At 40.9% G+C, this 61472-nt stretch overlaps 5 protein-coding genes and 1 long non-coding RNA gene across 6 annotated transcripts; 2 read left to right on the forward strand and 4 right to left on the reverse strand.

Moving 5' to 3' along the window:
- Positions 1–11363: 11363 nt before the first annotated feature.
- Positions 11364–12052, reverse strand: LOC112588509 (uncharacterized). The gene has a single exon (XM_025298680.1). It carries the CDS (start codon positions 12016–12018, stop codon positions 11479–11481), a length of 540 nt encoding a protein of 179 aa, XP_025154465.1. The 5' UTR covers positions 12019–12052; the 3' UTR covers positions 11364–11478.
- Positions 12053–23010: 10958 nt separating this feature from the next.
- Positions 23011–25050, forward strand: LOC109504607 (uncharacterized). Its single transcript, XR_003112893.1, has 4 exons — positions 23011–23155; positions 23221–23300; positions 24318–24621; positions 24768–25050. It is a non-coding gene; the product is annotated as an uncharacterized LOC109504607 (long non-coding RNA).
- Positions 25051–26698: 1648 nt separating this feature from the next.
- LOC105191171 (putative nuclease HARBI1) lies at positions 26699–28805 on the reverse strand. The gene is given in 7 exon segments (XM_019845084.2): positions 26699–26879; positions 26981–27175; positions 27309–27453; positions 27562–27697; positions 27779–27969; positions 28374–28467; positions 28607–28805. Coding segments are annotated over 6 exon segments (918 nt in total). The 5' UTR covers positions 28449–28467; positions 28607–28805; the 3' UTR covers positions 26699–26703.
- Positions 28806–45238: 16433 nt separating this feature from the next.
- LOC112588504 (uncharacterized) lies at positions 45239–46753 on the forward strand. Its single transcript, XM_025298674.1, has 3 exons — positions 45239–45763; positions 46240–46493; positions 46566–46753. Exons 1-3 carry the CDS (start codon positions 45585–45587, stop codon positions 46751–46753), a joined length of 621 nt encoding a protein of 206 aa, XP_025154459.1. The 5' UTR covers positions 45239–45584.
- A 1715-nt stretch (positions 46754–48468) lies between these two features.
- LOC112588505 (protein ALP1-like) lies at positions 48469–49892 on the reverse strand. Its single transcript, XM_025298675.1, has 4 exons — positions 49515–49892; positions 49244–49339; positions 48617–49166; positions 48469–48486 (listed from the first exon to the last, which is right to left on the reverse strand). The coding sequence occupies exons 1-4, from the start codon at positions 49526–49528 to the stop codon at positions 48469–48471; spliced, it is 678 nt and encodes a 225-aa protein (XP_025154460.1). The 5' UTR covers positions 49529–49892.
- A 5174-nt stretch (positions 49893–55066) lies between these two features.
- Positions 55067–55525, reverse strand: LOC105185416 (uncharacterized). The gene has a single exon (XM_025298676.1). It carries the CDS (start codon positions 55523–55525, stop codon positions 55067–55069), a length of 459 nt encoding a protein of 152 aa, XP_025154461.1.
- Between the last annotated feature and the right edge of the window lie 5947 nt (positions 55526–61472).

Raw genomic sequence — 61472 nt, forward strand, 5'->3', positions numbered from 1 at the left:
CACATTGTATTCAAGAAAATATGCCTACAAGCTGTAGCATTGTCCATATTTCGTTTATGTTAAACGAAATTCATAGAACGTTTGACAATCATGCACGAGGAATAGAATGCCAATTCAAAGATTGGAAAGTCATTGATTACCATAGACACGGATTATTGACACAGTTATTTTTTAAATGTCAGATGTGCAATTATGAAGTCAATATCTGGTCTGAACCGATGAATATCAAAATTAATACAAATAAAGCAGCTGTAACTGGGACTGTAACGATGGGAATTGGTTACGCCCAGTTACAAGAACTGTGCGCAGCTATAAATATTCATTGTATGTCAGAAAAATCATATATCAAATACCGAGAAGAACTGATTGATGATTTTGAAAGAACAGCAATGGAAAATATGAAAATGGCTGGATTAGAAGAAAAACGACTTGCTCTCGAAAAGAATTAAACAATAAATAGAATTCCATATATAACTGTTGTAGCTGATGGTAGTTGGATGAAAAGATCATATGGCTTATAATTCACTTTCTGGTGTTGGTGCCATTATTGGTTTTCGCACTGGGAAAGTACTATTTGTTGGGATTAAAAATAAATATTGTACGGTGTGTAACGTGGCAGAATTGAAAAATATGAAACCTAAAAGTCATAAATGTTATAAAAATTTTTATCGTAATGTAAGCTCCACAAAAATGGAGAGCAATGCTGTTGTAGAAGGCTTCAGCAAAAGCAATGAAACGCATGATTTAATTTATAAAACAGTTGTTGCTGATGGTGACGGCAACGTATATCAATCTATTATTGAATACAGACCATATAAAAAACAAATGGTAAGAGTAAAGAAAATTGAATGTACTAATCATCTGCTGAAAAACTTATGCAAAAAATTAAAAGCCGCTGCAGAAACAACTCAACCAAAATGGCAAAGAAAGCATGGTTTTGTTGTGTTACGCAATATCTTAAAAAAATAACATTTTAAGGATACGAAAAGAAGTGATAGAAGCAGCTGCTTTAAGGAGAAACGAAAAACAACCTCATCATTTCAAAGCTTTAGAATTACAAAAAGATATATTAAATATACCTAACCACGTATTTGGCGAACATAAGCAATGCGCTGAATGCGGCCGTAGATGCAAAGAAAGCAAAAATTATGTTCCGTCTCTCATTATGTATGGTCTATATCAAAGAGTTGAAAGTGCAATAAAATATATCAGTGAATACTCAGATAGTTTACTACTAAATTTGACAAACAACCCTGCAGAATCATTTAATTCTATCATCTGCAAGGAAATTGGTGGAAAATTGGTGGATTAATTATGGTGCACGTGGCTCATACAATATTAGAATAGCTGGGTCAGTTGTACAATATAATACACAACAGGTTCTTACACAAGTGCATCAAAATATAAGTGAAAATATTCCTTCTATTGTTAAACATTTTGAAATAAAACGACAACAAAAAATTGCGAGAACTAAACAGTTGAGAGAGATAAATGGAAAGAAAAGAAAATTTATACGAGAAGTTGGAACCGATTGCTATTATGGTCCGCAATCACAAAGACCTGATCTTCCATATGAAATGTATGAACAACTTCGACAAAATCATTTGAAAAAGTTAGTTGCAAATCGAGATAACTGTAAAAAAATTGAGCGCGAAACTACAGCTCAAAAAGAATCAGATTTATGGCACATATTGCGACAAGAAATGTTGACAGCGTCAAATTTTGAAACGGTATGTCGTATGAAACCAACCACGTCTTGTGAGACAGTTGTAAAGAATATTTTATTTTCTCCATCCATAGATAACAAAGCTATGAAATATGGACGCGATATGGAGGAGTTAGCAAAAAAAGAATTGGCAACGAAATTAAATAAAGAAATTAAAGTTTGCGGATTATTTATTGATTATGAAAATCCATTTTTGGCCGCTTCTCCTGATGGGCTCATTGATGAAAATGATGTAATAGAAATTAAATGTCCTCTGTCGGCTGAACATTTAACTGTGGAAGAGGCCACACAAACATTGCCTCAATCGAAAAGTATTTATGAAAAAAGGATAATAATAAAATGAATATAAATCACCAATTTTTTTATCAAATACAAGGTCAACTAAATATAACGCAACGAGAATATTGCATGTTTGTTTTATGGACGCCGAAAAGTATGAAAATAGTGCGTGTTATTCGCGATAAAACTTTTTGGAAAGATCGGATGTTACCTTATCTAACAAAATTCTATTATGAATGTATGCTTCCTGAAATATTAGATAGTTGCTACAATAGACATATGCCTATCAGAAATCCAAAATATATCATAGAAGCTAAAAAAGAGGCATCTAAAAAAAAATACTCAAAAAATTAGTCAATTTGACAATATAAAAAAACATAATATAGAAAATAACATAATAAAAGATGAAGGAGTTATTCAAGAAAGTAAAAGAAAAAAGAAAAAGCTAGATATTTTTTCAACAAAACCAATTGAAAATGCTATTTCAGATACAGAACAAGACGACTGTATCTTTATTAGTTACTACAAAAAACAAGATATAACTAAAGAAGATGTTATAAGGCATAAACAAATTCTAGACGATATAATTGCTCCTCTTTCAATGGTGAAAGAAAATGTCTTGCTCCTTAATAGTAAATAGTAAATAGTAAATTAAATGATGGATCATTGGATCGATTTTTGCGTATTATAAGAGACACTACTTGTTTTGAAACGCAAAGTGTATTATATTTACAATACCCTCACTGTACTACAGCCAATTGTAACAATAAAAGTTTACAAATAATAGGAGGAAATTGTACTGATCACTGGCGACGTATTTTCTTTGATGGTAACAAACTTCACGTATACGATAGTTTACCCGGATATACATATCAGAAATTGGCAAGTAAAGAAAAATAATATATTCACTTACGTTATCCTAAACTAAGTGAAAGTGACATAATTTTTGAAAAAGTACAAGAACAACCTGATTACACATGTAGAGTGTACGCAGCGGCTTTTGCTACTACTATAGCTTTAGAAGGAAACCCCTGTAATGGAAAATATACTAAGAACGTTGAAAGTATGAGAGAACATTTTGTAAAAATTTTAGAAAATAATGAATTGATACCATTTCCAAAACAATAAATACTTACAATAAAATTTATGTTCATAAAAGATGTGCAAAAGGAATAAAGAGTATAAAATAAACTCGTTTGAAAAAGGCATCATATACCGGGTGTTTCAGACCACCCGAGTCACCCAATTTTTTCGTTAACACGACATTTTAGAGAAAAATAGAAAATGAAAAATAAAAATCGGGTGACCTGGATGGTCTAAAACACCTAGTATATAAAAAATATGTTGAATAAAACCTGTCTCCAAGAGACATCACGCCTACATCAAAGGTGTGTCGAATAAAATCTGTCTCTAAGAAACATCACACTTACGTCAAAGGTGTGTCGAATAAAATCTGTCTCCAAGAGACATCACACTTACATCAAAAGTGTGTCGAATAAAATGTCTTCAAGAGACATCACGCCTACATCAAAGGTGTGTCGAATAAAATCTGTCTCTAAGAGACATCACACCTACGTCAAAGATGTGTCGAATAAAATCTGTCTCCAAGAGACATCATACCTACATCAAAGGTGTGTCGAATAAAATCTATCTTCAAGAGACATCACACCTACATCAAAGGTGTGTCAAAGGTCGAATAAAATCTGTCTCCAAGAGATATTTATTTATTATTTATTTATTTATTTATATTTATTTATTTTTATATTTACACATATACATATATTTACGTGCACGCGCACACACACACATATACACACGCGCGCGTGTGCACACACACACTCACATATACATACCATGAAGTGTAAATCCGACCAGGCAACCTCCACGTGGTACACTTTGAGTAACGCTAATGCCGGCGGCCTGGGAAAAAATGGTTACATAATGTTTGACGATAGAATATTTCGAATATTTGAGAAGAAAGAAATAGGAAATTTCTCGTGTATATATAGAGTAGGTTAATTAACCACTTCGTTGGCACTGAGAAGTAGCATCAACCCAAAATGGCAACATAACAGGTGTAGTAAAAAGAAATCCATTATTTTTCCAATAGATGGCTTTAGTTATCTGTATCTCGCGTTGTATAAGTCCGATCGGGTTCTACTAGATGGCGTTAGAAAAATGAGATTTCGTACTAAAAAAACTTTTCTGACAGTTTTGTGATTGGTTGACTCAGTTTTGTTTAAGCGCGCGTCAAAGATGGACACTAGCAAAGAGAAAATACGCTATAATTTACAGTTTTTCTTCGATAAAGGCGAAAACGCAAGCCAGGCGGCTGAAAATGTGAATAGTGTTTATGGTCCTGATACTGTAACAGCCAATCACGCGCAATTTTGGTTTCGTCGATTCCGTTCCGGTAATTTCGATGTCAAAGATGCACCACGCACTGGCAGGCCAATTGTCGAAAATATCGATAAAATCATGCACATTGTTGAGTCCGACCGTCATGTAAGCACTGTTTCGATTCCCCAAGAGCTAAAGATTGCACAAAAAACCGTTTGGAACCATTTGAATAAGGCTGGATACAAAAAGAAGCTCGATGTATGGGTGCCACACGAGTTAACGAAAAAAAACCTCATGGACCGAATTTCCATCTGCGAATCGCTGCTGAATCGCAACAAAATCGACCCATTTCTGAAGCGGTTGGTCACTGGTGATGAAAAGTGGGTCACTTATGACAACGTCAAGCGAAAACGGTCGTGGTCGAATCGCGGTGAGTCGGCGGAAACGGTGGCCAAGCCAGGATTGACGGCCAGGAAGGTTTTGCTGTGTGTTTGGTGGGATTGGCAGGGAATTATCTACTATGAGCTGCTATCCTACGGCAAAACTCTTAACTCGGAACTGTACTGTCAACAATTGGACCGTCTGAAGGAAGCAATCGCCCAGAAGCGGCCAGCTTTGGCCAATAGGAGAGGAATTGTGTTCCATCAGGACAACGCCAAGCCACACATCGATAGTGACTCGCCAGAAGCTCCGGGAGCTTGGTTGGGAGGTTCTTATGCATCCACCTTATAGTCCGGACCTGGCACCAAGTGATTACCATCTGTTCCTGTCCATGGCGAACAATTTTGCTGGTGAAAAATTCGCTTCAAGAGAGGCTTGTGAAAATCGACTGTCTCAATTTTTTGCCAATAGGGACGAGGGCTTCTATGAGAGAGGCATAATGGAATTACCTTCAAAATGGCAACAAGTTATCGAACAAAACGGCGCATATTTGACCTAAATCGGATCATTCTAACTATGGTAATTAAATTTCAATTTCATGCAAAAATAATGGATTTCTTTTTACTACACCTAATATAAATCATGATATTTATAAACGTCGGTACTAAAATGTTTTTTGGATGACTGAATACGAATTTGAGGTGAAAACATAAACATTTTTATTTTTTTATTTATTATTATTTTTATTATTTTTTATTTATTATTATTTTTTTATTTATTATTTTTTATTTATTATAATATTTTTATTTTTTTGGTTCACCATTTTGGATCTGCCATTTTAAATTGCCATATTTTGACCTCAATTCTTATTTAGTAACCTCAGAAACCTTACAAGGAGATGACGCAACCTGTTTCATCGATTTCAACACGAGTCATAGCACACTCGATAGCTATGATGCCGTGTATAAACGTCCTAATATAATATGCGTGAAAGCGTCTTTGTTTACGAGTAATTTGCAGTTAAAGTTTGGCTCGCGGAGCCGTGCCCCACATAGGGCGCAAGTTACGATACTCTTTCACGAAGCGACGTGGCTGAGATAGAGGCTCCCGCGCCGTGAACACTTTTGCGCCGACGACGGCGTTCGAGTCCCGCCGACGACTGGTTCATTTTTTTTTTCGTATGTAAAGACATGTAATAAATATTTTTATATTGTTCTTATGTATAATTCCTTTTTTTGTTTCTACGCTATTAATCAAGGCTAATTAGGAGAGTCAGGTCTTTTAAATATGAACACAACTTTTTTATTAATTACAATAAAATGTTTTTTTCGTGTAAATCTATTTCGCATAAATATTTCGTATGGTATGGGAAAGAAATGGCCAGACAGTGATTATTTTGTGTGAGAGAAACCCGAGAGCCGTTAGAACCGTTACGAGTGGAAAGGAACCCTCTTCCCTTTCCCCTTTTCGCAGAGGGATTCTCATGTTTTGTGACGTGCTCGCTTCATTCTCTGGGCAGTCTTCGTAACGTGAACAGTGGAAAACTCGTGTTAAAAATGGAAACCACGTTTGTAGATGAAGCAACGATCAGCTATGTGCAAAATCTAGCAAAATGTGATATTACGAAAGAAGAGTTTGACGGACGCAATAGAATATCTTCGAGGTAAATATATTGAATGTGTGAGCAATGGGAAGATATATTTGTACGTATTGTTATTAGCCTTGTATACAATATCAATTATATTGAATTCATATTTGCAGATGTCCTGATACAATTTAATTTAATTAATAATGAAGCGCCAAGAAAATTATTAAAAAATTCCAAATTAATTGGCGGAAAATTGTTTGAAAAATTAATTAAACTGTTGAGAAAACATAAAATATCAGATGAGATGGAATATTATATAGCAGAAGGAGAAGACGTGATTGAAGAAGACGCGATGGAAGATGTTCAATCTTCTTCTTCGGACGAGCCTCATACGAGTCAAAGAACGGAAGAGTCTTCTCTGGACAAGCCTCATACGAGTCAAAAAACGGAAGACTACGAACCTCCGCAAAAAGTTGCAGCGATGGATCTAGTGCCGTATGACGTAAAATTGAAAATAGTTATGACCGCAAACGAACATCCGAATTGGAGCTTCCGTACGTTACAAAGCAAGTTTAAACAGCATTTACATTATCACAGTGAAGTTGCACTCTTCCGCAAATACATTTTATCTGGTGGAAATTATTGGGATAAGCTACAATTAATAAAACGGAATGTGTATGATCGGTTTACGGAAGCAAGAGAGCAAAGGCAACTTGTTACACGACGTCTCCTTCAACAGTGGGCGATGGCTGCAGCCGTTCAATATAACAAACAAGGAGAAGAAAGCGAAGAACATGACAAAGCTTTCCGCTTTGTAGCATCGAACACATGATTAACGTCATTTCTACGTGAATACAAAATTTCTAACCATCGAGTTGTTCGGTATTTATCAAAAAGAGAAATAATATCACCGCAAGCTATGATGGAATCCGCTGTACACTTTCAAGAATTAATTAGAAGTATATCACCGGATTACGACCCGGATTTCATAATAAATTCTGATCAAACGGGCTGCGAATATCGCGTAAATGTGGCACGAACGTACACGTATACTGGCGAAAAATTCGTACAATTATACGAGGGTGGTCCGATAAATACTTAGCCTACAAAAGAAAAACGAAAATTTTGGAAAAGTGGCGATTTATTTCTCAACATAGTCTCCTTTTAGCTCGATACACTTGACCCAGCGATGCTCCAACTTCTTTAACCCGTCTGAGAAATACGTTTTCTCGAGGTCTGCAAAGTAGGCTTCCGTGGCGGCGATGACCTCCTCATTCGACTCAAATTTTTGCCCGGCGAGTGACTTTTTCAAGTTTGGAAACAAAAAGAAGTCGCACGGGGCCAAATCTGGAGAATACGGTGGATGGGGCAGCAGTTCGTAGCCCAATTCGACCAATTTGACCGTGGCGAGGGCGGAGGTGTGAGCCGGTGCGTTGTCATGGTGGAAGAGCACTTTTTTCTTCGCCAAATGGGGCCGTTTTTTCTGCAATTCGGCGTCGAATCGGCCCAATAATTCGGCATAGTACAGCCCTGTGACCGTTTTGCCCTTCTCCAGGTAGTCGATGTAGATCACACTTTGTGAATCCCAGAAAACGGTGGCCTTCACCTTTCCAGCCGATAGGACAGTCTTCGTCTTCTTCGGAGCACGTTCGCCGGGTGAAGTCCACTGTTTCGACTGTTCCTTGGTCTCTGGTGTGTACCAGTGGATCCATGTTTCGTCGACGGTCACGAAACGACGCAGAAACTCCTTCGGATTGCGCTTAAACAGCGTCAAACACTGCTCTGAAGTGGTCTCACGGTTGCGCTTGTTGTCCGGAGTGAGCAAACGCAGCACCCGACAGCTTTCTCATGCCCAAAATTTCATGCAGAATATGACCCACGCGGTCTTTTGAGATGCCTACTGTCTCAGCTATCTCGCGCACCTTCAATCGGCGGTCTGCCAATACGAGATCGTGGATTTTTGTCATGTTATCCTCCGTGGTAGCCGTTTTCGGGGTACCTGGGCGTGGCTCATCAAAAACCGACGTGCGACCACGTTGAAACTCGTTAAACCAATTTTTGACGGTCGCCATCGAAGGAGAAGAGTCACCGTACACAGCATCCAAGCGCTCTTTGATTTCGCTGCGCGATTTCCCTTCCAAAAACAAGAATCGAATCACCGACCGATATTGCTCTTTTTCCATTTTTCTAAAATCCGCGGACACGCCCGCTTCCACACGCGGTCAAAACAAAACTACGAGTCCGATTCGGCTGAAATTTCGACAGTAGCCGTCTACGAGAATGTACTACACGATAGTAAATTTCTCTTGCGATAGTGGCGCCATCGGGCGGTGAGGCTAAGTACTTATCGGACCGCCCTCGTATATCGGCGATCTAAACAAAGTGACTCACTCTTATACTGCACAATATTCTGTCACACAATCGGGTAAGCTATTAAATAAAGTGTTCGTTTGCTTATAAGAGACTTCCGACACATTTGGAGTCCGGGTACAGAAAGAGGTAGATGTGTTATTGCTATTATGTAAATATGTTGTTCCAGTCTGCTTCAAATCAGGGAAATTAACAACATCTCTCTACCAGCAATATTTGAAACTGGTTCTCAAGCCGTACGTTGGTAATCATCAGTTTTTATTTCTTGTTGATTCTTGGGGAGGACAAAAGAATATCCATATGTATAATACGCAAATATTTCGCGATAATAACAATAGGCCAACGTGTAACCTACAAATAATACCACCAAATTTATACTTTCGTCGCCAGTATATAAAGAAGGACAGTTCTGTATACGCTTTATAATGATTTTGACTTGTCTATAGAAATAAACATCGCACAGTTGACAAATTGGCGTACATTCAAAATGTACGCCAATTTGTCAACTGTGCGATGTTTATTTCTATAGACAGGTCAAAATCATTATAAAGCGTATACAGAACTGTCCTTCTTTATATACCGGCGACGAAAGTATAAATTTGAACATTCGCGCTGATGCGATTCGTATACAATCGCTCACACACTATTTGTTATCAGCACCAGTTTTCAATTTTATGCTCCAATATGTGTAGTATGCGTCCCGTCTTGTTGACAGTCGCGAGGTATTTTACAACGTCAATCAAATATGTTTTCCACCAACTATACATAGTCAAAAGTGTATTTGTGCAAAAAATTATGCGTTCATTACGTGCAGTTGGTGCAAAAAACTATTATGTTTTACATGCTTTTATACGGCATTCCATTCGCAGAGTTGCGACTGCATGACCACATATTATAATACGTAACTTTCATTTGTGTGCCTTATATTTGTCTTATGTGTGTGTGTATGTGTTTTGATATGGACAAAAACATTTTATTGTAATTAATAAAAAAGTTGTGTTCATATTTGAAAGACCTGACTCTCCTAATTAGCCTTGATTAATAGCGTAGAAACAAAAAAAGGAATTATACATAAGAACAATATAAAAATATTTATTACATGTCTTTACATACGAAAAAAAAAACGAAGCAGTCGTCGGCGGGACTCGAACGCCGTCGTCGGCGCAAAAGTGTTCGCGGCGCGGGAGCCTCTGTCTGCTCAGCCACGCCGCTAAGTGAAAGTGTCGTAACTTGCGCCCTATGTGGGGCACGGCTCCGCGAGCCAAACTTTAACTGCAAATTACTCGTAAACAAAGACGCATTCACGCATATTATGTTAGGGCGTTTATACACGGCATCATAGCTATCGAGTGTGCTATGACTCGTGTTGAAATCGATGAAACAGGCGTCATCTCCTTGTTAGATCAATCAAGATTATCAATTTTTACAGAAATCGGATCAGGCAATAAAAAAATAAACGATGTGCGCATTAAATAATCGTCTCCCGAGTTGATGCAGAGTCCTTCACAGTCTTTCAGATTTTTCTAATTGAAGAACTGAAATATTCATAAAACCATGATGTATGAGTTACCAAAGTCAGATTTCCAAATTCCAAAAGTCAGATCAAGCATACATAAAATTTGTGTTTTATGTTCTTGCTTGCTACTATACAGGGTGCACGATTTATCTGAAGACATTGAAATATCTCGAGAACTATGCATTGGATAAAAAAAAATGGTTAATGAAAGTTGTTAGTCTCGAAGGGGGACATCCAATGATACCAAACTCGACCTCCCACCCCACCCCCTAGGGGTGGGGGTTGGGGGCAACTTTGAATTCTTAAATGGAAACCCCCATTTTTTATTGCAGATACAGATTCTACGCCACAAAATACGTAAATTTTGTCCGAAACTTTTTTTTTGATTCGTGATAGATGGCGCTGTAATCGCAAAAAATTATATTTTCCGCAATTCTCCAGAAATGATCATTGGATTGAGAAATAAAAAAATACCTGTTCAATATTTTTAAAGAACATAATAAAAGTTATTCCCCCCCCATCCTCTCGGGGTAGGGTGGGTGATAACGTTCAAATCTCAAATGGGGACCCACATTTTTCATTGCAGAATTGGATTGTACGTGAAATTTTTATTGAAACAATTTTTTTCATTCGTGATAGATAGCGTTGAATTTTTCCGAGAAACTACTTTTAGCGTTACACAGGAACAACGACGAGGACGTAGTACGAGGGTAGTTTGATAAGTCAGTGACTTTTTTAATAAAAGATATTTTTTTCGGCAAATAAGCGATTTATTTATCAACGTAGTCTCCTTTTAGCTCGATACATTTAGTCCACTGTTTTTCAAATTTTTTTATTCCTTCCGAATAATAGGTTTTCTCAAGGCCCTCAAAATAGGCGTTTGTTTCAGTGATGACCTCTTCATTCGACCCAAATCTCTTACCGCCCAGCCATTTCTTCAGGTTTGGAAACAGGAAATAGTCGCAGGGGGCTAAATCTGGTGAATATGCTGCATGGGGTAGCAGTTCGTAGCCCAATTTATGGATTTTTGCCATGGTGACTACACACGTGTGCACCCGTGCATTGTCCTGATGGAACAGCACTTTTTTCTTCGCCAAATACGGTCGTTTTTGCTTCAAATCAATATCGAATCTGTCCAAAAGCTCTGAATAATATTCGCCGGTGATCGTTTTACCCTTTTCAAGGTAATCGATGTGAATGATACCGCGTGCATCCCAAAAAACTGTGGCCATGACCTTGTTGGCCGACAGACCCACCTTGGTCTTCTTTGGTGCACGTTCATCCGAAGAAACCCACTGTCTTGATTGTTCCTTGGTCTCTGGTGTGGTGTGATGGATCCATGTTTCGTCTAGGTAAAGAAACGGCGCAAAAACTGTTCGGATTGCGGCTGAACATCGCCAAACACTCCTTTGAAATGGTCACACGGTTGCGCTTATGGTCGAGTGTGAGCAATCGCGGCACCCATCGCGCGGATAGCTTTTTCATGTCCAAATATTCATGTAAAATGTGATGTACCTGCTCAGTTGAGATGCCTACAGCCTCAGCCACTTCACGCACTTTCATTCTCCGATCGTCCAATATCATTCCATGGATTTTATCGACGATTTCTGGCGTGACGACCTCTTTTGGGCGACCTGAACGTTCGGCGTTACTTGTGCTGGTACGACCACAACGGAACTCAGTAAACCACTTCTTAACCATTGAAATTGATGGTGCAGAGTCCCCATAGTATTTATCAAGCTTTGCCTTGGTTTCGGTGATGGTTTTTTTACGCAAAAAATAATGCTTAATCAGCACACGAAATTCACTTTTTTCCATTTTCGTTAAAATTCACGAGGTTGTCTGCTTTCAATGGCTGTCAAACACTAACTAAATGGCGCAGCTTGCCCAAACTTGTACAGTAGTCTATTAATAGATGGCAGTTGACGGGAGCAGTGCTGCATTTAAAGTTACTGCGCGGAAAATTCAAAAAGTCACTGACTTATCAAACTGCCCTCGTAGTTTTATATTCCCTTCGGATGCTTTTTTAATGTGAGTCCCCTTGCCTCTCACAGATCGGGGTGCTTTTTTAATGTGAGTCCCCTTGTCTCTCACTGTTCAATTGATTAGAGTAAGTGTTCGAAATTTTTACCTTCAACTTCAATACACTTATTGATTGTTTCAATAAAAATTTCACTTACAATCTAATTCTGTGTTTCAATAAATTGTTTCAATAAAAATTTCACGTACAATCTAATTCTGCAATGAAAAATGTGGGTCCCCATTTGAGATTTGAACGTTATCATCCACCCTACCCCGAGAGGATGGGGGGAATAACTTTTATTATGTTCTTTAAAAATATTGAACAGGTATTTTTTATTTCTCAATCCAATGATCATTTCTGGAGAATTGCGGAAAATATAATTTTTTGCGATTACAGCGCCATCTATCACGAATCAAAAAAAAGTTTCGAACAAAATTTACGTATTTTGTGGCGTAGAATCCGTATCTGCAATAAAAAATGGGGGTTTCTATTTAAGATTTCAAAGTTGCCCCCAACCCCCACCCCCAGGGGGTGGGGTGGGAGGTCGAGTTTGATATCATTGGATGTCCCCTTTCGAGACTAACAACTTTCATTAACCATTTTTTTTATCCAATGCATAGTTCTCGAGATATTTCAATGTCTTCAGATAAATCGTGCACCCTGTATATAATATACACAATATATATAACTATATAATTATGCATGAATTTATATATAATTTGATGTAATAACTGTATGAATCATTTTTTCCCAGGATGTTACATTTTAATAATTTTTTAATCTTTTTTATCCTTTTAATCCATTTATGTTATTACATGTATGTTACACAGGGTATCTAGTAACTCGTATGTAGTTGTTGTGTACAGATAAATTATGTTAAGCTGAACAAAAAATTCCTCAACCATTTTGTGAGTAACCCCGTAAAATTTGGAGTTATTATTGAAAGAAAATTCGTTGTGATCATTCGTCATATGATAGATGAACTGTAATGGCGATGTATGTTTGCCGTGTACTTATATATTAGGTCGCATTGAACAAAAGTCCTTTACCATTTTGCAAATATACATAATTTTTAGTTATAAGCAAGATTGTCTACAAAAGGCTTTATTTTTTAGTTTTGATATCTGGCAATAATATTCCGTTGATAAATGTTTGGGTTTGTAACAATAACATTGTGTTTATCTGATTCGAAAATATCGAAATTCAAGCCAAAAAAGCATCATTTCCGGGAAGTTCTCATTTTCTGTTTTCATTTGAAGAAAACAGCCGTTGAAGTTCATCGAATGCTCATGAAGCTTATGGTGAAAGTGCTCCCACCGATAAATCATGCAGAGAATGGTTTCGACGTTTCAAAAGTGATGATTTCAGTGTGGATGACAAACCTCGTCCAGGTCAGCCGAAGAAGTTCGAGGACGAGAAATTGCAGGCGCTAATCGATGAAGATCCATGTCAATCGCAACATGAGCTCGCGCAATTGTTGAATGTTGATCGATCAACAATTTCTGTGCGTTTGGCAGCCATGGGAAAGATTTACAAAGAAGGAAGATGGATGCCATATGAACTGAAAGAAAGAGACATCGAGAGGCGAAAAGCCATGTCTGAAATCTTGCTTGCCAGGCAAAAAAGAAAAGTTTTTTTGCATCGTATTGTGACTGGAGACAAAAAGTGGATATATTTCGATAATCCCAAATGACGGAAATCCATTAGCGACCCAGAAAAACCATCCACATCGATACCAAAGCGGAATATTCACGGCTAGAAAATAATGCCCTGTATATGGTGGGACCAGAAGGGTGTAGTGTATCATGAACTATTATATTTTTAATAATATATTATATTATATTTTTATACTATTATTTTAATCTTTTATATTTTAATAATAATTTAATAATAATTATTAATAATAATAGATTTTCCTCCTTTTCGACCGTACGGGCCATTTCGGCCCCGTTCTCGGTACCAACGGGCCCTCGAGCGACTACGTCCTCTCCGTCGTCGTGGAGCTATTATAAGAAAGAAAAAGTAAATAGAATATATAATTTAAAAATTAAATTTATATATACAGGGTATTTGATAGCTGATCATGCAGACGAAAGTTGGAGATAGATTGGGTGTAGCCGAGAAGAAAGGTCATGTACCATAATGTCAAATTGCCAATAGTTATCGAGTTATTAATTAAAACATGTGAGCCAACGAGCGCGTAGAGAGCGGAGGGCGGCCGCAGTAAGCACGTAGACATTTGATACAGGCGGAGTCAGTGAGTGGCGGTAGACAAGCGCGCGTGGCGAGGAGCAAGCGAGCTTTTTCTTTATAGCTTTTTCCTTATAGCTCGCTCGTTCCTCGTCGTTCGCGCTCGCTCGCTCTTCGTCGCGCTCGCTCGCCTCTTGTCGCTTGCGCTCGCTCGCTCCTCGTCGTTCGCGCTCGCTGTTGTTTACGTTGCCCCTCGCCGCGCGCGCTCGCCTACTCGCGTCACTCGCTGACTCCGCCTGTATCAAATGTCTATGTGCGGTCGCCCTCCGCTCTCTACGCGCTCGTTGGCTCACATGTTTTACTTAATAACTCGATAACTATTGCCAATTTGACATTATGGTACATGACTTTTCTTCTCGGCTATCCCCAATCTATCTCCAACTTTCGTCTGCATGATCAGCTATCAAACACCCTGTATATACATATAATTTTATTTCTATCACTTGGTGTGTGTATGTATATGTGCGTGCGTACGTACGTGCATGCGTGTACGAGTGCGTGTTTGTTAGGTGTGTATGTATGCGCATGTGTGTGTTTATATGTGCTAGTTAAAACAACTGAGTCAGTGTAAAGTGTCAACGTAATATAAATTAATATAAAAAATGTAAATAAAAATAAAATGTTATTACCTTGTACATGTTGCACTTCCTCCACTTTATTTTTATTTTTCTCCCGCTCTTTATTTTCTCTCTGCTCCTCCTCTTCTCTTTCTCTGTTTTTCTTCTTTCTTTCTTTCTCCCTCTCCTGTTGCACCCACTGCTCTCTTTTAGCTTTTTTATCCCTAATTCCAATCGTTTTATTATATTAGCTTGTTTTAATACTAAATGGCGTAGTCTTTCCTTCTCCTCATCTTTGTCCAAATTGTCGTTTAATAACACCTCGGTTTCTATATTTACGAGGGCGGTCCGATAAGTACTTAGCCTCACCGCCCGATGGCGCCACTATCGCAAGAGAAATTTACTATCGTGTAGTACATTCTCGTAGACGGCTACTGTCGAAATTTCAGCCGAATCGGACTCGTAGTTTTGTTTTGACCGCGTGTGGAAGCGAGCGTGTCCGCGGATTTTAGAAAAATGGAAAAAGAGCAATATCGGTCGGTGATTCGATTCTTGTTTTTGGAAGGGAAATCGCGCAGCGAAATCAAAGAGCGCTTGGATGCTGTGTACGGTGACTCTTCTCCTTCGATGGCGACCGTCAAAAATTGGTTTAACGAGTTTCAACGTGGTCGCACGTCGGTTTTTGATGAGCCACGCCCAGGTACCCCGAAAACGGCTACCACGGAGGATAACATGACAAAAATCCACGATCTCGTATTGGCAGACCGCCGATTGAAGGTGCGCGAGATAGCTGAGACAGTAGGCATCTCAAAAGACCGCGTGGGTCATATTCTGCATGAAATTTTGGGCATGAGAAAGCTGTCGGGTGCTGCGTTTGCTCACTCCGGACAACAAGCGCAACCGTGAGACCACTTCAGAGCAGTGTTTGACGCTGTTTAAGCGCAATCCGAAGGAGTTTCTGCGTCGTTTCGTGACCGTCGACGAAACATGGATCCACTGGTACACACCAGAGACCAAGGAACAGTCGAAACAGTGGATTTCACCCGGCGAACGTGCTCCGAAGAAGGCGAAGACTGTCCTATCGGCCGGAAAGGTGATGGCCACCGTTTTTTGGGATTCACAAGGTGTGATCTACATCGACTACCTGGAAAAGGGCAAAACGGTCACAGGGCTGTACTATGCCGAATTATTGGGCCGATTCGACGCCGAATTGCAGAAAAAACGGCCCCATTTGGCGAAGAAAAAAGTGCTCTTCCACCATGACAACGCACCGGCTCACACCTCCGCCCTCGCCACGGTCAAATTGGTCGAATTGGGCTACGAACTGCTGCCCCATCTACCGTATTCTCCAGACTTTGCAGACCTCGAGAAAACGTATTTTTCAGACGGATTAAAGAAGTTGGAGCATCGCTGGGTCAAGTGTATCGAGCTAAAAGGAGACTATGTTGAGAAATAAATCGCCACGTTTCCAAAATTTTCCTTTTTCTTTTGTAGGCTAAGTACTTATCGGACCACCCTCGTATATACTTAGGATACATTCGGATTATTCGTTATCACGTATATTGCGGGAAAATTGCAGCGCTGGCTATGAGAACAATCGTGAACTATTTTTCTGCTCTGCATTATCATATTTATCGGAAGACCTAACCGCATATATTAAAAATTTTTCTGCAAAGTTTTCGTATCCTTTTAGGTTTCCTACCTAAATTTTGAGTTGTTAGAAATGATTTGTAAATTTTTCCTCATTGGAGCATCCAGAGTTTCAGTATATATAAGCTGCAAAACTTTTGTATTATATAAATATTACGCTAACTGTCAATTCGAAATTTTAATTTAAAAATTTTTTGTCGCTTTCGTCACATATTGAGTGATGCTCCAATTAATTTTTGTACGTACTTTCATCGTGTAAAAGCATGTTTAATTCTGAAGCATTTAAGACGACGTAAACTTTGCAGAAAAAATATCAAATTTTGACAGTTCTCTGTCGATAAAGTTTCGCGTTCAGCATCCCCTTAAGCTATGCTTCGGAGACCATCAGCGGCTTCTTCAAGAGCAGACAGGACGCTGCCTGATCTGTGGGCTCGGCAGCCTCAGATCTCTCAAGATCGACGGGCAGGACACAGAGTTTACAAATCGGCCGCTTGAAAACAGCTGTTGCCGTTCGAACGGTCGCCACGCGGATAAGCCCGTCGGATCCAGAATGGACATTCGAAACTCGACCTAACTCCCACTTATAGGGAGGTAAGGAAGGATTACGCAACAGAACTATTTATCCTATTTTGAGAAAATCGCGCATTTATCGCCACTTCCACGCTGGTGCAAACTACTGAGGTAATCCGCCCGTCATGCTTGCTAAAAATGTTCGGTCATACGCCGAACTACCTGCCACCGCGCAAGCGGATTCTCATGAATGTCGAGCGTTGAATGCTCGGGGGGCACCGTCAACACATCCCCGATAAGAAAGTATGCGGGCGTCAATACAGTTAAGTCATCGGCTGCGTCGCTCAAGGGAGCAATCGGACGAGAATTTAGGCACGCCTCGATTCTACATAAAACAGTGGATAGTTCCTCAAACGAGAGGATATGTCCCGCTACCACGCGGCTCAAATGATGTTTGATTGAGCGGACTCCGGCCTCCCATAACCCTCCGAAATAAGGGGCTGAAGATGGCATGAAGTGCCATGTGATCTGGTCAGAGGCACAGCGACTTCGCAACGTAGGATCCTCCAACGCGGCGCGGTACGCGTCGGACAACTTGCGATCTGCCCCGACAAAATTCGTGCTGTTGTCTGAATATATATCGCGCGGCAATCCCTGGCGCGCGCAAAAACGGGAAAAGGCGTCCAGGAACGATTGTGTTGAATAGCTGCTCACCAATTCGATATGGATGGCTTTGGTGGCCAGACACACGAACAAGGCGACATAGGCCTTGATGGTCTTAATTCCACGACCGGCCGATGCACGAACCAGCACCGGACCGGCGTAATCAATGCCACTGTGAACAAAACATCTGGTCGAAGCAGTGATGCGGGGGGAAGGAAGGCTCCCCATCAACTGCTGAGGAATGTTGGCTCTTTCCCGAGCGCAGCGTACACAATTCCGAATAACTGCTCGGGCCGTGTTCCGAGCTCTCATGATCCAAAACCTGACGCAGAATGGCAAGAGTAAGAGACGGCCCAGCGTGAAGCATTCGCATGTGTACATCGGCAATGATCGACTTGACTAACGGATGAGAGGCTAATATTACCGGATGCTTTTGATTGAATGGAAGATCAGATTCTTCAAGCCGACCGCCGATTCGCAACAAGCCGTCGGAGTCAAAGAAAGGCCTGAACGATAGAAGCGATGATTTGGGCGATAGCGGTTTGGAATGAGATAACGCCTGGTTTTCACCCGAAAACAATTCTCGTTGCATCCGACAAAGCCATTAAACACGGGCTCGCTGGACTTCAGAGGCAATTACGAATCCCCCTGTCAAGAATTTCGAATTGCATGCACGTGCGCGACAATTCTGACAGAAGTGCATTACGTAGACAGTGACGCGCAGAAGCTTCGTCCACGACGAAAAGCTGGACTCAAGATCCCACTTGAGCGTTGAAGTTGAAACATGCGAGGAGACACTTTCTCCAGATCCGCGTCGCGCACAGAGATTGAATGCTCTGGGAGCGGCCAGCAATCTTCTGACTTTCTAAGCCAAGATGGACCGTCCCACCAGAGTCTAAGATCGCCGAGCTCGTCGCCGCCCACACCCCGCGACGCGCAGTCGGCCGGATTGGCGTGCGTCGGCACGTGTCGCCAGGTCGCGCGAGGAGTCCTAGCTTGAATCTCCGCCACTCGATTGGCGACGAAGGTCTTCCATTTGGAAGCCTGCTGGCTGAGCCAGGCCAACACTACCGTCGAGTCGGTCCAAAAGTAACACGGAAGGTCCGTGAGAACAAGGGCTTCTTGAACAAAATTCAGTAGCCGCGCGAGTAGCAGGGCGGCGCAAAGCTCGAGCTGAGGAATGCTCAAGGTGGCCACCGGAGCAACTCTCGATTTAGCCGTCAGTAAAGCAACGTTGACGGTGCTGAAACGAGATCTAGTTCGCAAATAGACTACCGCGGCGAACGCAACGGACGATGCGTCGGAAAATCCGTGCAACTCCGTTAGAACGTCGTCGGATTGCTGACCGGTCCATCCGGGAACACAAAGGCCGTTTAGACTTGGAAGAGATCGATATAATTTCTCTCAACGTCGAAGCAAGTCGTCTGGAAGCGAATCGTCCCAGGCGACTTTCAATCGCCATAGAGATTGAATGAACACTTTGGCGACAATAGTAACAGGCGTGACCCATCCTAGTGGGTCGAATAGTGGTTCGAAATAAACGAAAGGATGGAGAGCTTGGTGTGAGGCACCGAACTGGGAGAGTTCAAATGGAACACGAACGAGTCGGAAGCTGGATTCCATGCGACTCCCAAAATGTTGACGCGGTCATCAAGCCTGAAGGATTTGGAAGCAACGAGTTCCGGGCTCGACTGATTCTCCGCGACCATCCTCGAAACGTCATTGCCAGCCCACTTGTGCAGCTGGGATCTACCTTTATGAAGCAATAGCTCTAGTTGAAGGCGTGCTTCCTGAAGAGTAGCAACGTCGAATGCGCCGAACAACACGTCGTCGATGTAGATATTGTCCTTTAAAATCGTGGACGCGAGAGGAAATGGAGAACCTTCATCCGCCACCAGCTGTTGTAAAAAAGAGCAAGAAACGGAGCGGAAGCGGTACCATATGTCACGGTGAGGAGCTGATAAGCTCTCGGTTGTTTGGAAGGATCCGCGCTCCAAAGAATGCGCTGATAATTGATGTCTCGTTCGTCAATCCATAGTTGCCTATACATCTGCTTGATGTCAGCGGCTAAGACGAATTCATACTGTCTCCAACGCAGCATGACGGCGGGCAACTCAGTCTGAAGTTTCGGCCCAGTAAGCTGATGGTCATTCAATGACATGCCGTTTGAAGAAACGCTCGAAGCGTTGAAAACTACGCGCAGGCGAGTCGTCGCAGTGAAGGTTCGAATGACGGGATGGTGAGGGATGAAGACGACCTGATCTTCCAACGGACAATCGCCCCCCGCTTCCCGCATGTGACCCTGAACTTCGTAATCGCGAAGGAATTCCACGTACTCAACCTTTTGGTCCGGATGGACGAGTAAACGACGATGGAAGCTGTGCAGCAGGTGCGTCGCCTGAGCGCGTGATTCGCCTATGCCAATCGGAAGTCCCTCGCGGAAGGGAATCAGCACGATGTAGCGATCGCTTACATCGCGAGAGTGAGAAGCCTGAAAATGCTCCTCGCATTTTTCGCATTTCTGTGATATTTTTTGGAACATTTGAAGTTCGTTTTTCTTTTAGTGATAATTTTTACTTATCGATTATAGTACGATATGTTTTTTTTTTTTTGGTGACGCAGGGGAAATCTATCATGGATACCCCCGACTCTTTGGGGGGTCGGGGGTTATGTCGGACTGCATTTTTCGTCCTCCCAACTGAGGATTGGTTTTGGGGGAACTTCTTCCAATTCCCAAAATCGTCGGAGTTCGCTTTCGAGCGAAATAGACTCCGAGCAATGGAGCGTGTTTATAAAAAGGGGTGGTGATCCGGTCCGAGGACTGCGGAACGAGACAGATGAACCAGACGAAGAAGGAACCACGGAGCCGCTCAACGGTCCCGAGAGCACCCATCCGAAAACGGTATTCTGAGCGGTGAGTGTCCCATGCGATCTCCGGCGAACGCCCGAGAGCAGAAGATCGCCATACGTCGGCGCCGATGATTAGCCCAATTGGCTCGGAGCTACACGGATCGGGATCGGCCCATGGTACATCCCGAAGATAATCAAGAGCGGGGCTCGCGGCGACCCGCTGAGGGACATAGGCTGTGAGAGTCTTTAAAACAATCGCGGTTATCGGAAACTCGGGGAAGCATGCATCGCGAGGCGTGATTATAACGTGAATTACACGCTGCGAGGATCCTGCGCGCACGCACCCGACTCCCGAAATTTCAATGGGCAGACGCACTCGTTTGGCTCGCAGCAACTGAGTCAGAATCTCCGTCGCGAATGACATTTCCGAGCCCTGGTCCAACAGGGCTCGAACGCGAACCGCTCGTCCCGAAGGCACGCGAACCGTAACCCACGCGGTGGCAAGTAGAACGCGAGGACGAGCTGTCGGCCGGGAAGTGACGCACAACGCTGACATCTCCTTTGCGACAGCCTCCTGACTGTCATCCCGACGCGCATGCAACTCGACAGCAGCGCATGGTTCGCGGGAAATCGCACTTGAGCGAGAATCCAGATCGGTGTGCAACAATAAGTGATGTCGACCTTGACATACTCTACACGTATATTTACTTTGACACTGCGAGACCGAGTGACCGGAACTCAGGCAATTAAAGCAGCGCTTGTACTTCCGAATGTAACCGCGACGTCGATCCGGACTCCATCCTGTAAACGTCGTACAAGCATGCAACGGATGTCTCGCTTTACAAAGGGCACAGCTCGATGATGCGACGGCAACGGCCGCCGCACTGACAATCCGGCGCAACTGCGGAGGCTTGGAAGACACTCGTGGAATCCTCGATTCAGCTGGTTCATCGAGGGCGCGAGTACGATCAGCCAAGAACTTAATGAATTCTTCAAATGGCGGAGATTCAGCCGCTTCGACCGACTTCAGATTCCATGCCTTTTGCGTGGCGGAATCAAGCTTTTGAGTAACCACGAAAACAAGGATGTCGCTCCACAGTTGCGCAGGAGTGCGATTAATATTTTGTAATGCCGCGAGAGTCGTAGTAACTTCATCGCATAACGTCTGCAGCTCGGCGGCAGATTCCCGAGAGACCGGACTAAGATTTAACAATGTCGAGAAATGACAATTGAGCAACCGGCGTTTGTTTTCAAATCGCTGAGTGAGCGCGTTCCACGTGGCATTGAAACTGTCCGCCGTAACAGAAAGCGAACGAATACATTCCATCGCCCGATCAGAGAGATACGACGACAGATAATGCATGCGTGCAAAATCCGAAAGATCACTATTTTGAACAATGAGTGACGCGAAGCGATCACGAAAATGTTCCCAGCCGTCATAATCCCCGTTGAACGGTGGCAAGTGGCTAATGGACGGAAAACTCAGCAGAGCGACACGACCTCGCGGAGATGCACTTCTGGGACCGGCGAATGACTCACGGACAGGCTTTACCGTCTCCAACGCCTCGGTCATGACGTCCACCGCGTCCGCGTACAAGTCCTCGGTCTTGTCAAAATGGTTGGCCTTGAAGTACTCGAGATGAGCGCGCTCAGCCTCCAGGATCGCTCAGCCTCCGCATCGCTCTTTGCAGCAGGTTATGACCGTCCTGGAAGAGGTCCCACTGATCCTTCAACATCTTCATTCGACTTCTCACCTTTGCCGCAGTCAGGGGGTCGATCATGAATCTTTTCACGTGAATTTGATTTTACCTATCGATCATGTAATTTTTTCTCTAGGATAAAATCGTGAAAAAAGGAAAATTTTGCGATGTTTGTAATAATCTTAATAAAATTTGCTTTATTTATTACACATTTTATAAAATGTTTATAATGCATAATATATAGTTACTATTTCTTCTATTTAGACTTCTAAAAAATTGTTTGTATCAATACGATTTTAGCAATCATGTAACCTTACAAAGCTAAACTTACTAAACCAATCTGTAGTCATACCAATTTTACATACGAAAAACTATGCGTATAGTAAATATATTTTTCACATTTTAGCCATCAAGCGACTTGGCTAAAAAGTGAAAAATAATGCATACGTATTTCATATTTATATTTAAAATATCTAGTGATATTTTGTAACTTTCAATAATATATCTATAATAAATAATGCGCTTTCCTCTGTAAAAGATAGTTCATGATTGATAATTCATGCGACGCATGTTTCTTTGCAGTGTGTTAATCTGTGCATATAAAATATTTTATAATAATTTATTTTCGTTCATATATTGTTAAAATGAATACGACGCAAGAACAAAAAGAAATGATACTTCAGTGGATGAAGTTAAATCCCGAAGTAGCAAGAGGGAGATTACGTAGAAAAGGCGAAAGTCGAAATGAAATGGTAAGTACTGTTTGTATATTTTGAGAGAGAATACAATTGTTTTATATGTAATGTTATAATTGTAGAAGAAATTATTGGAAGACTTGGCAAGAACAATAATGCAGCTAACGTTGGTCCTATCAAAAGTAGTGCAGACTGGTTAAAGGTTAGGTTAAATTCTGTTTTGATAATTACACATTTATGAAAGAGAGATAACCTCATAGATCAGCAAAAGAAGATTAACAAAAGTTTCTGCACAAGTCAAATCGGAAAGGAAGCGTTATTCATCATTATGAATATATCTATTAAATCTTCATTGCAGTAAATTAATGAGTCTACAACATAAAAATGATTTATAAATGTGCAGTAAAACGCTCTTCTTTCCGATTTATCATGCACAGGAACTGTTGCTAATTTTCATATTATCTATATTTTTAATATGATAGATGATGAATGTAATAAGGTGAAAAATTTCAATAATTGTTAAACAACCCATACAACATAATGTCTAAAATCAGAACATAAGACATCTAAAAAACTTCTCTCAGATATCGGAATGTAAGACATCACTAAGACGTCTTTAAGATGTCTTATTTCCCGATTTTAGACGTTATGTTGTATGGGAAGATGCCCATATAGAATAAATATCTGAAATACATGGTCATGGATATTCTATAGATATCGCAATATTTATAGGATATCCATGAGGTGTATTTTGGATATTTAGTCTGTATGGTGTATATTGTTAAGAAAGTAAAAAATATATACACAAAAGTTTAAATTATTCTAAATATATTATGTACAGAATATCTAATATAGCTCTATTTATATTATTGATATTAATATATATTGCCAATATAATTTATAAAATATTTAAAGATATTCCAAAAAGGAGCTGCGCCACTCCGTTATTTTTATATTGAGTATTTTTATGCACGATTTATCACATTACATATTTCTGCATCACCGCTGACAGATTTCCTAGTCAAAAATATACCTTTTATCATTTGATAACTTCTTTTTTAATCGAAAACGTTATATTTTACTTGCGGATCTGTATCTTATATATTGAGATATAAAATATTAAGTTTCAGCAAAATCTGAGGAGGTCACCTCCCCTTTATAATATAAAATTTTAATGTTATTACAATATAAAAAAATGACTCATGTTTTACATTTATAGACTTGGAAAGATTGGAAAACGTACGTCCTAAAAAAAGAAACGAGAAGAAGAAATCACGGTTTAATAACAGGAGGAGGATCACCAATAAACATATATTTTTCTCCTTTAGAAGAGGAATTATTAAATTTTATTACTCCCGAAGTAGCAGGTATGGATAATATTCCGCAAGAGGGAATATATTTAGATGACACATGCATAGAAACAGATTCAGATATGTAAGATAAAGAAAATTTATATTTTGAAGAAAATAAAAAATTGCCACAGAAAAGATTATATAAAAACTATGAATTTCAAAGTAATACAGGTAAGATATATAACATACTTATTCTTATCTATTTTTTTGTCTTATTATTATATTTATTTGAGAAAAAGTAAAACAAATTCTATATTTATATATTATAAAATTAATATAAAATGTACATTGATATTATTTGATATTTCTTATTTCAGGAAATACACAATTATTATCACATAAGACAATGCATATCGAAGAAAACGCAGAAACATCGACAACGCCGAAGATGATTCATATTCCAGAAAATCAAAAAGATTCAAAGTTGCAATTATCAAATGAAATGCTTCATGTTTACAAAGAAAAATTAAACTTAAAAAAAGATGAGTTATTTATTCAACGGCAAATATTGGAAGTGCAACGAGCAATTCTAAGTGAATTACAGAAAATTGGAAACACTGTATATACATTTGGTTGCTTGGAATAAGATCTCAAAGGATATGCATGTTTTAAAGATATTTTAAGAAAAAGATATAGCATGTCTATTAGGATCGTATGATGCTACAGGTTAGGATTGAGGTTCAATTGAAACTTAACTAACAGTTAAGAAAGTTAATATTAAGTTTAGTGAATTTTGTTCTAATTGGTCAAATTTCCATCAAATCTCAACCTCAACTGTAGTGTAAAACGGGTCTTATGCTATCTTTTTATTAAGATGTTTGTTTTCTGTGATATTTTTTGGAACATTTGAAGTTCGTTTTTCTTTTAGTGATAATTTTTACTTATCGATTATAGTACGATATGTTTTTTTTTTTTTTTGGTGACGCAGGGGAAATCTATCATGGATACCCCCGACTCTTTGGGGGGTCGGGGGTTATGTCGGACTCTTACCGACTAAAATCCTTGCGGGATGCCTACCTGTCGGACCGGAAATGTGGGGAGTCAGGGGAACTACTCCCATATTCCCTCCCCGACACCCCGGCCCCAGGGCTCGTTTATCGAGCTTCCTGCCACCTGTTACCGCGCCCTGTTGCGCAAAGGGAAACTAGTGCGCGGTCCCGGTCGGTCTAAGACCGACCGGTTGGCCTTCTGGTATCACCTATGGGGTGAGGGGGCATCCGCCCTCATCCCTTACCTCCCCTCCCCGTTAAGCAGGGAGGGAGGGTTTCTGGGGGAGTGGGCCCGTCCCCAAAACGGGCACCATTCCCCCTATCCTTCCATGTCCGTGGCCAGGGGGAACCCATCTTCCACCTTTAGAAGGACGAAGAGCCGGATCCCCCCTGCCGACGGAGCCGGGCCCGAGGCGGTCGAGGAGGGCTTGGACCCCCGCTACTCGGGGTACTTCCACTTCCTTGGCCGGTGTCACCTCAGGCCCGCTGCCTAGTTCAGCCCCCCCCCCCATGGGCCGTCGACCACCCCGTCGTCGTCTGCGACGACGGGTTGAGTGTGGTCAGCGCTCCCTCTCGGCGGCCTCCTTCTTGGACATTACGTCCTTACTGAAGGAGGCCGCCACTTCCCAACCCTCCTCGCTCCCGCACATGGATTGAACCATGCGCGGGAGCGAGATTTCCCTAATATGGCACCCCATTGCTCCGACCAGGACACGGCGCTCCCCTTCCCAGGCTGGACAATCAGCCAGGGTGTGGTGCGCCGTGTCCATAAGCACGGGGCAGTGGTGGCATCTGGTGGTGAGCTCCTTCCCGATCCGGTGCAGATACTTGCCAAAACACCCATGGCCCGTCGCAGCGCCTGCCGCATGCGGCTTAAGCCATCGCGGCAAGCTGAGCTGGGGCGCCCAGATCGGCGCCCCGTACAGGGCGATCGACAACATGGCCGTCGCATATAGGCGGCGAGCCCTCGTAGTAAGATATGTCTATCTGCTTGATAAGAAAACATGTAAAAGTTCCTTTTAAACATATTTAGTTCTAATATGATTTATTATTAATAATATATAATTACTTTTTGTTTGATTTAAATTATTACAATATTTTCATTTTGCAATATTTTCTTGTGATACAACTTAATATAAAATGTCTATTTTTGTAAAGCATATAAACTAATATTTGTAGTGTATATAAATACACACAAATACAAGGTTTATTTAAAATAAGTAAGGCTAAGTAAAAAAAAATTTTTTATATTACAAATATTTATTTAAGTAAAATACAAACGTATAATACTATTTCGAGTGCTGTTATCATCCCTGTTTTCATTGCTCCATATTTCATTTCTTTCATTTATGTCAAAGTCATCATAATATATTTCAGGTTCAGGTACGTTGTAAAATTTTGCCACATTATGCAGTACACAGCAAGTATTCACAATAAGTGCTAAAATAATATTTCTTTTTCAACATTGGAATATATAGATCTGTTTATAATCATGTACATATATATTAAATATTTACAAATAGTTATTATATAATTCTTACCAGAAAATTCTGGTGAATAATGAAGTCCTCTTTCTTTTCTCAGGCACCGCCATCTTCCTTTTAACACTCCAATAGTTCGTTCAATACTTGAGCGTGCTCTTACGTGAGCATTAGTGTAGCGAGCTGAAGGTAATCCCTCGGGTTGACCTAATTTAGGTGTCATTAAGTAAGGCAGCAAAGGGTATCCTGAATCTCCTAAAGACAGTCATATCATGTCTTTCACGCATAAGCATCAATATATGCAAAAGTTTCATTATTTATAAAATGTATGTAGATTTTATAAAAATATGATCTTAAAATTTATAAATTTACAATATAAGTAACATACCTAACAATCAACAATTTCTTCGCCCATTATTATATTGCTGTTCTAAATGTGTGGAGATAATTGAAGCATTCCAAACGCGTGCATCGTGTGTTCTTCCACTATGTCTGCTATTTACTGCTAAAATTTTTCCATAATAATCAGAAATCTAAAAATATCAATATTTGAACATAAATAATACGATAATAGTAGATAATAACATAATAAAAATGTATTTATTATGGTAATATCTTATTATTTATTTACTTATACTTACTAGCAAAACTTTTAAAGAATGATATAATTTTCTGTTAATATATAAATGCTCTCGTTCTTTATTTGGAGGTGAAATAGCTATATGAGTACCATCTACAGCACCTATTACACTTGGAAATCCACAGTAGGTCCAAAATCTGAAATAATAATACAAATTTATATAACTATATTTATTATATATGATTGTAATTAGGTTTACACAATATTAACTAACTTACTGTTCCTTAACATGTTCAAGATCATGGTGTCCTTATGGAAATTTAATCCAATACCTCATAATCTCATTGAGAGCTTCCACAATAATATGAATTGCTGCAGACAATGATGCTTGACACATGCAGGTTAAAAAGTCTTGACCAATGCGGCGTTGATAAGACCCAGATGCCATAAAACTCAAACTCGCTAAGATCTGTGCAAAAATATATATTGTTTGATAGTATATAATACACTCGATTGTATTAACTTGATAACAATTGTATTAACAAATTAAATATATTGCTCATATGTAGTAAGAGCTATATATTTGTTTTGCTGACAGTTTGCTGACAGATTCGATGAATGGGTTAACAGATTCATTGATATTTGTATCCATGTTGTATCATATGTTCTGTTCACAGAATCTGCTGACAGAATATGACAACATATTGATAACAAAAAGTAAGCAGATAAATTCTGTTCTGTTTCTACTAACAGTCTGTCATCAAATTCTGCTATTTTCAGCAAGCAGCTAACAGAATCAACAATACAATTGCGCAAAATCCACTTTTAATATTTTAATTAGTTAATATATTGTTGCATTAAAATAATTATTACCTTTAATTCACAAGGTATTATTGCTTTTTTTCTCCCTTCGGGTATATATGGTAATAAATCTTGGCACAATCGCATTGCTGCTTCTCAAGATAACCTACAAATAAATCTAATATTTTATCTATCATATATATTTGATGGCTAATAACTTGCATTATATTCTCATAATGAAATTTATAAATATACAAAATTGAAATATGAAGCACCCTATAGTATATAATAAATATTATTATTACCTGTATAATTCTTGAAATCTTTTCTCTGGAATATCAAATGGATCATGAATGTCTTTTAAAATTTTACGCATTATACGCATTGTACAGGGTGGGGAAAAATTATTGGTCATGCTTTTGCCAGTCGATTCTACTCGTCGAGATCGCCAACATTGCATCATAAACATGGTGCCGCAAAATTAACTTTCAAGGTCATTTTCAATGTCAAATTTTTTTATTGGCTTAGTCTACTCATCGAGCTGAACAAAAGTCTCAAAAGGACCATATGACGGAAATCAATATTTCATAGAGAAATCTTCGTTTGAATTTTTTTGCCTGAAATTTCCAAAAAATCGATTTTTATGAAGTCAGAAAATAAATCTGATGCTTATAAAGTTCTTAAAATCATGTTCTGAATATCCTGATCATGATTAGCGAAAATCACCCCCCCCAAAATGACCCTGAAAAATTTGTTTTCAAGGTCAAAAATCTACTTAATCTACTCTTAGCGCTACCCAGGAACAACGACGTGGACGTGGTAGATTTCTGTTCCCTTCGGGGTGACTTGATTATTGTGAGTTCCCCTCGCCTCTCACTTCGGGGACACTTTATCGTCGTCAACGCTGCCTACGAACAAACAGAACTGACCCATCGGCCCCAATAGCTCTGAGGAGTTGTGCTTGTCTGCCAGCTTCAACGTAACAACCACCGTTATCAATGCAAGCTTGGAGTCTCTTCACCAAATTATTTCGCTCTCTGCGGAGCATAGCTCGGTTTCGTGCTAAAGTAGCAACCGCCTCTTCAATGCGATCTCGTAAATCCTGAGCCGTCCTTAAAGCCCTGCCTGACCCATAAACAATGGCTTTCAGAGCTTCCCAGAAATAAAAGTCGAGAGGGTTCAGGTAAGATGAACGGGCGGGCCATAAGTGTGGCGCAGGATTACGACCAATCCATCGAGTTCCAAAAGCTCGTTGTAAAAAAGCGCGGACCTGCCTGCCGAAATGCGGTGGAGCATGCATAAAAAAAATTCGATTACGGGTATTCCTCGGAACCATACGTCGCAATCGATTCAGGAGAGTATGACGTAGAAACCGCAAATATTCAACGGTTGACAATCGGTTTAAGAGAAACACAGGAGCAATATAATTATTCCCGAGTATCCCTGTCCAAACATTGACTGAAAAACAGCCCTGCTGAACTCTTTGGACCATTGCGTGTGGATTGCGTCTGCGCCAGATGCGAACATTTTGCCGGTTCAAAATGGAAGTGCTGGAAAAACTGGATTCATCAGTGAACACTATATTTTTCAGAAAGTGCCGATTTCTTCGGATCTTGCGAAGCATCCACCAACAAAAACGAAGACGAGCTGTGCGATCCAGGTCGTACCTCATGCACTACCTGCACTTTGTAGGGTCGTAGGCTTTCCTCACTGAGAATGCGCAAGACTGTTTTATGATCAACTCCTACTCGCACGCCAATGCGTCGTGATCCCATGACAAGATAAGTTCGAGCTAGAGCAATCACACGTTCTTCAATTCTCCAAGACACACGAGGACGACCTGCCTTATGGTGGCCAGCACTTGTAAAATTCCTTTGCTTCTGATCATGGAATCGTTCATCGAGTCGTTGAAATTCTCGACGGTCAGGCACGGACCCTAGATGTAATGGTCTGCCATTAGCTTGGCGTCGCAACCAACTAGCATAAAGAGCTCGTACTCGTGTGTATTTATCATGAGCACGATCAATTGCTCGAAGCATTAGATGTTGGTCACGCCCATCCCGATGCGCCCGATCACGGCCACCACGTCGAGGCATGCTACAGCAACGTTATTCTTAGAAAAAATTTGGTAAAAAATTTAAACAATTTTTTTTAATTTTACGCTGAAAATTGATTCAAGATCGGCAGCGGTCTTCTAATAATCACGAAAAAGGTCTGGATATGGATGGAAAGCTTCTTAAGCACAAGTAACGAATGTCTTATGGAGCGATATATTATTCCTCTCCGAGGCAAATGACCGTTGCTTTAAGGAACCAACAGCCGTTGAAACGTTACTGGGTACCAAGATACTCCGAAGGGAACTAAAATCTACCACGCCCACTTTGTTGTTCCTGGGTAGCGTTAATAGTAGATTAAGCGGATTTTACACCCATGACAATTTTGCGAAATTTTTTGGCTTCTAAAAATTTCAAACGAAGATTCCTCTATGAAATATTGATTTCCGTCATATGGTCCCTTCGAGACTTTTATTCAGCTCGACGAGTAGAATCGACTAAGCCAATAAAAAAATTTGACATTGGAAATGACCTTGAAAGTTAATTTTGCGGCACCATGTTTATGATGCAATGTTGGCGATCTCGACGAGTAGAATCGATTGGCAAAAGCATGACCAATAATTTTTTCCCACCCTGTACGCAAATTTTCATTTCTTACATTTTCTTGTTCTTCTTCAAAAATAATACACCACGCAGCAGCCATTATGACTTAATGGGTGCGTTCACGACACTCAACGGTTGAGCAATTGTTGAATAATTTATCAACAATTTATTAGTCTGAATATAAATATCTAACAGTAAGGACCAATAGTCACTAATCGCACACTGAGCGGTTTTCTTCGCTGCACGCAATGATTAATTTTCACGTGAAACATTAATTCACGTTAAAGTTTCCATTTTTGTGAAAAGTTTCACTTTTTCACGAGTTCATCCTAGGGGAAAAGATACATGATCGACCCCCAGATTGTTCCGACCTATCTTTCGGAAATTGTCGAGCGACTGCTCAATCGACCGCTGCAACTGTTGCTGCTTCACGAGGAACTCAGACATGATGCCTCACAGTTCACGGTCTGAATTCACTTACTCCTGAGCAGATCCGCCTCGATCCGGCTCGAATGACCAGAAATATGTTCGCGCGAGCGCGTCGAATTTTTGTCCGTCAGCGAACGAGCGTTCGCTGCCGTCGGTCAGTCACACGCGCGAATCGCATTGGACTGATACCGCCCAGTACAAGGACGCGAGGACGGTTCGGGATCCTTTAAACAAGGAAAATGACAGTAGACCGTGATAGTTTATAAATATTGCATTTATGCTTTGAGACGCGACACGATTCACGCAAGACAGCACATCAACAGAGTCCACGACAATGACAGTTCTTCACTCGATTCACAGGGTTATCGGCGACGAGCGCAACAGTTACCGAAACCGTTATAAATAGAGTTTGCGATGATCGCCGAACGACGGTATCAATTCCGCGTCGACTCACAATAACACGGACGGCGTGAAGCTCGATCGGAAGACGGACTCATGCGAAGCACAACCGCTCGTCTTCACTCGCCGAGTTTGCGGCACGGCAAACTGATAAATGATCCGAGTCCGGAGAGATCGCCGATGAACGGCGTGATCCTACAAGTGGGTAGCACGCGGGATCGCGAATCGATACGAGCAAGGCTACCCGTACCCGAAAAATGGTTATCCGCTCGACTTGTGATTTGGCTCTGACCATTGTCGACCTACCCAACCGCTCTTCAACGTGAGCGATCGATCCACTCATCGATCCGCGTTGCGCAGATATTCGCATTTTATGGCTAATTGCTTCCGCGCACGCGTGTCACAAAATACGCCGAGCGGATTGGTGGTCCCTTCCGGGCGCGCATGCCCTGTACAACTCACGGGCACTACGATCCAGACGAAGCCACGTGAAAACGTGCGAGAGTGCCACACCGGCAAGCGCGACGTCGATCACGCGGCCAACACGAGCCATCGCACATGTAGCGCGGTGTCGATCGCCTATTGGCTAGCGAGCGATGAGCGTTGTCGGCTCGCGCCAGAAGCGCACGACTTGAGCACGCGTGCTTTTTTCCACGACTTAAGGTGGTCGTGTTTATCTGATTGGAGCGAACAACGAGAAAAACGTATCGGAGTTTGCATCGATACGACCGACGTCGCGCCGGTTTCACGTGCTAATCACGAGTCGTTCGAGGCGAAACTAATTTCGCCTTTGCGCGAACATTACCGCGTCACATTTACCACAAGACGTACACCTGTCAATAGTTCCAGAATTAGCAAATTGGCTGCAAATTAGTATTGGGTGTGTGAATATGACTCCGGCCTTTTTTGTTAAAATAAAATACATTTGCTTGTTTAGAAAATTAAAGAAAAGTTTATTGAAAGTATGCTCCATCTGCAGCTACAACCTTCGCCCATCTTTCAGGTAATTTATGTATTCCTTGCCTGAAGAAGTCCTGGTCTTTTGAGCTGATCCAATTATCAAGCCAAATTTTGATACTTTCGTATGAAGTGAACCGTTCTCCCGTAAGATCTGACTGCATCGTCCGGAATGAGTAGTAATCTGAAGGAGCTATGTCTGGTGAATATGGCGGGTGGAGTAGCACTTCCCAGTCCTGTCCATCTAAATATCTTTTCACGACTTCTGCGGTATGCGGTTTGGCATTATCATGCTGAAGAATTAATTTGCTGTGCCTATTCACCCATTCTGGCCGTTTTTCTTCTATGGCTCGCTTCAAACGCATTAGTTGTCGTCGGTAAACTTCTCCTTTAATAGTTTGGCAACAATCCTCTGTCAATAATGCTTCCAATTCAGCATCTTCAAATTTTTTTGGTGGTTTCCCGTGTTCTCTGTCCTCAGTTCCAAAATCATTATTTTGAAATCGTCGAAACCATTCCTTACAAGTTGTATTAGATTGAGCATGATCACCGTAAATCTCCACAAGCAAACGATAAGTTTCCGCTGCACTTTTCTTTGCAATAAAATAGTGTAATAATACTTCCAGCAAATGATGTTTGTTTGGAACGAAAACCGACATTTTCAAGTAGGATAAAACTTGTTGCTTACACTTAAACCAAATTTCACGTAGTGTGTTTGAAAGTTGACATGAAGTACTATCGAATACAAGTGTTGCCAGTTATTAGTACACGTTAACAATACTAAAAGCAACATCTGTTGTGAAAGGGCGGAGTCATATTCACACACCCAATACATATTTAACAATTAACATGTATCACGATACTGAAAGTATTTTTACCATTCTCACATTACCGTTGATAACGTACGGCATTATAAACATAATCCCCGTACCTACTCATGTCCAAGAAGACATATTCGCGGTAACAAAGATTTCGCACTTTAAAATAGCGGTTAACGTAGAAAATCACACTTACCTAGTGTTAGATAAAGGTGAAAGACAAGTGTATAAAAACTAATAATCACTACACTTGTACACAAAATAAACCTACTTACCGTATAGACACGGAAACACCGTGTGAAATACAAATGTTCGCTGCACCTCAAGCTACAACATCGTGTCCAATAAAATACTTACGCACTACACATCCGATCATAATAGCTTTAGAAAATAACGCATGATTAATCGCGACCCACAAAGAACAGATAGTAAAAGCACATTGTAAAAATCAAACAGATTTCGTCAGCAAAATCTCAAAAATAGTGTTACTTTAAACCCACAAATATTGTAAATTTACAATAGATAATGTCACTATACAAACACAAGAGCGAAATGAAGCACGAGAAATTCAAATCTACGCGCCAAATTTTAATTTAACCCCTCCTACAATTAATGCGACTAGGACAATGAATAAAATATCCCATCTAAAAAATAGAAAGGTTATAAAACATCCTGAAGAATTAACAAGATTAGGGAACGAATGATTAGAAATACAAGATAATATAAACCAGTATTATAATCCGCAAAAAAAACACACATGATATATATGTGGGGGGTCGAGTGGACTCCCGCTCGACTCGGCCTTTCAACACCGCACAGCAAAGGGGGCAGTATTAAATAGATGTAGAATTACAGGGGCACGGCACTCGTACCCTGGTTGTTTGTGTTCCCTCGCGGCGCTCGAGGACAGACCTCGAGGGCCCCAGTGAACCGACTCGAAAGATAGTAAAGAAAATGCCTTTTTTTATTTCTTACACTCGGCCCCTCGCACGGGGCGCACTCGCTCGCGAACAAGAGACGGGAGACAAAAAAAACAATGCACGCACGCTCGCCGGCGTTACCACGCAGACACGCGGAACGCACGTGATGCTCGCCAACGGCGGGAGCTCGCAGCGGTCGCGCCGAGGTTCCACGTGCTTGGAAATGAAGCAGCGAAAAAAAGAAAGAGGAATACGTCAACGACGGCCACCGCGTAGCCACGCGGAACGCACGTGACGTACGCACCGCAGTGCGACCTCGCAGCGGTCGCGCCGAAATCAACACGCACAACACGCGGCAACACACGTGGAACCCACGGCCGAGCACGTGAACACGCGAGGCGCAAAGCCGACGACTGGGCCGTGCAAGGGCGACCGCGAGATCGCAAGGGTCGCTTGCCCGAAGGCGCGCTCAAATATCACCGGGACGGACAGCTCTCCGACACGAGAGGCGGCCGCGCGCGACCGCGATGCGTGACATTGGACACGGCGCGCGGGAACCGAACTCGCGCTGCAAATAGGGGGCAAGACGCACCGCACTCAGACGCGACAGCCCGCCAAGCGACCGGCGCACAGTGGGAAATTTTGCTCACTTTTTGGACAAAAATCTTGTTAGAGCTCAATTCTTCATGAAATTGAATGATTTTTTTTTTAAATATTCGTAAAGACTTATACTTTAAGTTGGTACTGCGGAAATTTAGTTATCGTTAAACCTACATTAAAGAAAGATGATCAAATGCGAGTAAACTTAAAACTCATATATCAACCATATACTCTTAAATATTTAAAACGTAGAACCTTTAGCCTTAAACTCTTAGAAGTCTTCTACAATAAGCAATTAGTCAAAAACCGTAAGCAAATTGACTAACCACAGTCGATAATTTAAAAAATAATCGAATATGATTCGTCAATTTGCTTACGGCTTTTGACTAATTGCTTATTGTATAAGGTCCCTTAAACCCTCAAAACGCTTTAACCCTAAGCCCTTAAACTTAAATTCTTCAACCCTAAAGGCTAAAGGTTCTACGTTTTAAATATTTAAGAGTATATGGTTGATATATGAGTTTTAGGTTTACTCGCATTTGATCATCTTTCTTTAATGTAGGTTTAACGATAACTAAATTTCCGCAGTACCAGCTTAAAGTATAAGTCTTTACGAATATTTAAACAAAAAATCATTCAATTTCATGAAGAATTGAGCTCTAACAAGATTTTTGTCCAAAAAGTGAGCGAAATTTCCCACTGTGCGGCGACGCGTTCCGTCCGACGAGAAGACCGCGACGGTCCGTCACACGCACGCATCTCTCCCCAGAGAGAAAGCTTCTCACCAGATTCAAACGCACGCCCGCTCAAGGGAAAAGACACTCTCGCACTCGTAGCACTCACGTGGCACGAGCGCCTGTTTCCGCTGCCTCCGAAGCGGCAGCAGGTCCGCGCTCCCTGCGGCAGGTGGCGGGAGCCGCTCTTCCGCCACATATGTATACATAACAGTACCAAGCGCACTTATAATTATAATTACTATTATTATCACAGCTATTGTAATAAGAAAGTGCAAGGACAAAAAGTACTAAATAAAACACAAATGCCAGTGTACACTATACCACAAATACTATCAACATCCAAAAATTGTCAAGAATTGCAAGTACCAGTAGCAAATAAGGATAAACATATTGTAAAAAGGGTACTATAATAAAATACTTAAAATAGCGGGTTAAACTAACAAAAAAAACAACGATAATTATTATTGTAAACGGGATATAAACACATTGTAATAGCGTATCAATGAAGAAATGAAGTAATATCAATGAAGAAAACGCCGTTTGGGAACGCCGTTTTCTTTCCCCAAGGAGGGGAGGATGTCATTCCCTAACCAGGACATTGACGAATTATTTATGATTAATAGGCATTAATTATATTGGCGAAGGTGCTATGCGAAACACTTCCGCCACACCTACGCCGCACGTGTTGCAAGGTAAGCATCACGCCACACAGGACAAAGTCCAAAAATGTCCAAAAACAGACAGCAGGCAAATAATGCACTGTCCGCATGGACAAAGGTCGGAAGCAGCGCGATGCTTCCGCCAGATTTGCAAAATTCCTTTGGCGACGAGTCTATAAATCGACTTTTGTCACGAAGGGGGCAGAGCCAGACCACCGACCGACCGAACCAGACGTTTCTATCTCTAAGACAACATTTGTAACGCGCTAGCATAGGGTCAAGTCAGTAAGACTCCTTTCTTAGAATAAAAAACTAAGTTTTATTAAAAGAACTCCTCCTTCACCACTGCCTCGTTTCCGATCCCGCAACAAAGCCGTTCCGGCTCCCGAAACAGTAAGGATTGCTGGCCGGGATATAGTGCGGCTCGATGGCCACCCCCAGCACCCATTTCCATTAGCCTGTGAATCCACAGATCCTGAGCCTGGGTGCCGGTGTCGAGGTTCGCCTTAAGTACTCGGAGGAGCGTAAAGGCCAGGCCTTCTACGTCTCCTTCGGGCATCCTTCATCCACCACCTCCTGGGAAGAACCACCACCGGAGTAAAGTCCGATATGGTTTCACCCTCGGAGGTGGTTTCGGCTATGATGGTGTTGTTGCCGTCTGCATCGGATGCCTCTGCGGAGTTGGAGGCACGGGAGGTTCCTACTTGGATGTCCCCTTCCTCTTGGGAGTACGAGTGGGAGACATCAGCATGGAGAGTGGGGGGTGGCGCTCCCTCCAATTCCCCCTCAGCAGCTACGTTCGTTGGAGATGTATCACCTGATTCCACCCTCCTCACCTTGTCTGCTCTCTCCTGTGTCGACTCAGTCCCACCTCCCTGGTCCCTCCTCGTAGGGGTGGTTTCGTCCTCCGCCCCCTTCTTTCTCGATTGCCTCTGAGGCTGCGGCTCCTGGACATCCCTCCTCCAGTGGAGTCAAGTCTATGAGGTCGCCCAGCTCCATCTGGGCTTCTTCCCTCGTAGGGGAGGCTTCTTCCCTTGTAGGGGAGGCCGGTCTGACCTCTCCTATCTGTGCTAAATCCGCTCCCTGGGTGTCACTCGCTTCGGGGGTTCGGGCCTTCCCCTCTTTCGATGCAACCTCCCTCTTGGGGGGACCGGGGTGTTCCCGATCTTATGACCGGCCGGCCTGCCCGCCTCGGCGCACACGGCGTAATGCGCCGCGACCGCCTTACAATCCTTGGCGCGGTGGCCGGGGTTACCCCAGCGGTAACACAAATCGCTGCGGTCGACGGCGCTCGTGCACCGCTCGCGCACATGACCCCGCTTCAGACACCTGAAGCAAAGCGATGCGCGAGCGGGCAGCGCCGTCACCCCGACGCGGGTCCACTTAACCTGGACCCGCTCCATAGCGGCGACCTTCGCGACCGCCGCCAACGGACATCGCACCAAGCAAGCACATCTACACAGACTTGCGCTAATTTTCCTCTCTAGTGGAAAACACCCGGAATCACCAGTAAGTTTATACTTTACACTCTTATTTATATTTTCTTTTTTTTCGACTGAGCACCTTTTTTTTAAATCCGGTTTTAGTTGGCTATTCTTATTACTCAGTGGTATCCATCCACCGAATTCTCAACACGCTCGAGTCGATCTTCGAAATGAGAGATCCCGAAGCATCTGAAACTAATCCTCAGTACCTTCGAGCCATCATTAACATCTCTTTAGATATTGATTTGATTTCCAGCCAGATCCGACTCTCCTCTTCATTCCTCCATACATCGTGTCCTAATATTCTTCCCCAATCACTCCTTTCTCCTCTCCCACTCGTTTATCTACTCATCCACTCGTCCCTCCCTTCCCCTCGTTATCATATTCCCCTGTTTCTTTTTGTGAATTGTCCACTACCCTTAACTCGCCAGACCGCTCTCGCTCCCCCTCACCCGACTAATTTTTTATATTCGTTTCCCTTTCCGTTCCTCTTCATTCAGAATAATACACACACACACACGCATACACATGTTTCGCGTAACTGTAATCCGTCACTTTTAAAATCGCGCCGTTATACCGTACTGCCCAGGATGCGTTCCACATGACGTTCGCAACGATCATACCCAAAACGTTGCGATCACTCGTTCCATTAGCACGAATATGCCAGGCAAGTGGAACGAATAATGAGCGTGATATTTCAATCATAGCGCATATTGTGCGGTGAAAATGATTACAGAAGACGAGTCGGACAGTGAATCATCTTCGAACTCGACTTCGGAAGAGGAGTAGACAATGTTACAAATAAAAAGTAAACGTACAATACGTCCGCGTTGAGAATTATTTGCACGTTATTGCCCGATATAACAATTATGAATTTAAAAGTCATTTTAGGTTAGTTTTTTTTTCAATAAATACAATAATTATACTTTGAAATATAAGAAATATTGTCAAAATGTTTATATTATTATTAATTTTTTAATTGTAATGACTGGGAAATAATTTTATATATGTTCATATGATTTTCAGAATGCAGAGAACAACATTTGAATATATTTTAAATATTATCGGTCCTGATCTTGTTCGTAAACAGCAGGTTACAATATGATTTCGTCTCGCCAACAGTTCATGATTGCAATATGGAAAATGGCCACTATGGATTCCTATAGATAAAATTATTAGTTTTATTGTATATATTATTACATAATTTTTTTATACTTAGGCTGATATTCATGGTCCAGTCTTATATTTAAGACTGTCTTCAGTTCATTTTTCATTAATATCAATATCTTTAAATACTATACGGCTCATTTCATTGACTATGAAACGTCTTATTATATAACGTAAGACGTTCTGCAAAATAAGACTCGACTATGAATACGGCCTTTAATGCATAAGAGAATTTACTTTCAATATACATGTTTATTTTTAGATCGAATTGCGATCGTTTCAATGTTGGTAGAGCTACAGCATTGAGGGCAATTAGAAGAGTAACGCATACACTATTCAATTTAGCTTCTGAATATATATCCTGGCCTTTGAATGATCGAGCACAAACAGTCATGCATAAAGGAGGAGGGTCCCTAAGGCCTGTTTTCGGCACTCTTCAAAATTGGACCAGAATGGCTGGAATCACTTCCTTATACCCTTGGAAGTAATATTTAGTCAATTCCAGCCTAAATGGAAATATTTAGAATGTATACTTCAAGTATATATTGTGCATCAGCGCGCCCGTATCAAGCATTTCTTTGGAAAACTAAGCGTTTCTGAGAAAAATGTTTCAGATAAAAGTTGTATGGTTTAAAGGGGGACATAAGATGGTGTCATTGGTTTGATCTAGGATAGTCATTTGAAGGTCACGTGAATAACGATTTCAATATTTTATATAGAACCCCCTATTTTTATATATCTTGTAGCTTATCTCGAGAGCTTTCCAAAACATTATCGTAGATCATGTAGAAACATTTATTACAAATATTTCTGAAAGAAATGACTGACATATTTTCTGCCGCAAGGCTAAATACGAAGTCTTGAAAAGAACTGTTTTAACTCTTTGCGGTCGAATATCGGCAAATAGCCGCCCAAGCCTTTTTACCGTTGCGGACGCGTGTCGGCATATAGCCGCCCAATTGAGTTTACAGCTGCGGAGACGTATTATGAAGCGACTTGCGAACGTCTATCTTTCTGAACGATAACATACGCATAGGTATAGTAGACTAAAGAGTAAAGTTTCCTTTGAAAGAAATTTGAGACCGACGCTCGCTCGTCGGGCGGCTCTGACTGCAAAGGGTTAAGAACTGTATGCACCTTTTTGAGCAACTACGATCCCTTAATCTTTTAATTCAATAGATCAAGTTCTGCTTATGTCCATGGCCTTATATCGGATCCGATCTCACATCTTAATGTCAGAGATACACAAAATGCGTGTATGCCCGTACCCAGGGACCTGGTTACGATAAAAATAAAACTAGTTCTTGTCAGAGCTGCTTCTCGAAACTAGAAGCTTTTCGAAGCTTCTCGAGATTTTTTTATTACGCAAAAAGATATCTTGTTATTTTTGAGTTTTTCTTCTTTATTTTTTCTCCTTCTTTAGTTTTTAATCTTGCATAATTATTCAGATTTGTTCTACAATGAATTGCAATTTATAATTAGGCGTTTCCAATATGGCAGAAAATATTAATGTTCCTGCAAATGAAACAATAACTATTCCTTTTAGTAGACCATCTATGACACATAAATGCATTATGTAAAGCTAAGTCGCTGCTTGTTGTACCTTCCCTGGCTAAACTTCGGGTTTTTGTTAAGCGTGGATTGATAATTGATAAAAAATGACAGGCAAAGGGACTCACGTAAATCCAACTTTACGTGGCTTACTGTTCACGTGTGGAGAATCAACAAGAACAAATAATATGATTTCAATCTCGGATCTCCTTAAGTAACGTTTCTACAAATCTATCTGTAAGAAGCCTCATAACTCGCAAAGTACTTAATGAAAAATGACTTACAAGGGACATTCGGCAACGCGGAAATTCAAAAAAATCTGAAACTCTGCATAATTGTAGAGCAGATATACCTAATAACAAAACAATTTTTCGTTGGTGCCCAAAAACGGTTTTAAGGGTGGAAACAACCCCTTGAACAAAGTTGATTTTTGTCTTTCTAAGCGAATATTATCGAAACTATTAAAGATATGAAAAAATGTTTTAGACAAAAGTTTTATGGTTTTAAAAGTACTTTATTATGCTATATTTAGATTTTTTAAAAATGTAAAATTGTGTATAAAATACCCCCCCTCCTTCTCTTTTTTCAAATTGTTAAAATCAATTGTCCAACCAAAATAAAGCTTATTTTATGACAAATTCAACCATATATAATAACATTATGTTTGGAAAAGGCAATATTGAAAAAAAAATTAAACATGCTCTTATATGTATGCTACGCGTACCAAACTTAAGGATTTGCTACTTGACGATGGTATTTCTTTCTTCCTCAAATCTTCCTCATAATTGCAAACTGTAAAAGATAAGGAAGGAAGAAAATAGAAAATCTAAAAAAGCAATAAAGTTGATGTTAAGAAGTAAGTTGGAGAAGAACAGCATGATAAGGAGGACGCAGAGAGAGTGTATATAACCCTAATATAGATAATCTTTTAAATTCAATTGTAAAGAACAAATAAGGAAATGAATGATATGAAGAAAAAAGGAGAACACACACGGATTTAATAATGAAAAATATAATTTATAAATTTATTCAGTGTACATTTGTGTGTATGTGTTTTGCTTCATTCAGTATATAGGTTTTATTAATTAAGTAGTCGATATAGATATTCGAGTGAAAGATATCTTATATTTTGGTATGGATTATAATATATACAAATTTTACAGGAATTGAGGACAGTAAAATATTATTTATTCTATATAATTATTACAATAATGATATTGCTCAAAGAAATGTTCAAAACAAAAATATTGCTTGCACCATGCACAACGTATAAAAGCCAACGTATAAAAATTTTACCACAAATGCTACATTTTGGTATGCGTTTTTCTTCTTTAAAATAACAATAATCGATTGGATTATGAAATTTTTCAGGCCGTGTTGATAAATAACCATTTTTATACCAGCTATATCTAAATAAATTTCGAAATCTTGGAGAAGACAGTTGATTGTGTGTTAAAGATTGCAATTTTATTATGTTATTACGTAAATGTGAATTTATGTCATAATTATTTATAATAACACTATCAGAAAAGCTTCGAACAAAATTTTTCCAGATTCTGAAACCAAAAACATCTAATGGCTGTATAAAAGCAGTTGTTTTTTTTGGTATTGTTAGAATATTTACATGTTTGTCTTTTGGTACAAGTTCTTCCAATTGGTTCGGGCAATGTCCATGAATCAAGCAGTAGTATACTTTTCTCTCCAGTGTTTGGTAGATACACTTCTTGGAACCAATTTTTGAAATGTTCAGTTGTCAATTTCCCTGATTTTGAAGCCGCAATGTAAATATTCACTGGTCTAAAAAGAGTTTGTTCTACTTGTGGTCCAAAAACACCAGTAGATTCTTTTAATACTATATACAAAGGCGAAAGGAGATGTCCATCTGCAGATATAATAGGCATAATGGTGTAGCTATGAGTCATAGCAGATAAAGATTGGATAGTAGCTCCAACTGTCTTCACTCCTACATTAGCTAATGTTCTTCCTGCATGTATTTCTAAATTAAAGCCACTTTCGTCCGCATTATAAGTTGATTCAGCACCGATTACATTAATATGTGGCTTTACTGTATTTACAAATTCCTCAGCGTTTTGACGTATAGTTAGATCAGTTAAATGAGAAGACCGCGTTTTAAATGCAGTTATTTTACGTGATGTAATACGATGTGCCTTTTTAAAATTCCATATCCACCAATTTCCTGCTTTAAATGAAGAAAATCCACTTGTTCCTTTGCTTCTAGTGCCCATTTTGGCAGATTTATATCATGAATAATAAGTCCTCTATTAACAGCTTCTTGGAATTTTATAAGAACATATTCAGCAATAACTACAAGTTTGTCTGTATTTGAACCCCCACGCATTACATGTTCTTGCCATCTGTGCAATTGTTGAATAGATTTTACCTAGAAGAAAACAAATCTCAATATTAAACAGTTCGAATTCAAAAATAAAAGAAGTTATATACGAATTAAATGTTCACGAAACATCAAATTGTAAAACTTAAAATAAAAAACAACGCGACTCTAACTATATAATTTACAGCTTTGGTCATAAGTATAAAGCATCTCTAACTCATTGTATTTTCCTAGAAATCAATGCATATACTCATAGTAAATATATAATCTCTTTACAATAAATATTATATTAATATTTTATAATATAATGTGTATATTATATTTATGTATATTATATTTATATTATAATTTATATTATATTAATATTATATTATATTACAATAAATATTGTAAAATAAATATTATTTTCCACATATTCTTATATTATATTTTTTTATTATATTATTTTTCCATATACTCGTATACTATATTATGTTCTCCATATATTCATATAGTATGTTTTTGTTACACAATTTAAATAAATTTTTTGGGATGCTTTATACTTATAGTCAAAGCTGTATGTACAATGACCGACAATGATGCGTTCCGCGAGAGGGGAAATAGAGTTCTCTCTGTCGCGGAACGAATCACTGCCGGTCACTGTACACTGTAAAAGCCTCAAGTATTTTACTATATATTATTCTTCTTATTTTTTAATTAAACTTTACTTTTCTAAAACGATGTTGTACAGAAGTAAGAGATAAATGTCCTTTCTTTCCACTCTTCCAAAATTCGATTGCCTTTTTCTTATAATTTAAGTTTACATTTCCACCTTCATCATCCACAGTGCAAACTTCATTTCCATAATTATCTTCTTCAGCATCAATATCGTACACATCTACAAATTGTACGTCATGCGGTTCTGATGGATCGTCAAAATCAAGTCCCCACTCATGTTCGATCGTAATATCGTGATGTATAGCACTCTTTATTAAATCAGTAATTGTATCATGGAGTTCCACCTCTTGATGATTAACAGGAGTTATTGCAATATTTGTGAAATGAAATGTCGCAATTAACAAATTAATAACATTAGCTGGATTTATTACTGACATTATGATACAAATCTTAAGGATATTTTAATTAAACATTTCTCACAGCAATAATAATATACGTACTGCTTCAATAACTGCTTCAATAACACTGAAATGTATTCCAAAATGGACAGCTTTTATATGCAAATGAATGAAGAAAACATATGTCAATATAATTAACCTTGATTGCACTGTACTTGATAAAGAGTGCTATTTTGGTCGCACAGTCATAAAACTTGTGACAAGTGTTTTGCATGTTGCCATGATGTACACACACGTGCGCACGTACAAAAACACACATACACACACACACATATTTATTTACATTTACGCGTGTCGTTTAAATTAATGAAAAAGGTAGCCGCAACGTTGGCAAAATAAACGTCTATTACGTGAAATTTTATAATTTATAACATTTTTAAATATTAGTGACTGTATCCTTATCATGCTATTTTTCTCCTACTTACTTCTTAACATCAACTTTATTGCTTTTTTAGATTTTCTATTTTCTTCCTTCCTTATCTTTTACAGTTTGCAATTATGAGGAAGATTTGAGGAAGAAAGAAATGCCATCGTCAAGTAACGAATCCTTAAGTTTGGTACGCGTAGCATACATATAAGAACATGTTTAATTTTTTTTTCAATATTGCCTTTTCCAAACATAATGTTATTATATATGGTTGAATTTGTCATAAAATAAGCTTTATTTTAGTTGGACAATTGATTTTAACAATTTGAAAAAAGAGAAGGAGGGGGGGTATTTTATACATAATTTTACATTTTTAAAAAATCTAAATATAGCATAATAAAGTACTTTTAAAACCATAAAACTTTTGTCTAAAACATTTTTTCATATCTTTAATAGTTTCGATAATATTCGCTTAGAAAGACAAAAATCAACTTTGTTCAAGGGGTTGTTTCCACCCTTAAAACCGTTTTTGGGCACCAACGAAAAATTGTTTTGTTATTAGGTATATCTGCTCTACAATTATGCAGAGTTTCAGATTCTTTTGAATTTCCGCGTTGCTGAATGTCCCTTGTTAGTTATAAGTGCTTTTGGAAAGCTCTCGAGATAAGCTACAAGATATGTAAAAATAGGGGGTTCTATATAAAATATTGAAATCGACATTCACGTGACACTTTCAGCCAATCAACGTTCTCGACTTTTGCGAGCGTGTTTTGCTTGAACTGAAATGTCATTTGGCATTGTGTTGTGTATTCAGACGAACATACAGACAACATACAGACATACAGACAAACATACAGACAAAATTCATATAGAAAATGTCGATCAACGATATTTTATTAATAGAGTGTGTGCGAGCGCATCCCGAAATATATAATAAAGGACATGCAGGATTCAAGAATATCGGAATAAAAGAGTCTGCATGGAAAATTGTGGCCGAAACAGCCAATGGTAGGTTATTCATCCTTTTTGATTGATTTATATGAACTTAAAGTTCATATAGATTTTTTTTCATGATTTTAGCACCAGTAAAAGATTGTATAGCCAGGTGGCAAACCCTTCGCGAGAGGTTCACAAAAGAGAAGCGTATTCTTGAGCAGGAGAGGAGGTCTGGAGCAGCAGCCTCAACCCGTCCAGAATGGCCAACATATAGTGCTATGTCATTTCTGACACCTCATATTAGGAAAAGGAAGTAAGTTTAATACATTCGTCAACAAAATAATTGCATAGGTAAATTCAAATAAAAATTTAATGCATAGGTAACCTTGTTATGTCGCAATGCCGCGAAAAAAATCGTATAAACCTACTTATAAGATATATCAAATTGAGCAATTTTTTGGAGACACAGCACATTTTTACTTTTAAAAAGACTGCGGAAAGTAGGGAGAATAAATTCAAAATCTGTACTTGGCGTCTGTATGTTGTCTGTATGTTTGTCTTATAATCTGCATGTTGTCTGTATGTTTGTCTGAATACACAACACAATGTCAAATGACATTTTTCAGTTCAAGTAAAACATGCTCGCAAAAGTCGAGAACGTTAATTGGCTTTTTTTATTCTTTTTTTAAGTAATTTTGTTTAGATTTATCTAGACGATAATTTTATTGACGATTGTATATGGCGGTTTGTTCTAACTGTCATGATTTGATTAATTATTTCCGGTTGTAGATCTGTGGACAATTTCCCACCAATGTCGTCGGTACTTATATCTTCAGCAAGGTTATCATGCAGAGATGAAGAGATGTCGCTTCTACCGTCATTGGCCGAATCCTCAGATAATGTCGAAATATTAGAGGAGCAGACTGTAGATGATCTTAGTGCTCCAGTTAATGTTCCATTTGCTACTTACTCTGCCCTCCCATCATCTTCATCTGGATCATCAACAGCTGCAAGCATGCTGTACTTAGGACCTACAGGTCGATGTAAGAAGGCAAAGATGGACGAAACTACTGAGATGTTCAAAGAGACTCTTGCTAATCTCAATAAATTTATAGTTGCTCCTCCTATACCATCACTACCTTCAATCGACATTAATGATCCAGATGTCTCAATTGGTAAGAATGTTGAATCTTGCCTCAAGAATTTAAAAAATATCGCACTAAAATTGAAGTACAGGAAGAAATTTAGATCCATCATTCAAAATTGCGAGGAGGAGGCTGAAGATTTAAAAATAACAAATTAATTATATGTTAATATTAGATAAATTATTTAAACTTGTTGTTTCGTTTACCATACATTTTACTTAAAAATAAAAACGTTCTATTCATGTTTTATATCTCGATTTATTTAATTTAAAAACTATCATGACAATAAATGTACATCCTGAGAGGGGATAATTCCTTGCCGTATCCTTACAATAATATTTTGATGGCACATAGCCCTAGGTCCGTTCACGAATTCCTTCAGTACATTTCTCTGTTGTATGACACTAAGAGCAGCATTTCTTGCACCCATCCGTGGACCATTAATGATAGCTTCATTTTCTTCAGCAACAATGTCATGCTCCCTCTACTAGTTCGCCAGTTGGCAATTCATGATCCACAAAAGAAGGGGGGCAATACTGCAAGTTGAGTTTTGTGTCACCTGTCTTGCAGATGAAATTGTGGAGGCAAACGGCATATTCAATGATGCTTTCCACATTGTCTTCTTTGGCAATAATAGGGCGACGAAAAATTCTCCAACGAGCAGCTAAAATACCAAAGGCATTTTCAATTAATCTCCTTGCTCTGCTTAACCGCAAGTTAAACACAGACTCGCTATGGGATATCAGGTGTAGTAAAAAGAAATCCATTATTTTTGCATGAAATTGAAGGCTTTAATTACCATAGTTAGAATGATCCGATTTAGGTCCAATATGCGCCGTTTTGTTCGATAACTTGTTGCCATTTTGAAGGTAATTTCATTATGCCTCTCTCATAGAAGCCCTCGTCCCTATTGGCAAAAAATTGAGACAGTCGATTTTTACAAGCCTCTCTTGAAGCGAATTTTTCACCAGCAAAATTGTTCGCCATGGACAGGAACAGATGGTAATCACTTGGTGCCAGGTCCGGACTATAAGGTGGATGCATAAGAACCTCCCAACCAAGCTCCCGGAGCTTCTGGCGAGTCACTATCAATGTGTGTGGCCTGGCGTTGTCCTGATGGAACACAATTCCTCTCCTATTGGCCAAAGCTGACCGCTTCTGGGCGATTGCTTCCTTCAGACGGTCCAATTGTTGACAGTACAGTTCCGAGTTAAGAGTTTTGCCGTAGGGGAGCAGCTCATAGTAGATAATTCCCTGCCAATCCCACCAAACATACAGCAAAACCTTCCTGGCCGTCAATCCTGGCTTGGCCACCGTTTCCGCCGGCTCACCGCGATTCGACCACGACCGTTTTCGCTTGACGTTGTCGTAAGTGATCCACTTTTCATCACCAGTGACCAACCGCTTCAGAAATGGGTCGATTTTGTTGCGATTCAGCAGCGATTCGCAGATGGAAATTCGGTCCATGAGGTTTTTTTTCGTTAACTCGTGTGGCACCCATACATCGAGCTTCTTTTTGTATCCAGCCTTATTCAAATGGTTCCAAACGGTTTTTTGTGCAATCTTTAGCTCTTGGGCAATCGAAACAGTGCTTACATGATGGTCGGACTCGACAATGCCCATGATTTTATCGATATTTTCGACAATTGGCCTTCCAGTGCGTGGTGCATCTTTGACATCGAAATTACCGGAATGGAATCGACGAAACCAAAATTGCGCGTGATTGGCTGTTACAGTATCAGGATCATAAACACTATTCACATTTTCAGCCGCCTGGCTTGCGTTTTCGCCTTTATCGAAGTAAAACTGTAAAATATAGCGTATTTTCTCTTTGCTAGTGTCCATCTTTGACGCTCGCTCAAACAAAACTGAGTCAACTAATTACAAAACTCTCAGGAAGGTTTTTTTAGTACGAAATCTCATCTTTCTAACGCCATCTAGTGGAACCCGATCGGACTTATACAACGCGAGATACAGATAACTAAAGCCATCTATTGGAAAAATAATGGATTTCTTTTTACTACACCTAATATATTGCGCTCGCCATAGGGTTTCATAAGAAAAGGTTTTAGAAGGAAAGCTGCGTCTCCTACAAGGAAGTAGGGCATATCAATATTAGTTCCTGGCAAGTAACTTGAATTTGGCAAGTTAAGGGATCCGTCACTCAATCGCCGACCCATTTCAGACGATTGAAAAATTTCGCCATCACTTTGTGAGCCTTCTGCTCCTACATCCAGCATAATGAAATTGTAATGTGCATCACAAACTACCAGTAGAATCATGCTAAACGTCTTCTTGTAATTAAAATAAATACTTTGAGAAGCTTGTGGGGCTTGTATTTGAACGTGCTTCCCATCGATAGCTCCCACGCAATGAGGAAACTGCCATTCTTTCCAAAATTCAGCAGATAACTCAAGCCACTTTGCATTATTTAAAGCAGGTTTCACAAACATATTTTTTAATACACAAACAAGTGTTCGAATGGTTGCGGCCAAGATTTTAGAGACAGTGCTCTGGCCACATCTGTAAGAAAAACTCAGAGAATTCTGACTGTCTCCTGCTGCTAAGAACCTGCAAAACAAATTTATAAATTAAATCGACTCTGAGAAATTGATAAATTAAAATAAAGTAAACATTGGTAATTTTACCTCAATGTCATAGCAAGCCTCTGAGCGGGTGAAAGAGCAGTATACATTTCTCGTTTCCTTAAAAGTGGACCAACCAAGCTCAACAAGTATTCAAATCTAAAAAAATAAACATATAATTTGTAAAAATAAATTCTATGTCAGAAAACTATTAATCTTTTGCACTTCTTTATTAGTAGACCAAGCAAGACCAAGAGGTATAACAATGTAAAAAAGCAGACATATTAATTTGTAAAATGATTATATTTTTTGCCAAATATTCACTAATTCTTACCTTTCGACATTCATCCTTGTGTAAATAAAAAAAAGTGTGGATTACAAAAACGGAGTTCTTCTATTAGGTTATGCCCGTCACCAAACTTAATTCTTCTTCGAAAAATATCTCTCACACCAATGGTTCGTATTTGTTTCCTCTTCTGCAGTTGAAGATACAAATACCCGGCCAAAATTAAATTTACAAATTGATACTGCCTCACAGCAGAATTCATTATTACGGCACGTTACGCTGATCGTAATATCAAATATAATCTCAAATGTCAAATTCACGTCACGTCACTTCACGTCCTGTTACGTAAAGTTCATCGTAATCCTGCCCTCACGCCGACCCACCTCTTTAGCGCGAGCGTTGTGAACGTTATTTTAATGGTCTGAAGTTGCACATTATAGTTCTCGTGAGATACTCGCGAGCGCCAAATGGAATGAATTGTGAGCGATCTGATCGTTGCGAGCGTCATGTGGAACGCACCCCCAGTGATCAGATGCAATATATTGCGACGCTACAGCGCATGCGTGAGATGACGTAGGAGCTCTATGCCACAGCGGATCGCTATCCGATCAGCTGTCTTCCAGGCTTCAGCGTAGTTTTCCCGCGTTTCTTGCACGATTGCCTTATCTTAAGTTATATTATTCAGTGGATACTAAATATCAGTTACATTAACATTATAATTCCAGCGGATACTAAGTAACAGTTACGTTACATTAACATTATAATTTTTCACTCAACTATGTAACTGTTACATAATATTTGTATTAGACTCATATTAGATTATAGATTGAGAATTACTATCGGACCAATTAAAATAACCACGATTTAGATTATCTAATTTACTCGATTGCAATTCTCAATACGTATTAAGTGAACAACTTTGCTTCCGCCGTTTTCCTATAGATGGCTTTAGCGGTAAGTAGTGGTCGAAATAAATAGATCATATACGTCATGCAATAAATTTGGGCATCTGTCAACATAACCCCATAGAAACATTAGTCGATTTGTGTCTGCATCATAAAGTTATTCTCGATTGAAAATGTCAGTTTATGAGACAAATTCTCGTCATTTGCGGGAGGTTTTAATTTTCTGCTTCAATATGAAGAAATCTGCGGCTGAAGCTCATCGAATGCTCTCAAATACTTATGGTGAGGCTGCTATTAGTGAAAGAACGTGTCGCGAGTGATTTCAACGCTTCAAGAATGGTGATTTTCATGTCGAAGACCGGCATAACAGTGGAAGAGAGAAGGTTTTCGAAGATGCAGAATTGGAGGCATTACTTAATGAAGACTCGTGTCAAAGTCAAGAAGAATTGGCACGATCATTGGGAGTGACCCAACAAGCAATTTCAAAATGCCTCAAAGACATGGGAATGATTCAGAAGCAAGGAAATTGGGTGCCGTACGAGTTGAAACCGAGAGATGTTGAACGGCGTTTGTTTGCTTGTGAACAGCTTGAAAGGCAAAGACGAAAGGGATTTCTGCATCGCATTGTGACTGGGGACGAAAAATGGGTTCATTAAGATAACTCCAAGCACAGAAAATCATGAGCATATCCCGGCCATGCTTCCACGTCGACGGCCAAACCGAATATTCACGGCTCCAAGGTCATGCTCTGTATTTGGTGGGACCAGCTCGGTGTAGTGTATTATGAGCTGTTACACATCACATTACACAATCACAGGCGATCGTTATCAAACGCAATTAATGCGTTTCAACCGAGAATTGAAAGGCAAACGGCCGCAATACAACGACAGACACGATAAAGTGATTTTGCAACATGACAATGCTCGATCCCATGTTGCGAAAGTTGTCAAGACATACTTGGAAACGTTGAAATGGGAAGTCCTACCCCACCCGCCGTATTTTCCAGACGTTGCTCCCTCTGACTATTACTTGTTTCGATCAATGGTACACGGCCTGGTTGATCAGCACTTCCGGTCTTATGAAGAAGTAAGAAATTGGATCGATTCGTGGATCGCTTCAAAAAATGACCAGTTTTTTAAACGCGAGATTCGTACGCTGCCCGAAAAATGGGAGAAAGTAGTGGCCAGTGATGGACAATACTTTGAATCATAAATGTATAACCAGTTTTTTACAATGAAACCTCGAATTTTGCAAAAAAAAACGGCGGAAGCAAAGTTGTACACCTAATAGTATAATACGGGCGCTATAATACCTTAAAAAAGATATGATACTGAGGCTTTTACTCAAGCAGCGAGTTTCTACGTCATCTCACGCATGCGCTGTAGCATCGCAATATATTGCATCTGACACCATTGGTACTGCCTGCTATCTTAATTTTAATAAATTTTGTTATTTGTTCAAATTATTTCTTTATATATTGGGGACTTGAATAAGTTCTCGCCTTTTTTCGTGAAAATGAATGCTTTATTTAAAAAAGTTAGTAAAGAACATGTCATTGAAAGTATTGTCCATCGCTAGCCATTACTTTCTTCTATCTTTCTGGCAGCATACGAATACCATGTCGAAAGAACGACTCATTTTTTGAGGTTATCCACGAATCGATCCATTTTTTGGCATCTTCATAGGAATAGAAGTGCTGCTCAGCTAGGCCATGAGTCTTCGATCGAAACGAAAAGGTAGTCGGAAGGAGCAATGTCCGGTGAATACGGTGGGTGGGGTAGGACTTCCTATTTGAGCGTTTCCAAGTAGGTTTTGACCGGTTTTGCAACATGTGGCCGAGCGTTGTCATGCTGCAAAATTACTTTGTTGTGTCTTTCCTCGCATTGCAGCAATTTTTCCTTCAATGCTCGGCTCAAAGGCATCAATTGTAATCGATAGCGATCTCCCGTGATGGTTCCGTTGGGTTTAAGGAGCTTATAATATACTACACCTAGCTGATCCTACTAAATACAAAGGATGAGCTTGGAACCATGGATATTCGGCTTTGCCGTCGATGTTGATGCATGGCCAGACTTACCTTACGATTTTCTACGCTTCGGATTATCGTAATGTATCCATTTTTCATCGCCAGTCACGATACGATGCAAAAAATCTTTCCTTTTCTGTCGTTGGAGTAGCTGTTCATACGTGAAAAAACGCCGTTCAACGTCTTTCGGCTTCAATTCGTACGGCACTCAATTTCCTTGCTTTTGAATCATTCCTAATACTTTTAAACGTTTAGCAACTGTTGTGTGATCAACTCCTAATGATTCTGCAAGTCCATTTTGCGTCTGACATGGGTCTTCATCGAGTAATGCTTCCAATTCTTCGTCTTCAAACTTTTTCGGTGCGCCAGAGCGTTCTTTATCTTCTACATCAAAATCATTATTTTTAAAGCGTTTAAACCAATTCCTGCATGTTGTTTCCGACAGAGCATGGTTGCCGTAAGTCTCCACAAGAATTCTACGTGCTTCAGCTGCAGATTTTTTTTGAAAAAGGTAATGCAGTAAAATTCCCTGCAAAACTCTTTTTTGGCACGAAATTCAACATGTTTAACGCTATAAAAAAATATGTTGTTTACGCTTCAACGGAATAATATATACTGTCACTTCGAACCTAATAGTGGAGCTTCACGATGAAGTTGGCTATAGTATTGCCTGATGCAAAAAGGCTAAGATAACACCATCTGTCGGGAAACAGCGAGAACTTATTCAAGTCCCCAATAATTGATTTTAAAATCACCTTTCTAGCCCACCTCTCTCAACTGTCGATCACGGTCCCATCCCAGGTAAAATGATTCAGTTCCTTGACCTAAATAAAGGACCTCCGATATACGTCCGCGCCGTATAAAAGAGTCATTCCGATCCTTGATCGGCACCGTAGACTTGCGAGTACGTTAGAGCTTGCAAATGTAAGCATCCAGTTACGTTCCTCCTCCAGGACGTAACAATGCACTATTGGCGCATTATTCATGACAATGGTTCTCTACATAACTTCTGGTGCATGAGATTCGAAGGAAAACACGCACTAGGGTTACAAGCAGCTCGAAATTCCGCGAGTCGAATAAATTTGACTCAAACCATTGCAATCGATCACCAGTTGCGTTTAGCATACAGACTATCGAATAATGAAATCTTAAATAACATAATAAACCAAGGACCTTGGGCTATCGGTGTAATTTGTCAAGTTGATGAAAAGTTCATCCCTGTTAAATGGATCGATTATAACGAGCGATTATATAAAGGGAGATGTATTGTACTGGTATACACGACGATTTGCCACATTTTGGATTAGTGAATGCTATATTTGTGAAGCAGGAAACTGTATTGCTTTTGTGTAAAAATATACGCATTCTCGGTTTTGACGAACATTGTCATTCATATGTTGTTGAACCAAATGAAATTGATGTTCAGAATCAATATGTTTAGGTAAATAATTTGCCAGATACAACACCATTATATATACGCTAAATGAATAAAAAGCACTATATTACTACTCCTTTTTTTCTTTTTTTTATAACGGTGGGGAAATCCTCATGAATACCCCCGCCCCTTGGGGGGGTTATGCCAGACTCTTATCGGCTAAAACCCCACCGGGGTGTCTACCTTTTGGACCGTAGTGGGGGAAGTCAGGGGAACTACTCCCGTATTCCCTCCCTCAGAGCCCCTCGCCTAAGTACCGCACCCCCTCTCACAAAGGAAATCGGGAGCGCGGTCCCCGGCCGGGTTGGCTTTTTGGTAACACTTACTGGAGGGAGGGGACACCCACCCTCCTTTCGCGCCCCTCTTGCTCATCAAGGGGGGCGGGGGAGTGGAGCCCGGCCCCAATCAAGCTTCCACTCCCCCTTCATCTATCTCTACCGACGCCTGGGGGGAAGCGGATGGGCTTTACACACTCGTCACCCCTTCCCCCACGCGTCCGAAGGCGGGTCCGAGGAGAAAACCTCCGGCGAACCGATGTCAGCTCCTTCTCGGCCGGCGCCACCTCGAGCCCGCTACCCGTCCCTGGGGAACGCCGCCTTCACTGCCGCTCCCTGCGGCGGTTACGTGGGCGGCGCTCCCACTCGGCGGCTTCCTTCCGCGATATAACATCGCAGCAGAAGGAGGCCGCCGCCCCCATGCCTCCTCGCTCCCGCACATGGCGCGAACCATGCGCGGGAGCGAGAGGTCCTCCACGTAGCACTCCACCGCCCAGGCCAGGACACGGCGCTGCTAGCTCCATGCTGGGCATGTCGCCAGCGTATGATGCGCCGTGTCCATAGGCTCCGGGCAACGTTGACAGCCGGTGGTGAGCCACTTCCCAATCCGGCACAGGAAACACCCGTGTCCCGTCAGCACCTGCGCCAGAGGGAAAGTGATTCCCCGTCCCCTCCTGTCGGCCACTTCGGACAGACAGGGGCGGACGGCCTAGGCCGTTCGGAGCCCGGGTCCCCGGGGGTCGGCCAATATAGCCGACCACCGTTCCAGTACCCGGGCTCTGGCCTGAGACTTTAAGGCCGTCAGGTCCCTGGCCGTTGGACCTTCCCCTCCCTCGTGGAGCTCCTTCACTCTCCAGTAGAGGACATGCCTCTCGTGAGCTAGGAGCTCCACGAGGGGAGAAAGCCGACCAGGGTGGTCGCCGCCATGTGCGACACGGTGCCGTACCCCCGGATCGCCCTCACCACCGCATAGCCTGACGCAACAGGCATTTGCTACGGCGGCTGGACAGTAGCTGGGGCGCCCATATGGGCACCCCGTAGAGGGCGATAGAGAGCACGACACCAACGTACAGAAGGCGAGCCCTCCATCCTGGGCCCCCCTGGGTCTTCATCAGGTTGGCCAGAGCCAGACTTGTTTTGCGGACCCGGGGGGCCAGATATCTGAAGTGCAGCTCGAAGTCCCAGCGGCCGTCCAACGTCAGGCCCAGATACTTGATTGTGAGCCCGACGTGAACGGGAACTCCATCCATCAGGACCCAAGACTTCAGCGGTGCCCTACGGCTGCCGTCATGGAAAAAGACGGCTTCTGTCTTCTGGGGTGCCACCTTCAGTCCCAGGCTACTGATGGGGCCCACCACCGATACGAGTACCGCCTCCGCGAGAAGGCGGGCCTCCCCCCAGTTCTCCACCCCGGCCATTACTAAGGTGTCATCTGCGTAGCAGATGACATGGTAGCCAGGGGGGAGGTGAGAGCGAAGTACCCTGTCGAACGCGATGTCCCATAGCAGGGGGCCGAGAACCGACCCCTGCGGGACACCGTGTTTCATTGTGCGCCGGCCCTGGACCCCGCCTCTCCCTGAGTAGATGAGATCCCTGTCCTCGAAGTAGGCCGCGAGGATGCGCCAGAGATAGACAGGTATCGCGTCCAGCGTGGAACGGGCCTGAATCCATATTGCCGATCGTGGAGATTCGGCCTCTTCGAGGACAAATGCTGGATGAGGCGGTCGGCAACGATACGTTCCAACATCTTGCCCGCCTCGTCCTGCAGGCAAATCGACCTGTAGGTCGACGCACTCCCGGGTGCCTTGCCCTCCTTCAGGAGGAGAACCAATTTGGCACTCCTCCACTCTGGGAGGAATACCCTCTCCTTGAGGCACCTGTTCATGACGACCCGCGTAGCCGCGGACAGGTTCCCCTCGCCGAAGGCGAGAGCCCAGACTCGGCCAGGAATACCGTCGGGACCAGGGGCTTTGCCTTTGGCCCCGAGCTTTTTCCTGGCCCTGGCGAACTCCTCTGGACTGACCTCCAGGCCCTCGTCCCAGTCCCCGTTCCGCATCTCGGGAACGGGGATCTGGGGGGGGGCCTCCCTCTGCCTTCAGAAAGAGGGCATCGAGTAGCCCTTCAAGGACCTGGTGGTCCAAAAACTCTATTGGTGGGGGGCGCCCACGGACGAATCTTACCGACTGTCAGTTTATAAGTTCCCACGGATTTTCGTCCAGGGAGTCCATCAATTGCTCCCAGGCTCTCTTTTTCGCCTTGGTAATGGCGGCCTTGTGGGCTTCCCTCGCTTGGAGGTAGCCCTCCCTTGCCCTTGCAGCATCCCCGTCTCGTCGCCGGACACGGGTATAAGCCCGCCTGGTTTGGACGGAGGCCCGCCGTAACTCGGCTATGGCCTCCGTCCACCAATATGCGGCCCGGCGCCGACGGGGGGTGGGACTTAGACATCGCAGCGTCGCATGCCACGATGCCACTATCTACTTTGCCCATTCCTGGGGGCTAAGGTCCCACTCACCTGGCCTCTTTACGAGATGCCAGGTGGCTATAAGGATGGCCGCCTGGAACTTGTCCGCGTCAAGGACCGACCAAGGGCCCATCTCTTGGGGAGGGGAATGTTCTCCTCCCCTGGGCGGCGGTCCAGCACCCGTTGTTGAGAGGTCGGGAGACAGAAAGGCCACGTTATATATCTATGATCAGATAACGTCTCACTCTCCACTTCCATCACCCACTCCCCGAATATTCGGGCGGCCGAGGGGGAAGCTCATGTCAAGTCTACGATCGACTCCCCCCTCAGCCAATGCAGGTGCTGGCCGAACCCCTGTTCATCAACAGGAGGCAGAGTCCCGCCGCCCAGTCGATCACGGCCCTTTCCCGAGAGTCTCCTTACCAGGGATCGCAACCCCACCCTGTTGAGTGGGCGTTGAAATCCCCGGCAACTATGACGGGTCGGGGATGGCACTGTCGTACCAAATCCCCGACGCTGTCGAGGACTCTCTCTATTCGGGCAGGGTCTCCGAGACCGATCTTGTTCCTGCGGTGGTGGAGATAAACGCCCACCACAGTGAGCCTGTCAGGAAAAGGGGGACCTGTCGAGGTCCCCCTTTTCCTGATTTTACAGAAGGGAGACCCCGTCGTGGGACAGGCCACCGCGGCCACCATGCCATCGCAGCTGTCCGACCAGTTTGGATTACCAGCCGGCACCTACGACGGCTCGGTAGCTACCCCCAGCCCGGCGCCCAGTTCCGCAAGCCTGTGAACCCACAGATCTTGGGCCCGGGCGCCGCGGCCAAGGTTGGTCTGTAGGATTCGGAGGAGCGTGAAGGCTGAGCCTTCCACGCCTCCTCCGGGCGCCCTACTTCTTCCTCCTCAGAGGAGACGTCTATCGGAGTGAACTCCGAAAAAGTCTCATCCTCAGAGGTGATTTTGGCTATGATGGTGGCCTCGTTCTCTGATGCCTCTGCGGAGTTGGAGGCACAAGGGGGCCTTTACCCGAGTGTCCCCCTCCTCTCGGGAGTACGAGTGGAGGACATCCGTTTTGGGAGCCGGGGGTGGCGCTTCCACCGGCTCCCCCTCGACGGCTAGGTTCGTTGGGGGGTGTGGCGCAACGCTCCACCCTCCTCATCTTATCCGTCTTCTCCTCCGGTGACGAAGTCCCTCCTTCCTCGTCGGAGGGGCTACTTTGTCCGTCGCCCCCCTTTTCCTTGTTTCCCTCCTGGGCCATGGCTCCATCAATATTCCTTCCAGGAATTCTTCTGAGGAGGTCAGGACGATCTTCATCCCCATGTCCTCCTCTCTCGTGGGAGGGGAGGCCGGCCTGACCTCCCCTCTATCCTGTACCAGGTCCTACCCCAGGGTTTCGCAGGAGTCGGGAGTTCGGGCCTCTCCCTCCTTTACTGCAGCCTCCCTTGCTGGGAGGGAGACCGGGGCGATCTCCCCCCGTCTCCGCTCCTGGCTTCCCTCCTTCTTTCTTCCCCCTATATTACTATTCTTTATGCCGTATAATAAAACTGCGTTATTGTAATATTAAAATCATATTATTCTATGTTCATTAAAAAAAATAAACAAGTTTTAAACGTTGTTTTTTATTTAATTTCTGCATTATATTATTTAATTTTTGCAAAATAAAGCAATAGGCATATACACAAATAACATACATATTTTTTTCAAAGAAGAAAATATTGTTGCTTTAAATTAATTCTTTATTAGTCACTAATATATGTACACAATTGATATTAAATATATAGCCAAATAAATAAATATGCTTAAAATTAATAAAGTTTTACTTAGCCCATATATTAATAAGAGAATTTATTTGTCTGAACAAAATTTTATTTGTCCTAAATAAATCTTTTCTCTGGGTGTACATTAAAGTATTAAGTGATATATAAATAGAGCATTCTCTGTCAACTCAGCCACCTACGCATCTCAATTTTCGATATAAATCACTTTTATAGAGCTCAAAATTTTCGTTAAAATGTCTATTTTCCGATGAATATCCGTCTGATATTTTTAGTGCCACAAGATGGCGGCGCCATAATATAACCGAAACGAACAAAAGTCATGAAATCGATGGAAAATCTCGCTACAAATTTCGAGATTTCCAATCTTACATCTCTAAAACTTAAAAACTCGGTAAATATATGAACCCTTACTATAAAAACCTGTATTCTTCGCACGCCACGAGTCCCGGATCCCATAATCCTAACCCAAAAACCTCTTATCCCAAATTCTCATGACCCAATACATAATGAGTTCCATAGTCCTGAAATCTCTTTATTGCTGGAATGCCATGAGCCCTGAATCCCACGAGCCGAATCAAGACTCCCTCATATCTTCAAAACACCATTGATCCAAATCTCATCTTTATATGATTCCATAATACCCCTAACCTCACACTCCATAACTCCATAATCCAAATATTGATGACACCAAAGCTCACAGTCTCGGACCCCTGACCCCCGAGCTCCATAACCTTGGAAACTTATAACCCCAGAACTCCAAAACCCTATAACCCCGAGCTTCATAATCCAAAAATCTAATAACCCTCACGCTACGTAACCTCGAGCTTTATAATCCAAAAATCCGATAACCCTCACGCTATACAACCCTGAAAATGCATGGTCATCCTAGGAATTTGAGATAGAACGTAGGACATCACGACCTATTAATGCGTTTGTACTAATCGAATCATATATCACTCGTTACCGTCGGCATTAGCATTACCCAATGTGCATCTCGGGGAAGTTGTGCGATCGGATTTTGCACATCATGTAGCTCTGAAAAGGGCTGATTGTGTATTGGTATTATCTGTATGTAACTGCGTCTGCATTCCTCACTATCGATATGCCTCCCATACCACTCCACTTTCCTCATTGAAGTACCTTTTGATTATAACCGTATTATCAGACCCAACTAAAAATCCATGACTCTTGAGAATTTCCGTACAGAACAAGCACCCTCAAATTTCTTATTCAGCTTCCTCTTGATCTTTTTATAATACGTTTTATCGAAATAAAAGATGTTTATCATCTTGAGATGGTTTCTCGCCCAATTGTAAAGTGCTCGAACTGTCAGGATTGCATCCTCTGGCTTTGCACTAAGACTCGTCCTATAAGCCTCTCTTAAACGTTACACTAATGCTGTCATAAGCACTCTTACCGCGAGCAGTTGCATTGTACATCAAAATTGTTCTTATGGTGACTCAAGTTCGGAATCTGGAACTTATTTTTCAAGTGCTATTTCGCTCTAACAGTCATGTATATTATTCGCTTTAAATCGCTTATATTCTTTTTTATCTCTGGGATCAATAATGTTTAAATAGAATAAACAGCAGCCATATCGTGTTTTATCTCTGATAAAAATATATAACTTTTGTACCTCAATTTGTCATTTTTTTTGTAATAGAAAATAACGGGAAGTACCGTGCACTGATCATTATTGAAGTGGAATGCTTGTGAGGCATTCTGACAAACGTACGATTAGTTTTCGGAAAAAGTCGATTACAATCACTTCACCCTCATGGAGATTCTTCTTTCTGCGATGAATAACGTTTACTGTTTAGCAATAAAAGAATGAGGCTTGAGAATTCGCAATTTATTGTCAAGCTCACAAGGAAGGTTAGGGAATTCAACACGGAAATTCAAAAAATTCTGAAACTTTGTGTGGAAGTAAAGTAGTTCATCCGTAATGCAAAACTATTTTTTGTTCGTGCGAAATTCCAGTCTGAGGGGGTGAAACTATCCTTCGAAGAGAAAAACCATTTTCATTAGGATATATCTTTTAAAGTACAAGGCATATGCAAAAATGGTTTATATGAAAGTTGTAGTGTATTTCATACTTTTTGCAACTGTGTATTCAGATTTTGCAAAATTGAAAAATTTTTTAAATCCCCTCCCCCTCTTCGTTACTTTCAAAAATTTTTAAGTTGTTCTTAGGGCAAAAATAAAGAGTATCGTGTATCAAATTCATCCATACTGTTAAAAACATTTCGTACTTTTGTTAAAATTATTTGTGTGTAGAAAGTTTTGTGTTAAATTTTTTACATAATCGTGTGTTAATTTAACATATCGTTGTTGTATTACCTAGACTTTCTTGTGTTAAATTAAGATTAACTATTTTCAAGTGTTAAAATGACATTTCCAAGTATTAAAATAACATAATTTATATGTAAATGCATGAATTCTAGCTATGACATATTTTATATGTTGAAGTCAACATCTAAAATGTGTTACTTTCTTCATTATAATAGTTATAATGTGTTAAATGTATAATGTATTATAACAGTTATAATGTGTTAAATGTATAACCCATTTCGGGTATGTGAAGATTGAATTTTTAAGACAGATTATGTCAATCTAACATTTTCATTTCATTAAATCACAGATCATTACTTTTTCCAAATGTTGAAGTAACATTTACTGTATGTCAATTTAACACAAACTGATTCTTGACGGCATTCAAATGTTAAATTTCTTTGTTAATTTTTTACATATTATGTGTATTATTTTTTAACATATTTGCTATATGTTAAATTAATATATAAATGAGAGTGGATGATTTGAGACACATGAAATATGTTAAATTTAACATATCATTTCTTACAGTATATAGGCGCCGCGCTATAGGTAGGTACCTTTGAATTACGTTGTACTCGATTACTTGCGATTAATTGCATCTTGTTATCGAATTGATATTTTCCTATACTGCAAGATGAAAAGAACTTAATTCTAATGACATTGCAATCTATTACATGAGATATAAACAAGAGCAGAGATTAATTTGCTTATGTAAAAATAGTAACGTGTGTGCCAAGAAATAGAGATGTTACGAATAAAGACATATCATTCTCTGTATGTTGACAAAAGTTTA

The sequence above is a fragment of the Harpegnathos saltator genome, unplaced genomic scaffold (genome assembly GCF_003227715.2).
Source record: "Harpegnathos saltator strain DR-91 unplaced genomic scaffold, Hsal_v8.6 scaffold234, whole genome shotgun sequence".
Taxonomy (NCBI): Eukaryota; Metazoa; Arthropoda; class Insecta; order Hymenoptera; family Formicidae; genus Harpegnathos; species Harpegnathos saltator.

Bases quoted from the DNA above. Each gene is read 5' to 3' on its own strand.
- LOC112588509 (XM_025298680.1), bottom strand. From the start codon at position 12,018: ATGGAAAAAAGTGAATTTCGTGTGCTGATTAAGCATTATTTTTTGCGT.
- LOC112588504 (XM_025298674.1), top strand. From the start codon at position 45,585: ATGATTTTAGCACCAGTAAAAGATTGTATAGCCAGGTGGCAAACCCTT. The intron at 45,764-46,239 runs GTAAGTTTAATA...TTCCGGTTGTAG, and splicing joins CCTCATATTAGGAAAAGGAA to ATCTGTGGACAATTTCCCAC. The intron at 46,494-46,565 runs GTAAGAAGGCAA...ATAAATTTATAG, and splicing joins CTTAGGACCTACAGGTCGAT to TTGCTCCTCCTATACCATCA.
- LOC112588505 (XM_025298675.1), bottom strand. The intron at 49,167-49,243 runs GTAAAATTACCA...TTTGTTTTGCAG, and splicing joins AGGCTTGCTATGACATTGAG to GTTCTTAGCAGCAGGAGACA.
- LOC105185416 (XM_025298676.1), bottom strand. From the start codon at position 55,525: ATGGCCGGGGTGGAGAACTGGGGGGAGGCCCGCCTTCTCGCGGAGGCG.